Source organism: Sorex araneus, chromosome 4, assembly GCF_027595985.1.
Source record: "Sorex araneus isolate mSorAra2 chromosome 4, mSorAra2.pri, whole genome shotgun sequence".
Classification (NCBI taxonomy): domain Eukaryota; kingdom Metazoa; phylum Chordata; class Mammalia; order Eulipotyphla; family Soricidae; genus Sorex; species Sorex araneus.
The window spans coordinates 161,630,429-161,702,517 of NC_073305.1; the positions used below are offsets into that span (position 1 = coordinate 161,630,429).

Here is a 72,089-nt window from a genome sequence, read left to right on the forward strand (position 1 = left end):
ATAATCTGGTGGTAACAATAAGAAATGGGAAAGAGGCCGTGGGAATACAAGAATCATCTAGCAAAAGGCCTTGTTTTTTTCTGCAAACCCATACCCAAGCCATACCTACCACAGTGTCTGACACTGAGAATATATTCTCTACATACTTGACTGGAGCGATAGTACTGCAGGTGGGTGTTTGCCTTGCACACAGCTGACCCGGATTCGATTCCCCCATCCCTCTCGGAGAGCCCAGCAAACTACCAAGAGTATCCTGCCTGCACATTAGAGTCTGGCAAGCTACCCATGGCATATTCAATATGCCAAAAACAGTAACAAAAAGTCTCACAATGGAGACATTACTGGTGCCCACTCAAGCAAATTGATGAACAATAGGATGACAGTGTTACATATTTGTCAATACTGTGGAATTATGAATATATTGTCAGGTACAGAGAGGGGAAAGTGGGAAACCTGGGAGTTTGGGGAGCTGGGGACAGAATATAAAAGATAGATTGGTGGCTCTTTAAAGCACTCTCTAATCCACATTTTCAAGGTTTGGAATATGCGGCCTAAAGAAGTTTGCATCAGCCTAATAATCCTGATTTATATACCTGGTCATTTTGTTATTTCAACAACCCCAGGAATGTTGTTGGTTTTGTTGGAATTTCTATTAGTGAAATCTTGAGGTTTGTGTTGACTGACTGTTTTTTTGTTTGTTTGTTTTTTTAATTTATAACACATGTATGGGAAATGCAAAGAGGGAGGGGAAATAGACTAAGAAAAATGGAGAGAACAGGTGGGAGAACAATTACCTCTGTAAACTGGTTTTATTGACTTTGCCCCAGAAATGTGGAAAAATAGGTCTTCACTGAAGGAAAAGTTAGTGGTCCCATAAAGCAGATTTTCTAACACAGAAAGAGGTAAGGTCTTTATTCAAGCCATGATTCACTCTCTATATCAGCAGAGAATATGGTCTCCTAACCAGGATGTACTCAGGACTGAATAGGTTAGAACAGGACAGGGCAGGATTGGATAGTGTAGAATAGAATTTTTTAAAAATCAGATTTTATGGTTGATAAAATGGGTGAGTATTGGTTTCTGAAGCTTTATTTTTAGGTGGTTTTTTTTCTCTTTTTACTAAGACACCGTAATTTACAAAGATATTCTATTTGTAGGTGAATTTCATAGTTGGTGAAATCAACTTCCCTTGTCTTTTCCCAGTGTCCCCAAGTTCTGTCCTACCCACCCCCCAAGCCTGCCTCCTTCACAAGTATATACCGAAGCTTTACTTTTAGCTCTATGTGTATGTGTTTAGAGAGGATGTAAAAATGTTTTTCTTATTGTGAGTCACAGTCAAATGTATTTGAAAGTTACTGCCCCGTAAGAATTTTTTACCAGGCCAATGAATAGCTTTCAAAAGCAATTAATGAAATAGAATTATATCAAAAGAAAATATAAATACATACATCATATCATGAAACTTTCTTTACTCCTTAATAGGTTTCTTAATGTAGTCCCTAATCTCATTTTCAAGCATAATTTTAAAAAATTTATATTTTATTCATACTCTAAATTATAGTTTAGGTAATTTAGCTGTAATAGTGTTATATTTCATAGTGTTAATGTACAAAGTTAACTGCACCCCACCACCACCAATGTGCCAATGACAATTTATCACTGTCCTTATGTTACCCCTAATCCAATTTTTATTCCTCACCACCCCTTCCTCAATTGTTTACACCCATATATACATATATGTGTGCACAAACATACACATTCTTTTGGGTGTCACACCTGGAGGTATTCAGGGCTTATTCCTGGTTCTTCAGGGATCACTCTTGGCAGTCTTAGGGGACCATGTGTGGTGCTAGGGATCAAAACAGGGTCAGCAGTATGCAAGGCAAACACCTTACCCTCTGTAGTATCTCTCCAGCCCCACAACCATGATATTGTAAATCTCTTAGATATTTCCAAAAGACTTTTCTTTATTAATCTCTAAACATGTGCACATTAGCAAATCCATGATATAACACAATTTTATTCTCCAATGCAGTTAAGTCTTCAATAAATCATGAAACCAGTGCTGGTTTGGTAAACAGCAAATATTTTTCCAGTGGAGGGAGGGAGGAATCTTTATTTGAAGCTTTTGTACTTTCATGGTGTAAATATTCCAACTTTAATCAATTTCAATGTACCAACATGACTTCATTGCACACAAAATTGGAAGAATGTTCACATTGGCAAAGAATTCAATCTGTCCATTGTGCAGGTATAATAAGATAAACAACCTCAAGATCATAAGTAATAGTGAAATACAGTAAAATAATTAGGAAATGATGAGCTTTGAATATTTATTACCTTTTAAAATGCACTTAATTGTAGGTTTATACGATTTAAGTTTTAATAACAGCTGTGTCTAACAATTCACTCACAAAATGTAGCTTTGCACACCACGGTCTCAGCTCACCCTCTCCAGCAGATTCAGTCCCCCTCTACAACCTGCTGACCAATTCTACCCAGATCCCTTCCATGAGAAACCACAAACTGAACATACTGAAAACTTAACTCACTTTCTTCTTGGAATCTCCTTTTGTGTACATTTCTCTCCCCGCCCCTCACTCTCTACTTTCCTATTTCTATTACTGGCACCTCAACGTCTAATCAGCTGATACATCTTAAACATTCTGCCTAGGCAATGCTCCTTCCTTTTCACATCAATCAAGATTACTGTCCTAGTTCAGACCAATGAACCAATGCCTTCTTCAGTCTTTTCTGATTCCAATTGATCTAACTATACTGTTCTAACAGCTTCCATTAAATGCACAGATCTAATAAAGGAGATCTTCACTTCCACAGGCATGCACACACTCGTACACACACACACACACACACTCACACAATACACACATACACACATATACTAATTTGGCCTTCAAAACTCTTCATGCCTCAGGCAATCATCTGAACAGCTAATACTTCCTGGTGCATGGATCGTGCTGTGGTTCCTGAGCACATACTTTTGTTCATACTTCCCCTATCCTCTGCTATGTCCTTCCCTCATCAACTTTTATTTATTAAAAGACATTTTTATTCCTTTGCTTTTTTGGCTCACACCCGGCGATACTCAGGGGTTACTCCTGGCTCATGCACTCAGAAATTACTCCTGGCGGTGCTCGGGGGGGGACCATATGGGATGCTGAGAATTGAACCCAGGTCAGCCATGTGCAAGACAAACGCCCTACCCACTGTGCTATTACTCCAGCCTCAAAAGACACTTTTAATACTGATGAAAAATACATTGATGGCATAGGAATACGTACTTTTCTGGAGGATAAAAACAAACAGGAAATACTAAACTCAGGAAACTTCTCAAGATATCATTTAAGGGCTGGGGAGATAGTACTAGAGGTAAGGACATTGCCTTGCATGTGGCTGACCCCTGTTTAATTCCTAGCATCTCAGATGGCTCCCCCTGCACTGCCAAGAATGAAACCTGAGCACAGAGCTAGGAGTAAGCCCAGGCCACTGTTGGGTATGTCCACCATCCGCCCCCAAAGAATATGCTTTATTTGGTCACTATCTCATTCGGAGGCGCTGTAAAACATGCTGCTCTTAAGCAGCACTCACCCCAGTATTACCAAAAGGCTTGCAGTATGCAACCTAGGAGTTTCCGTTGTATCACTGTGGTCGTGAATTCAACTGAAACAATTAACTGGACTTTAACCATTTGATCTTCTAATTATTTTCCTCAGCACTATGAATCGAATTGGGTTGCGGGGAGGTAGGGAAAGGTGAGCAGTTAGAGTCAGGGGGACCCTGAAACCGTTTTGTACCCATTAAGGATAATCCTCATTCGTGTTTGGGACAGGGTTCACAGACACAAAGGCCAAGATACACATGCCAAGGATTTGTCACAAACAAGTCTGGATTGATATTTTTTTTCTTTATCTTTATTCATCCCCCCAGTCCCCAATGTTTAATAAAATAAAGTGCAGTAAATTCTGGCTTCAAGGAGGAGAATCAGAACAAGGACCAGCAAGTGCTCAGTGATAGGTGTTCATTCAGGTTTCATTGGGGACACTGACGTTCAGCAGGAAGGAAAAAAGATGTGCCCGTGGCCACCAGCACCAACTTTCCCATGAACTTCAATTATTTTTGGTTTTTGAGAGCCCAACTCCTTAGCCCAGGAGAGATGAAAGAGAGTGAGTGGGTGGCAGTGGTGAGAGACAGGCAGCAAAGAGCACCCTGAATTGACCACCTAAACTCACTCTAATATTCAGAGTGTCTGAGTGGCCTGGGGAACATTTCCATGAAAGCCATTTAAGTCCTGGTAAAGAATGCAGATCTGAGGACCCTATCTCAGGCCAACTGAGTCACAGTTTCTGGGGGGAACTGCATGAATTTAAGCATTTCTCACGTGTACCCCCATGACATAGCATGAGAGAATGAAGACAACTGCTCTAATGCTGAGCAGCTGGGTAGGCCTTCAACCTAAACATGGTTTAAACTTTTGTAAAGAGTTAGTTTAGGGGCCGGAGCGATAGCACAGCAGGGAGGGCGTTTGCCTTGCACTCGGCCAACCTGGTTCAATCCCCGGCATCCCATATTGTCCCCCAAGCACCGCCAGGAGTAATTCCTGAGTGCAAAGCCAGGAGTAACCCCTGAGCATCGCTGGGTGTGACCCAAAAAGCAAAAAAAAAAAAAAAAGAGTTTAAAAGGCAAGAAAGAAAATAAAAGTGGAAGAACATGCAGCATAGCCACAAAAATCTAAAGTGTTTTCTCTCTGGTCCTTAACACAAAAGTTTCCTGATCACTGCCTAGTGCATTGTAAATAAAAGGCTGTGTTTGAATTTAGCACTATTCCATTCCTGCCACAGCTATGTGATGCAAGCAGATCTTACAACTACTTAAGAGTAATGAAATATATAACGTTGTCATCTAAAAGTCTATTTTAAATAAAAGTGGAGAGAGAAAATGTTTAAGTTCAGTTACAGTAAGCAAATATCTTTAAAGGTAATTTTTTTATTCATGTAACTGTGTCAACTTTTTTTTAGGTAGCAAATATAGTCATAACATTACCTGTAATAATCATTAGCAAATGTTGATTTGTTGGACTTCCTAAAATATACTTTTGTCATACACAGGAGGGAACAATATACATCTGTATCCCAAAATGTCCAGTGAATAAAAATACTATACATTCACTATTACACATAGGGAACTAAGATTGAACTTACTCTCTTTGTGCTTAAATGAGTTTAAGAATTATAGAGCAATTTCACTAAGAATCCTGAGAAAGAGGTTATGAACTGATTTCAGGAAGAGTTCAGATATTCTCAAAGAGGACTGCCTGTGGGAATTATGCCAGAGAGATAAGGCAATCCCAAAGACAAAATGCAATTCCTTTAGGGATGGTTTCTTGATATTTTTGTAATCTTTTTTTGTGAATGTGGAGAAACTTGATTATAGACTCTACTAATAAATGCAGGCTTTAAAAATGCTTTAAAAATGCTTTAAACTTGCAAGTGGCCGGTCTTTAAGAATTGCAAACTACAGGATCTCACAACTTGGTTTCAGTGTTTTTATTTTTCCTGGAGGACAAGGATTAAAACCTTACTAAGCAACCTTTACGTTAGGATTTAAACTATATTGCAATTTTTAAGAAACATAGTTTGAAGCACCAGATAAAAGTCTTGAAACCTGGCCTGCTTCATTCACCACTTAATAAAACTGAATCATTGTCATAAGAAAAGGCATTTTTTTACTAAGAGAAATAATTTCTGAGCTAAATTTGAAATGCTGAGGCGCACGGAGCTCCTACAAAGCCAGTCAGCAGAAGTCTCAAACTTTTCTAAGATTAAAGGAAAAATACATGAGTGTGTACAGAGTGAAAAAAAAAAATCCCCAATGGTACAAGTCTATAAACGGAAGTAAAACTAAAACTCCCCCAAAATCCCCCAGTCAGTAATCCTTATAAATTCAGCACTTATCTCCTCTCTTTACTCCTTCGGGAGCGCCTAGTGAAATGACTAGGAAAGTCTTCCGATGATTTTTATCTTGTAAAATAGGCCCTGCACTACACCAGCGTGGATACCGAGCCCCCACTTCCCGACCTGCTAAACTTTCCAAATCTTCGAAGCCAGCGTAGGGGTGCGGCAGCTCTGCGGGGGAGGGGCTAGTCGCGAGTCAGCGGACTTTACAGGTGTGTAAAGCAGAGAGCGTTCTCCACGCAGGGTGCGGTGGGGGGGGGGGGGGAGGGCAGGGGCAGCCGGAGTGGGGTGCGCACGGCGCGGACCGCACAGGGTTGGTGGGGCTGGGCGTGTGCCGGAGTGAGAGTGACGGCCATGTGACAGACGCCCGAGCCGGGAGTGCTCCAGGATCTGGAAGAGGAGTCAAAGATCTTTGGGGTGCCCCATTCGGGAGAATGAGAGCAGCAGCCCCGCTCGGAGTATTCAAGTGTCCTTCGGCACCAACAAGCTAAACTGGAGGTGTTCCAAAATGCTTCCCAAACCGCCTAGGGAAAACAGAAGCTCCCTGCGCACCCCCACATCACGAGCTCGCTAACCTGCCTTAAAAAAAAAATCCAATCGCCCATCTCCTCCCTACCCCCCACCCGCGCCCCTGCGGCCGCAACTCAGAACCCATGAACTAGTGGGGTGGGGGTCGAGGGAGGGGGGTCCCAGGGCCCGCTGAGCCAGACCCGAGGGGTGCCAGTGGCGGGACGCGGCGCGGGGCCCGCGCGGGTGCGACCCGGGAGCGGGGTTTGCGCCGCAAAAGGCGCCGCCGCGGCCCCCGGCCGCCCCCCTCCACCCCCTGGCCCCGGGCTCTGGGCCCGCGCGCCTCCCGGGTCTCGGGCGCGCCAGGCTGAGCGCGGCGGCGCGGGAGCCTGCAGGGAGCGGCGGCCCCGGCCGGCCCGACAGCCCCGCGGGCTGCAGCCAAGGCGACTGCGGAGGCGGCGGGCAGGGCGCGTGCGCACTGCAGGGGCGCCAGATTTGGCGGGAGGGGGAGTGTCCAAAGCTCTTTGTTTGATGGCATCTCTGTTTACAGAGTTTACTCTTTAATATCAACCTGTTTCCTCCTCCTCCTTCGCGACCTCCTCCTCCTCCTCCTCCTCCTCTTTCTCCGGAGAAACTTCGCCTCGCCGGTGCGCAGCGCCGCCGAGCAGCCGGGAAAGGACGCAGGCAGGAGGCGGGCAGCGGGAGGCGGTAGCCCCGTGCGGTCCCCGCGGCTGCTCCCGGCGGAGCCCCGCGCCCGCCGCGCCATGGCCCGGAGACCCCGGCACAGGTAACGGGGAGCCCGGGGCTGGGCGCCTGCGGGTTGGGGATGCGCGGAGCGCCGGGCGAGCAGGTGGGAAACCGTCCTCGGAGCTTCTACCTGGCTGTCAGATGCCGCGGGGACTTGGAGCCCCTTCCTGGGCAGCAGGAGCCGCGGGAGAGACGGATGAATGAGAGCCTGCGGGAAATAGATCCCGACGTGGAGAAGCACGTCCTGCCGTTCCCTTTGCAAGTTGTACGGAGATCTACTTCCCGAAACGGGATGGTGGGGGGGGAGGGAAAGGCACCACTTTCCAGCCCGGGACAGAGTGGTGCCTACCAGCCACCGGGAGCCCACCCCGTCCCCGATTTGATGCTGTTGGTTTGGGCGAGGGAATCCCTGCGTAATTGCTGGATGCATTGCAATTTGTTCGAACTTGGAAGGACAGCATATGGCAGATATAGGGGGAATGCCGGATTAGTTCATTTAAATTTCATTCATTCTTTATGGAATCGGCGAAGAGTGCCAGCTGACAGGCGGGCTGGAAAGATGGGGGTGGGGGGCAAAAGGTACCTTTGCAAATGGGTTTATGCCCTCCAGTCTTAAAGGTTCTAGTCAATATCCTCTGGAAGGCTTTTATTTCTAATGCAAACATTGCACACTCTCCCACACGCGCCCGTGCCGCACATGTCACAGCACTCGGCGCGGCTCGCCGGGATGTGAAGCGAATTCCCTGTGCGTTTTTATTTTTTATTTTTATCTTTTTTTTTGGGGGGGGGTCGCCTTGAGGAGGGAGAAGGAGCGGAGAAGCCGGGGGAGGACTATCAGATCTGTCAGTAGCTGGCAGCCCCGCTGGCACGCGCCTCTGGACTTCCCGGAGTGGACCCGCCGCTGCGTTCCGCGCGCGGCCGGAGCCCGGTGCGGGGCGAGCCCGGCGGCGGCGATCAAGATCGCCACTTCACTGCAGAGCACTGAGGTGGGCAGCAGCACCCCGGGAGGCCAGCGCCCAGCCGGGCCCTTCTTCGGGACGGGAGGTCAGGGCGCCGCGCTCACACGTGGACGCGGCCGAGGTCGCCACTCCTCCCTGCACCCAGCTCCCGCCATCTCAGGTCGCTGGGGAGGAGGAGGAGGGGTGGTGACCCGATGGACTCTTGAGATGGGGACTCTGGGGGCAAAGCGGGTCCACCCTCTTTCCTCAAGATAGTTTCTTTCCTTTTCTTTTTCTCCAACCACCCCACCACCGCCCCCCCACCCCACCCCCGCCACCCCGGTCCCGTGTAGTTTTTGAACCGCGGTCGCCGGTCCCCGCGCGGCGCTGGGAAGTTGCAAAGCGCGTAGGTGTAGGTCCTGCAGCAGCACCCCGGGGCCCGGCCTGACCCCGCCCGGGAGCCGCGCCAAGGCCTGGCTGAGAGCCGGAGCAAAAAAGGGAGGCAACTTGGGGGCGGGGGTGGGGGTGGGGGCTGGCACCCTAAGTCTCAGGTCCTGGGCCCGCGCAGGAGGTGGGGTGGGGTAGGGTGGGGTGGGGCGGGTGCACCTTTTTGTCTTTGGCACTTAACAGACCTTTCGAGTTTCTTTTTCCTTTTTAAAAGCAGAAACTGGGAAGAGGCGGAGGCAGCAGGGAAGGGGGTGCTGGGAGGCGGCGCGGGGGAGCTCCGGTGCCCGGTGATCTCCGCAGTCCCCCCCGCGGGGCGGGGCCGCGCAGGTTCCCTGCGGCTCCCAGGTAGCCGCGAGGGCAGGCGTCCGGGCCGGGCGGGAGTCTTGAACCGGCCTGGGGTGGGGGGTGGGGGGGTGGGGAAGAGAAACCCGGGTGCGGGCTCCGAGCCGTTTCTTGCAAGGCGAGCGTCTACTCGGCAGGCATTAGTAACCAGGTCAGCGAAATGAGTCTGAACCCCTTTTCTAGAATCACAGTAGCAAACGGCCACAGGCACTTCCTCCCGCTCCCCTCCCAGTTCCCAGCCCCCAACACCTCTTCTCTGTTTTTTTTTTTCCGGGCTTTTTTTTTTTTCTTCTTTCTTTTGGGTGCACGGTTTGTTTCCTTGACAGAATGTTACATTCATAGTTGTACTCGTGGTGGCCACACCAGGTCTGGCAGGTGGAGAGAGAGGAGCGCATCCAGCCTGAAATCAGCCTTTGAAAGTCTGTTGGGTCTCAGATCTTGTCGGAGCAGAGAAAGGGGAGGTTATTTCAAGTCCTTAGCAGAAATGAATCTTGGTGCTTAGGCGAAGGGGCTGATTGAGAGCAAGGGAATGGCAAGCAAAGCTCTAAGGCGAGCCCGCGAGACGAGCCTGCTGCCAGACCCAAGAGCCGAGTGAGCTAGAGCCCCGGCCTCGCCCTGTCTCCTAACGGCCGCTTGCGTACCTGTAGAGGTCACCCGCCACGCTTCCCCCAAGATTTTGGTTTTGCACATGGCTGCTCCCATACTTGGTTGAAGAGGCAAGAAAGACACGGAGTCGTCGTTTATGAGCACCGGAAAGTGCATTGCAGATAGAACACAAACCCTTATGGACGGACAAGAGACCGAAGTCCCCAGAGAGAGGGGGGGAGTGATTTGTTCACCTTCTGCAGCTAGGTGGAGGCAGAACCAGGACTGACCGACACCTTGGCCTCAAGAACCCTAGACCTAGCTGATGGCTTTTCTCTTACCTAACATTGCTGCCCCCTGTCGGCGGTCGAATATATATTTTATATATATATATATATATATATATATGTATATATATATATATATTTCTTGAGCGGAGCTGTTTCCTCCAATCGCTGGTTTGGGAAAATGTAGATCTAAGGAAATGTGGTCTCCAGATCCAGACTAGGCCAAGTTCAACTGAGTAGAATTTATGACTCTGCTTTAAGATCACTCTGCTTTTCTTGAATGTTTCACAAGAGGGCCAGTTCATGTGGGGGCTTTCCAAGGAATTCCCTATGGATCTTTAAAAAAGGTGCAGACTTACAGATCTGGAATTAAATATTCTTTCAAATGATGACGCTTACTTTTTTTTATTAAAAAGAAGATATTGGAATTGTTAAGAATAATCTGTTAATAGTGGAAAACAAGATTAGGCTCTTGTTTGAAAGAATAGACCCTAGCTGAAAGTCGCTATGCTTATAAAATGCTCAGTAGCCTTTTTATTTTATGGTGCCATTTAAAGTTTGGGTCACATCATACATGTCATGCACCCTAAACATTCAAATTGTTATTCAGAATGGTAATTTTAAATTAGACGAATTTCAAATTCAGGTTTATTGGTAAGTACTTTTGCTTTAATTATACAGAGTGCTATCCGTTCTGTTTTGGAAGACAAAATGTGATATGAATATAAATTTAGTTCCTAAAAATAACTTGTGCTATGAGAACTATTATATTGCTTTATATATTCAACATATGGTTAATAAAGTATTGAGTTACTCAGAAGTCACTAAGATGCATAATGGTCAACTAGTTTTCAGAAGTAAGCTCTTTTGAAAACATCAGTGAGGCTTTTCAAAACTGTCTGGGGGTATTCTTAGTTTTAGGTTAGCTACACTTAAGGATGTTTCTAATATCAGTCAGGTATAGAAAAAGAGTAATATTCTGACCATTGGTGGTCTAATTATTAGTTACTCTGGAAACTAGGCATTGTAAACATGGCCATAAGTTGGATCAACCTGGATTTTTAAACTGTTTGATATTAATGCTATTTATAAAGCAATTTGATTACTTGATGGTCTTATCCTTTCTCAGGATTTTAAATCTTTCCCTCTTAGATTCTCTTAATCTTCTAATCTTTTAGGGATGACTATAATTACATTGCTGGGTGTGTTCCTTCTAGAATATTTTCTTTTGGTAAAACACCAATCCCATTGGAATAACATAATGGGTTGTTTATTGTATTGTGGAAGTATTATTTAAACAATGTGACATATGCCAAAGATTTCAAGTGTGTACTTAAATAAAGGACATGAGCTCTCGTTCTTTTTATTTCCTTAACATTGAGTTTTAAGCCTAAACCTTCATTGGCTGGAAGGTTGCCAAATGTGTAACTTGTCACTGGTCTAATAGTAACAGCAGGTTTAAACATGCAGAGCAATAAGAAAGTGCCAGGTCCTTTGCGGTATCTGTGGATACCAATAACAGCAGAACCAGTTTACAATGCTAGAGCAACAGAATGCAGAAAACAGTCTTGTTGTGCAAGTTTTCAATTTTATCTTTGTAACCCTTGAAAAGATTGTTGAGGAGTTCTGTGTAAATTTTGTAATCCAATATTTTAAACCCTTTGGTTTCAGTACTCGACTGCCCTTTTTTGTTTCTGCAGCATATACAGTAGTGATGAGGATGATGAAGACATTGAGATGTGTGACCATGACTATGATGGGCTGCTTCCTAAGTCTGGAAAACGGCATTTGGGGAAAACTAGGTGGACCAGGGAAGAGGTAACTACTAATGTGTTAACAAAGCATTGGGCAGGGAGGGCTAAAGTGTGTCAATTTATGCATAAAAGTTTCAGCTAACCCACAGGTACTCAAGTTTATCAGTAGGTTCTGGAATGTTTCTTCTAGTTTGAAGCATTCTTACCATGTTCTCACATGCACACTATCCCATCCACTTCTAGCTCTTTGTATTCCTTTGCATGTCCTCTCTTAACATTTTCTGTTTCCTTCTGCCTTTCCTGTCCTTGTCCAAGTGACCACAACTTTTTTTTTTATTCCCACTTCCTAGTCCTTCATTGATGACCTGTGAAGAAGCCAATTCTCTGAGAAGTCATCCCTAGCTTCCCCAATAAGGTTGGATAAGCTTACTTATCCTCCAGCCAGTGATAGCACATTCATACTTATAATTGTTGTAGCACATACACCTGCCCAGTAGACTGTACATTGAATGAGGTGAGGGAGAAATGTTCCCAGAGCTCAGAATTACTTGGCACAAAGTAGAATACAGTAATTGTCTCCTTAGCCACAGTTTCATGCTCCATGGTTTCAGCCGTCTGTGGCCAACTAGAATTTGAAAATATTATGTACAATAAGAGATTTTCAGAGACCATAGTCACAAAAAGTTTATTCTGGTATATTTTAATTATTATATGCTGTTGTTTATTTATTGTGGCTATTGTATTACGGCATCTTATTAATAAACTTGATCACAGTTATTTGTATGTATAGGAAAAATAATATTATATATAGTGTTCAGTTCTACCAGTTTAAAGTATCCTCTCAGAGGGCTAGGGGATTCTTGAATGAACCTGTGGATAGGAACTCACAGGTTCCTGTCCTGTGAACTAGAAAAAGAGCACTATAGTTTTAACAAACATTCTGTGAATAAATAATGAGTTGCTACTTTCAAAAACAAAATAATCAGAAGAATGAAATAAGAATTACAGAATTTATAATAATAGATTTATTGCACTTGAATGTTATTGAATATATTATTGAAATACAAATTTTCTGTTCAATTACATGTGTATGTTCTAAACCCATTCAGTAATGGATGGAGATTTATTTGCTTCTTGTGTTTCTTCTGTTGCTAACTTATCAACAGCTTGATCTTTGTAAAAATGGAGAAATACTTAAGGAGAAAACTAAATGCTTGAGAAAAATTGATTTTTTTCTTAAAAGTCTCAAACATTTTAACTAGTTTTAGAGTCTCTTATGCTAAAGTAAATAATATGGACTCATTTTCAGTTTTGTTCTACCCTGCTTCAGTTAAAAAAGGAAGACAGGACTTCAATGAACCCCATAAGAAATACAGTTTCTGTGCACTTGAGTGATGATTAGAAACATAAAAATTAATGTAATTAACTCACTTCCTAATTCCTATGTCTTTTTCACGCTTGGAACTCACATTCTGTGTAAAATTTCATTTTGCCAAAATATGAGTGTTCTCATTCACTTGATAGAGCACATTTTAAAAGACACTTATTTGTGAATTGAATGATTTCCCCTTGACGTGTTGTTTTTGTTTTAATAGTTTTGATTTAAATTGTAAATATATATACACAGAAACTATATGATGTTTTTACACCATGCATACTTTTAGGTTTAATACAGTTTTTTGGAAGAGGTAGGAGAAGTTGAGTTATTTCTTACTCAAGATTTTATTTATTGCCATGTTTGAATCTAGCATTGGATTATCATTATTTTTTCCCCTACAAATGAAAACTTTTAACATTTACCATTTATTAAGCATGAAAGGTATCAGGCATTATTCTAAGTGTTTTGCATAATTACCTTATGTAAGTTCCAAATATCAACAGTCTTTGTTAAATTAGCCTTCTCACGCTCACTTTTATAGGAGACAATCTAAGGTCCAGGAAAGATAAATGATATTTATCACATACCTATATAATTAATCAGTAGCTGAGTTAAACCGTGTTCTGTTTTTGACTGTAAACAAATCTGTGCTCTATCCAATGTGTTTTGTTAAAATGTTATAATTGGATATTTTAGGAAGTTTTTCTTCTTCCTGAATTGAATGACTGAAATGGTTTACTCCTGTACTCTAGCTACAGTAGAGTAATATAGTAAATGACTAACAGCCTAGGATTACCTTTAAATGTTTTAGGATGAAAAATTAAAGAAGCTGGTGGAACAGAATGGAACAGACGACTGGAAAGTTATTGCCAATTATCTCCCAGTAAGTTAGTAATTTTTCTTTGTGTTAATGCAAATATTCCGAATATTTAAGAAAAGGTAGGAGAGACAAGACATTACAAGTTTGCTTCTCGATAAGAAGTAGGGGTATTCCATTGTTACGAGCATTGTTTATACTATCATGTGTGTGACAACAATTTCTGAGCAGATTCTGAAAGAATTTTATAATTCTTTTTGAAACATTTGCTTCTTATTTTATACCCTCAATTACTATGATAATCTGCATTAGTCTTGGTGATTTATTATATGGTAAATGACTGAACACTTTCTATTTCCTTCAACTCGAGTAATTTTTAGTGACTGTTTTTGTTAATAGCCATATTTTTGGTAACCTGACTTCAAGCTTTGGGGTCCTTCTAGAATTATCCAAGCAGTTACAAAAGATCTGCAATTCCATTATCTTTAATGTTCCTTCTTTTTATTTATTTTTTATTTTTTTTGCTTTTTGGGTCACACCTGGCTATGCACAGGAGTAATTCCTGACTCTGCACTCAGGAATCACCCCTGGTGGTGCTCAGGAGACCATATGGGATGCTGGGAATCGAACCTGGGTCGGCCACATGCAAGGCAAACACCCTACCTGCTGTGCTATCACTCCAGTCCCAATGTTCCTTCTTTTTATTTTCTTCATTCTTCCACAAAGTTAGATCCCCTTTTTTCTTCTCTGTATGATTAAAATCTTATTTCCCTACTTGGAACTTTCCATCTTTCCATCCATCCCAGATACCGTTGGTTGATGGAGTTTCCTAAAATTAAGCTCTATCTTATCTTTTCAAAACCAGTAACAGTGACTCATAGCCTCACAAATTAAGTAAACATATGGCCCCAACTTATAACTCCAGGTCTGTTTCCTATTTCCTTTTTGTAAGCAGATTTAGTTGAATTCACTTAACTTTCCCTCATTTAGGGTCTTGTTCCTCATGGTCCCATCTTCTGGAATGTTCTATTTATCCTTTGAAGTTATTATGAAGATTTTTATCTGGATTCTTCCTAAAAAAGCATAGTATCTCTTCCTATGGCGATGAGATGCTCCTTTTCCAATCATAATATTACTTTGCTTTAGTCTCTTAATACAAATCAAATTCCATCTCTCAGTTAATACTTGTCTTTTCCTTCTGCATGATGAAGGAAAAGTCTATATTTAATTCATCTTTATTCCTTTTGCAATATTAATGCTAACTGAATTGAGGGAAGCACATCTCTGAATTTTATGGGAAGCAAACTCAAACAATTGAAAATGGGTTCCCATAAAAGTTCAATATTAATGTGGATATGTAAGAAATAGTAGTTTTTAATGTAGTTTTTTCCATATACTATATACTGAAGTTAAGTTAAATTCATAGGCACATGTAAAAAATGAAAGTAATTTAACTCATATAGCAAAAGAACTTCTCATTTTAGGTGCAACTTCGTTGAAATTTTGTAAGTTCTTTTGCTGCAAATAATTAACAACACATGGGCTCTCCAAATATGTATTAAAATGTTCTTGAATGTTATTATTCTTTATTTTTTATGACAGTTAATTATATATCTTATTTTTCTTATATCCATAGAGCCACAAACGTTCAAATAGAGAGCATCTTATATACTCTTAAGTATATTGTCTATTAATGATTCATATTCTAAAAGTGCTTTCTTATATATCACATCATATCTTTATGACAGTGTGTATTTTATCCTACTTGTTTAGAATCGAACAGATGTACAGTGTCAGCACCGATGGCAGAAAGTTCTAAACCCTGAGCTCATCAAGGGCCCTTGGACCAAAGAAGAAGATCAGAGAGTAAGTTCTTTCTTTCTTTATCAGTACATGAATCACAATTGAGAATATTATCGCAACATCTCTGTTGAATGTTTCCCAACTCAGAGAAATAGGTAAAATGTGCAAACAGGAAACAGAGGTCTTTATTCCCTTCTTTCCAATGAATGAAAGCAGATTTATAGCAGTTTTGTAACATTCTTGTAACACTGAAAAATGATTATGCTGACTCATTATATAACATTAAACCATAGGTTATTTTTGTGTGTTTATCTGAAGGTGATAGAGCTTGTACAGAAATACGGTCCGAAACGTTGGTCTGTTATTGCCAAGCACTTAAAGGGGAGAATTGGAAAACAATGTAGGGAGAGGTGGCATAACCACTTGAATCCAGAAGTTAAGAAAACCTCCTGGACAGAAGAGGAAGACAGAATTATTTACCAGGCACACAAGAGACTGGGGAACAGATGGGCAGAAATCGCAAAGCTACTGCCTGGACGGTAATAATATGTACAAAATTTATTGGTGGGGAAGAATGAGGGAATGGGTCTTGAACATTCTGTTCTAAATATATGTTGAGTAAATTTCATCAACCATAGTGTTTTATTACGTAAACTAGATCTATAATCTTTTAGAACTAGGGATATCTTTGAGTTTATCTAAGTTTATTTCAGAATATATCCAACAGTGAATCTGGGGCCAAGTCACATAGGTTTCTCAGGCTCAATTTCCCTATTTGCAAAATGAGCAATAATCCACTTTACAAGACCAGTGTTACTATCAAGTGCAAGGAATGACAAAGAACCATTTTAACTACAAAATTTTATTCACTTATAAGTAAACTGAGGACAGACATTCCCCTGGTGTTGGTTCTGAGTGAAGAGACCAGAGGGACCTGGGTACCAGTTTCCTTATACCCAATTTATCACTTGACTTCATTTTTTTTTCCTTGAAGGACAAAAAAGAGTAAAGTTTAGAAGCATTCGTTGCTGTTAGGTTCTTAAAGCATATCAGTTAGTGTTATGCTTTCTTTCTGAGGCTCAAAAATGACATGAGGGATATCAATTAAAGTTCATGTCCTATTTTCTCTGCTCGAACAATTGTAGCAGGATTTGTTTAATTTGGAAACTATATTTTATTATAAATATATTTTATTATAAACATTCCATAAAAGTCATTTAATGAAAATATTTTTAAAAAAACTTTTATTCTTGAGCTTCACCACTCAAAAGTTGAGCAAATGCTCTTTCCAAAGCAACCTATGGCCCTGCTGGTTTTGGAACTCTCCTGCGATGTCCCGAAGAAGTTCGTCACTCATGAGTCAGCTAAGACAAGGTGGCCTTTTCGCCTGTATGGTCTGAGAGAATGTGCTCTCATTTTTATAAAATTTAGGGGACAACTGAACTTCCTCTTTCTTTAGTTTAGATCCCCGTACCCTCATCGTAAGGGCCCGTCAAAAGGGAGGGCTAAAATGGTTGGGTTGTTTTTTTTTTTTTTGAATTGAGGAACTGTTTTCCTGAGAATTGAAAGACTTTTGTAAAAGTGCTTAGCAGTTTGAAAATATATGAGCAGTTTGCATCTTGCCCTTCTGAATCCCATTCTTTTTTTTTTTTAATTCTTTTATTGAATCACCATGAAACTTGGGTTGGCTGCACTGTAGCACTGTAGTCCCGTTGTTCATCGATCTGCTCGAGCAGGCACCAGTAACGTCTCCATTGTGAGACTTGTTACTGTTCTTGGCATATCGAATACGCCATGAGTAGCTTGCCATTCTCCATTTTTACCTCTATCTGGCTAGAGAATAATTGGGATGGTTTTCAAAAGGTGGGAGGTTTTCTTTATGTTTCAGAATTTATGGCTGGGGCTAATTGAGATGAAGAATGAAAGATCAGACATCCTCAACCTCAGCATCATTATAATATGTTCATCTTTACTGAATGCCCATTGTGGTATTAGCCAGTCGGCCCTTCTAAGCCATACTCAGAGGAATAATAGAACAATCAGAACTTCAGGTGGTTTTAGTCTTATACCATGGAACAGTCAGACTGTGTATGAATGATTGTTGCAGAATGTTTAAAATGTTTCCATATTTTTAAAAAACAATACACATTTTATACTATGTAATAAGAAAATCTGTGTATTTTTAATGAAGCATCAGAAAAAACCCGAATTTTAGGAGGTAGAGAAATCTACAACAATTACAAAGAAGAAAAAACTCTGAGTGGACCTTAGAGACAGTTTTCTGTCAATTAACTCTAATCTGAATTGAAATTATTGTTTGTAAAATTTGTATATGATATATTTCTGTGCAGAACTGATAATGCTATCAAGAACCACTGGAATTCTACAATGCGTCGGAAGGTTGAACAGGAAGGTTATCTGCAGGAGACTTCTAAAGCCAGCCCGCCAACAGTGGCCACAAGTTTTCAGAAGAACAGTCATTTGATGGGTTTTGCTCCACCTTCAACCCAACTCCCTCCAACTGGCCAGCCTTCTGTGAACAATGACTATCCCTATTATCACATTTCTGAAGCCCCAAATGTAAGCCATTCCTGAGAATTTAGTTTATGAGAAGAAATGATAATTTTACCTCCAAATGCAGTTGCATGATCTTGCTTTCACAAAAATGATCATGAAGATTCATGCTTTACTTCCTCTGAAGTAGACAAGGCTATCCTGTTATCCCTGAAATACATCTGGAACAAAGCCATTAAGTGATTTTTCCAGGGTTATACAGCTCACAGAGATTGGTGCTCACTAGAATTCAAGTTGTGTGAGCCTAGATTGCAGTTTCAAATTAATTTGTAGTTACCTTTTGAGGTAAATCAACAGATTTGCTTAACGGTGTACAGAGGAAGAATGGAGGATTTCTCTTCCATAATAAAAAGTGAAAGAGGAAGCAGTTTGATATTGAAATTCAACAGGGGTGTCTTAATATTTTAATGGTTAAATATTTAACTTCTTTCTCTGAATCAAGTTGGATTGTGACACGTATCATTTTCATCGCTTTGAATCCTTTCCCATACCTACTTAAATTGGGGAAAAGAAATATTCATAACATATATAGGAAGATAATGAAATTATGGAAAAGGAAGAACAAAGGTGAAAAATCAAGAAATTGTTATTTTAGAAATAAGAATAATAAATGCTAAAACTTAAAAATAAAGAAGTCATTTGCAATCTCTGTGTAAAACATATTAACAAGTAGTCTTGTCTTTTTTCTATCTCCCCCATGTATTTGACTATAGACTTTCCAGAAAGTAAATGAACTCTCGTTACAGGGGCCGTGCTCCTTACTAACACTCATAATTACTTCCTCCAAAATACTGTATTTATAAATGACTGTTGCCATCACTTTTCCTATCAACTTCTTTAACACATTTTTTTTAATATGTTTTAGATATTTTTGCCTAAATTACATTGTCTCTTTAATTAAGGAATACTTCCCATTAGGAAAAATGAATGCTTTACATTTCTTTCACTCTGTTACTTTAGCTATTTATCCATCTTAAAAGACCTTGCTAAAAATTTCAAATTAATATGTGGTAATATGTGATACTTTTTATCTGTAGAGTTTTTTTTTTCTCAGTCTTTGAGGCAAACCTCAGAAAGTCAAGTTCCCTGATGCATATATAACCATGAATGAGTTGGCCTGTAAGTGCTCTGCTATTTTTTTTTTTCTAGATCCCAGGTCATGTCCCATATCCTGTAGCGTTACATGTAAATATCGTCAATGTCCCTCAGCCAGCTGCTGCAGCCATTCAGGTAAGGTCGTTTCCGGTCACTTCCTGAAAGAAACACATTGACATCCACTTGACCAGTGGAAGGAAAGGGAAAGGGAATCGCAGAGCCAGAGGTGGAATTCTGACCAGCTGTTTGCTCTCCTTCACTTCTATGAGCATTGCCCCGGCCTTCTGACTCCTTGATACTGTCTGTTGAAACGGCTCCTCAGAGTCCGCTGTAGCTACGAGGGAGGCTCTTGGGATTTTGTGTGCTTCTTCATGAATTGCAGACCACAACCATTGTATTTACCACTTCCAATCAAACCTTTGTCTTCTCTCCCTTCCTAAATTTTTAATTTTAGAGACACTATAATGATGAAGACCCTGAGAAAGAAAAGCGGATAAAGGAACTAGAATTGCTCCTAATGTCAACTGAGAATGAACTCAAAGGACAGCAGACGCTGCCTGTAAGAATCTTCTCTTTGCTGGGGTCAGGGGCTAACAACTTTACCACAGTACCCAGCTCTATTTACTTCTCCCTTCTGACTATTACGCTTATCTCCTTATCTGTTAGCAATGTTTAAAAGTAAAATGTAGGGGCTGGAGTGATAGCACAGCGGGAAGGGCATTTGCCTTGCACGTGGCCGACCCAGGTTCAAATCCCAGCATCCCATATGGTCCCCTGAGCAACGCCAGGGGTGATTCCTGAGTGCATGAGCCAGGAGTGACCCCTGTGCATTGCTGGGTGCGACCCAAAAAGCAAAAATAAATAAATAAATAAATATATAAAAGTAAAATGTAGTTGATATCAGAATATGTCGATTAAATTGGAAGTGACCATTTTGTGTTGCAATAGACAATATCTAGCTGTGATTATTATTATCCCCTTTAAAAGAACTAGAATCGATTCAGAAATAGTATAAATAAAATTAATGAAGATATGCCAATTTTACAACTTTATGTCTATATGGTGTGCATTCATTTGTCTTTTTTCTATTATTTTCTTAACCTAGATTTTTATACCTTTTCATTTCAAATGTGATTTGATACCTGCTCAGCATATAGTTATAAAGAGATGTATAAATAATCTCTCTGTAGACATTAGTTGTTGTCTTTTGTTTGCATGTACAATTGCTACATGGACCATTACTGAATTTCTGCATCTTTTTTTTAGTCATTGGGCAGTCAAGTAGGAAAGCAGCTTGTACTTCATAACATCTGGAGTTAAACAAGAAAGCGAATAAACTGTGATATCCAGTAGATATTCTGAGAAGTAAATTTCTCTTTTGGTTAAATAATAAAATGGTTATGTTCATATATGTAAGTTCAGCCACTTTTTAACTATAATTACTGTTTTGCAATTTCTCTTGTTGCATGGTCATGCTGAAAGGAACCTTCTGTTAATTTGCTCTTCTGCTTTCTAAACCACTTCAATTTGGCAGCCCTTCAATGCATCTCTGCAATATGTAGCAGTAGAAGGGGACAGAGCAACAAGAATAGATGCAGATAAAAGAATTCTAACTCTTAAGTCCCCCAGGCTTTTCCTAGATAATAATGAGTCTAGAATAGTTCTTAGTTCACAACCAACATGCATGCTCCTATAGGCTGTCATGTTAGAGTGGATTGTTTTATTTGGTTGATTTGGGGCGATCATCAGTTGTGCTTAGGGCTTACTCGTGGCTCTGTGCTCAGGAATCATTCAGGGGACTATATGTGATGGCAGGGATCAAACCTAGATCAGCTTCCTGCAAGGCAAGTGTCTTACCTGCTGTACCATATCCTTAAGTAGAATTTTAAGACACTTTCATATGCAATTTGTACTTGATAACGTAGTCCTTCTATTTGCAATTTTAGCTGAATTAAGGTAGTCAATTAACAATCACAATTAAGTCAGATGACAAGGTAGTCATATAGATCAAACTATGCCACTGTTAAAAAGCAAGGTCTTACATTGATAAAAGGAAACATCTTGACAACTGTTTCATAGGAATAAGTTTTTAGATGATGAAACTACTTTTGTCTTTCCTCCAACAGCATCTGATACCTTGTGCAACTTCATTGCTAAGTTCCTTCTCGCTTTCTTCTTCCTGCTCTTTCTTTATCCCCCACCCTGACTGCTTTAGACCCAGAACCACACATGCAGCTACCCTGGGTGGCACAGCACCGCCATTGCCGACCACACCAGACCTCATGGGGACAGTGCACCTGTTTCCTGTTTGGAAGAACACCACTCCACTCCATCTCTGCCAGTGGATCCTGGCTCCCTACCTGAAGAAAGCGCCTCTCCGACCAGGTGCATGATCATCCACCAAGACGCCATTCTGGATAATGTTAAGAACCTCTTAGAATTTGCAGAAACACTCCAATTTATAGATTCTGTAAGTAGAATCGTTAAGGCAGTTGCTGTTCTTTGAAAAGGGAATTAGAAATCCACTTCTTAAATCATTGCCACTTTCTATAGCAAATACCATGATTTTCGCATGTTAGTATGAAGGTGAAAGTATCCTTTTCCTCTTAGTAGGCACGGTTTTGCAAAGAGCTGCTTTCATGGGCAGATAAAAAGGCAGCTTTCCACACTTTTTTCTTTAAACTGCATATTTTTAAAAATAGTGAAGTCCATGACCTATAAGTTGAGTTTGGGTGGTGAGAATGATGTCTTAGTTGATTTTTTTAACTTTTTTTTATTTTTAATACTTTATGACTTGGTTTCTCTAGAGTTGGGCTTTGCTTTTGGGTAGGCAGTACATTAAATTATGTCTACTCAAAGCTTAAAGCAGTCTTTTTTTTAATTGATAGTCTTTGAAATGATAAATTTATTTATGGTATGGGATTTTCTAAAAAGAAATTGAGTATTGATTACCCGTCCCAATTGGTTCCTGAGAGAAGTCTTTAATGAAACGTACAAGAGCAGCAATTCCAAAGCAATGTTCAATGTATTTCCTTGGTTTCCCAGTTGGTTAGGAAGCACTGATTGTATACCCATCGGATGAGGGATGGACATTGCAAATGTGCCATCGTTTTCTAGACTGCTCATTTGCAATATGCTTTTTCTCTTTGGTTTGCATGCAAATGATATAGTATGAAAAGATCTCTGGAGTGCACACGTAGGGTCAGCCTCGAGGCAGCTCGGCGGACCGCTCTCATACTGTATAACCCATCATTCATTAATCTGAAGCTGCTTGCTTCTCCAGAAACCAAACCAGGGCCCCGGGTGTTTGCTCTGCACTCAGCCTCTCTTTGTCAGTGCTGTGTTTCAGGTGATGGCACACATCATGCACACACAGTCTCAAAAGTCTGCGCCTCCCACATTGTTTCAGGATTCTTCATCACGGTGTGATCTCAGCAATTTTGAATTCTTTGAAGAAGCAGATTTTTCACCTAGCCAACAGCATGCAGGCAAAGCCCTACAGCGTCAGCAAAGAAAGGGCAGTGTGAATAGACCGGCAGGAGAGCCTAGCACGAGGGTGAACAGACGCAAGTTGAGTGAGGGTTCACTTGACTCGCTCAAGCCCTTACCTCCTCCGAGGCCCAGCACAATTCCTCTGGTCATCCTTCGAAAGAGGCGGGGCCGGGCCAGCCCCTTAGCCACTGGAAACGCTAGCTCTTTGGCATTTGCTGACGCCAGCAGTTCAACTCCCAAGCGTTCCCCTGTCAAAAGCCTGCCCTTCTCCCCCTCGCAGGTAGAGCACAATTTCTGCACAGCTGTTACTAATGTTCAACAGACACCTGAGCCTTAATAATCTAGAAACTAATCCTTTGGAACAAATGACTAATCATTGTTTTCCCTCCCTGATTTTATTTCATCATTGAATCTGTTGCTAAGTCATATTGCCTGCCGAAGTTTAGGCTGTTAGTAGGCTAAACTGACGATTCTTTCTCTCTCTTACTTGGCGTTGATGTGGAGGAAGAAGGCTAGATGCATGGAATGAGCTTTTACTTCCTCTTGGAGTTTAACATTTCTAGCCCTCCTTCTTCTCTCATCTCTTTCCCTCTCGAAAATTTTTACAAGATTTTCTGCCTCTTTGTTCTCATTATTATGTGATTCACTGACCCGGGGAGGGAAACCAAAGTATATTTAGATAACATTTGAAATTTTAAAGATTCCCATTCATCTTTAAGTGGAAAAGTTTTGGGAAAGGACGAAGCTACTTAAAAGAATAATTTGTGTTTTCACTTCAATTTCTCAGCATTGAATCTTTTCTCTTGTGCTCTATGAGCATTTTTGCCTACAAATATTGTTTCATTTTTCTGAGATATTTTTGCAGTTTCATTCATATATTTCTTGGCATGAAAATTATCATTCTTAGTTGATGTATGTATTCTTTTACATTAAAACCATGGAACTTGATAGATATTTTAGAATTTTAAATCAGTTTTCCAATTATGTCTATTGACTTTATTTATTTATTTGGTGTGAGATGGGCCACACCTTGCTGTGCTCAGGGCTTACTCCTGGCTCTGGAGCGATAGCATAGCGGGGAGGGCGCTTGCCTTGCACCCAGCCAATCCGGGTTTGATTCCTCCGCCCCTCTCGGAGAGCCCGGCAAGCTATTGAGAGTATCTAGCCGCACAGCAGACCCTGGCAAGCTCCCTTGTCGTATTTGATATGCCAAAAACCAGTAACAACAAGTCTCACAATGGAGACATTACTGGTGCCCACTCAAGCAAATCGATGAGCAACAGGATGACAGTGACAGTGATATATATATGAATATATATTTTTTTCATAAGGCAGCTTTCAAATGAACAAATGATATGCTAACAAAAGTTCTCTTGTATTTTTGCTTGTACTTTTCAAAATGTGTTCTGGGAATGTTTTTTCTACAAGATTTTAATAGATCTTCCAGAAGAACGTCTGTATAAGGTAGAAGTTTGGGAAACCAGGAGTCAAAGAAAATTAAAAGTTTGTTTTTTTATTGCAGATCCTCACTAAATGATCAGCATAGTGATGTACATTGTAAATTTCCAGGAAGAGATCATGACTAAGTGTGTTTCCCAAACTTATTTTACCTTGGAACTGTACTTTCCCAGAACATTAATATTCTGAGAGGTACAACATATTAGTTAGGAATTTTTCATATAATATATAAACCTTCAATAATTATGGATCTTTAAAGAAAGAAAGCAAAGTACAAAAGAAAAAGCATCAATTTCTACTTTAATGCTAACAGAAAGAGCACATCTCAATCCCACTAATAGCAATCACAATTTATAGAAAATATTTTATTGGGATTTTGTAAGGCTTTTTTGGCACTGAGCCTAGATTTTATTTCTTGGAAGTCACATTCCCGATCTTTAGTGCTTGATTGAAGTAAAACAATATTCTGTCCTAGACTACATGCTGATTGATCTCTTTATTATTTTAAGTAGCGGGTCAGTCAAACATACTTCCCTATTATCAAGGTGTACTTTTAACTGAAACTAAATCATCACTGCTTAATCTAAGTAAGTTTTTTTTCTCCTATTCAGTTTTTAAACACTTCCAGTAACCATGAAAACTTAGACTTGGAAATGCCTTCTTTAACTTCCACGCCTCTCAATGGTCACAAATTGACTGTTACAACACCATTTCATAGGGACCAGACTATGAAAATCCACAAGGAAAATACCATGTAAGTCCTTGCTCCAGGAAGAATATTATATATACATATATACATATATATACATACATATATATGTGGAATATAATTCCCAAATGTTTTTCATTTGTATATGTATAGTTTGCTGATCTATTTGTGTGACATAGTCACAAATATTTCTATATTTAATATGCTGGCTTTGGGCATGTTACATTTTAGACATGAAAGGTGGGAGAAGAAAGTAAATAAGCCTTTGGGGTTCACCTCAAATTTTTTTTCTCTGAAAACCAGAGATGGTTTTCTTTCCTTGTTTTCCTTGTTTTTTGGGGGGTGTGGTGTAGAGGTCACGGTGGGGGTGGTTATATCCTGCAGTGCTCAGGGCTTACTACTGGCTCGTCACTGAGGGATCACTCCTGACTGGGCTCTGGGGAACATATGTGGTGCTGGGGATTAAATTTGGGTATGCCATGTACAAGGCAAGCAGCCAATTTGCTTTACTGTCTTTCCAGCCCCAGTTTTCTTATAACTTTGCCATTTCATTTTTCTATTTGTTCAGTATAGCCTTTTTCTTCTTCACAGAAACTTTTTTTATTTGTTTTTGGGACATACCCGGCAGTGCTCTGGGCCTACCCTGACTCTGAGCTCAGGGCTCACTCCTTCAGGGCCTCAAGGGACCGTGGGATCGAATTATGTTGGCTGCATGTGAGGCAAGCATCCTACCCATGATACTATCTCTCCAGCCCACTGAAAATATTTTAACCCCCTTCTCTCTCTCGGAGTATAAACTTGAAAATAAGAAATTTTTCACTTAGTTTATAAGTGTATTTTTTTCTTTTTGAAAATTTTCTATTAACAGATCCTCCTCTAATATCCCAGTATTATTTTTTGATTAGAACTCAAGGAATCACTAAGCATTTATTTATATTACTTATATTTATATATAAATATATTTGTATTGCAATGGCAATTTAATTAATTACAAATAAATGATAGATCATCAAAATGAATTATGTGAAATCATTAAAAGAAATGCAGTCTTATTCTTCCCAAGAACAATAAATCTATGTCCATTGTATGCTTTGTTTTAATGCATAGATAAAAATTGATTTGTAAATAATATAGGATCTTTACAATGCTTAGACCATTAAAAGATCTAGGTGCACTGTTTGTGCCTTCAGAACCATTAAAGAAAGATAAAATTTATTTTAATGTTTTACATCTTGGGTTATATTTTGATATAGCTCATATGTAATAGGGAGAGCAATGGAATGGATAGTATTCTTTGATATTGAACCAACACTTGCTTTCTTTTTAAGTTTTAGAACTCCAGCTATCAAAAGGTCAATTCTGGAAAGCTCTCCAAGAACTCCTACACCATTCAAACATGCACTGGCAGCTCAAGAAATTAAATATGGTCCTCTTAAGATGCTAGTAAGTTTTGGCAATGCTGTTGGCTTTATTCAGTTTATTAGTACAGGCAGAATTTCTCCTTTGATCTAAACATTCCCACTCTTCCTGCAGCCTCAGACGCCATCTCATCTAGTCGAAGACCTACGTGATGTTATCAAACAGGAAGCCGATGAATCTGGAATAGTTGCTGAGTTTCAAGAAAACGGGCCACCTTTACTGAAGAAGATCAAACAGGAGGTAAGCACAGAACCTTTGGGAACGAATCTATTATGCCACCTGCTCTCTGATCCTCAGGGCTGGCTTGATGCTCTTGGCACCTGCTCCGCAGAAGCTTGTCAAACAAGGGCCAGACAGATAGCTTAAAGTCCTGGAACATGTACTCTGCATGAGGGGACTTTGGGTTTAGTCCTTGTCCCCATCTGGTGTCAAACACCATTTGGAGTGAGCCCGAGTACTGAGTCGTTAAGTCTCTCCCAAGCACCACTGGGTGCTCTTTCAAAAACAAAACAAAAAGATTTCAAAGAAGGTGAAGCTGCTAAGCTATATTGCCAGACCGTAGGCATGTGGTCTGTCATCGCCAAGCCACTTGTGTTAGCTTTCCATTTGAACCGAAAGCATGCCAGATAGATAAGGAAAGAGAAGGAAGCAGCTTTTTACTGTGAGCGTTTATTCCTGATAAGTCGGTGAATCAATTGGTGTAGGGATTTTGTATATCCTGAATATATATCATGATATACAGCATCTGTATATCATGAATTCTTGAAACAAAATAATATCTGTAACTCACAGTACTGAGGAAACGGAACCTACTCTTAAAGACTGTCAAGAACATTTCCACCAGGTTTAGTTAGCTACAATACCTCTTGGGTTCACTTATTTTCATGTAAAACAAAGTGTCCAAGAGACTGGTCAGAAATCAGTTTAGTTTTTCCCAGCTCTATTGAAATATAAGTGACAAGTGAAATGGTGAGATATTTAAAGTATATAACGTACTGATTTGAGATGCATATACATACTTGAAATATCCCTTTTTTGTGTTTGAGTTGGAAAGGGATTCCTGGCAGTGTTTGAGGGCCACCAGGAATATACTCCTCAGAGCTCAGCGAGCCATGACATGTCAGGACCTGAACCCAGGGCCTTATTCATGGAAAACATATACTTGATAACTTGAGCCACATCTCCTGCTCCCCACTTCCCAAGAACATTTTCCTTCTATTCTTTGAGCACCTTTCAACATTATGATAGTTTAATATCATCAGCTAATCCCTGGGTGTCCTTGAGCTCCTCAGACCTTATTTATCTCGCAGCATCTTACGGGAGTGCAAATATTTTATGGGGACTTCTCCCTGTAAAAATGATAACGTTCTTATATTAACTTGTAGGTGGAGTCTCCAACTGATAAAACTGGAAACTTCTTCTGCTCAAACCACTGGGATGGGGAGAGTCTGAACACTCAGCTCTTCACACAGACTTCACCTGTGGCAGATGTGCCAGTAAGTGCATGTTCCTGATTTCAGGCAGTGTTGGTGCCTTAGAGAAGCCCTGGGGTGGCCTGTGGGGCTGTTGTGGTTTCAGCCCTCATTAGTGCATCACATTTTTAAATATTCTCTCTTGCGGCTGGAAAGATAGTACTGGGATTAAGTCACATGTCTTGCATGAGGTTGATCCCAGTTTGATCCCCCGCTTTGTATGTGCACCTGAGCATGGCCAGGTGTATACCTGGAGGACCAGTAGAGCATCAGGTGGTGGCCCTGGTACTCCTCGGCATCGCAGCACCCAACCAGCAACGGGCCCTCTGACCCTCATATTGAACTGTGGTTCCAGTGGGCCAAGAATTGCTGGAAAAGGCCCCATATTTACTGAGCAGAGAAGTCCCTCAACCCCCTTTGAAATATTCCCTCTCATATTATTTTTTGTTGTTATTAATATTGAACATAAAGATGAGGGTTTTTTTTATATTAGGGGTTTTAAGTATTAGAAATTCTTTTTCATTGCAGACTTGTTCATTATTTACTTATTTTTTGATTTGAGAGGGCTTTCCACTTAAGAAATCATTGGCATGAATATATCTATTTTCATGAAAGCAGTATTTAGTGTTATGTTGTAATAAAAGATGTTGTTATAAAATCAATGTATTTATTTGGCTTTCAGATGTGGTATTTCCTTCTTTTCAGTTATTTTATGTAGCTTCTAGCATAGTATCAACTATGGTGTTAAGTTCTTGCCTTTGATTGTACTCAATATTGTATTTTTTAACTACCACCCTCTTTTCATTAGACTTAGTTTTTTCAGAGTGGTTTTAGACTCAAAACAGAGTTAAACAGAATAGCTTTCCCATGGTGTATGCATGTACTATACCATGAATTTACTCTCAGACACATGTTTTAGCCTTTCCCACTACTAACATCTCTCACCAGAATGGGGATGCAATTGATAAACTTATCTCCACATCATCACCACCCAGAGATCCAAGATGATATTAGGGCTTGCTTGTGATATATATATATTATGGGTTTGAACAAATTAATTATTTTTATCTACATCATAGTATCATATAGAGTATTTACTTTTCTAAGATTTCTCTAAGCATCACTTATTCATCCTTCCCTACCACCAGTGTCTGGAAACCATCGATCTTTCTATTTTTTGTATAGTTCTATATTTTCCGGGATGTTTTATATTAGAACTGTATAGGATATAGCCCTTTTCCTTAGAAATATAAACTCAAGTTTCCTCCATGTCTTTCTATGGCTTGATAGCATGTCTTTTTATCTTTTATTTTTATTTTTTTATTAGTGAGTCACTGTGAGGGTACAGTTACAGATTTATATATTTTCGTGCTTGTGCTTCATACAATGCTCAAGAACCCATCCCTTCACCAGTGTCCATTCTCCACCACCAATGAACTCAGTATCCCTCCCACCCCCCAATCCCATCTCCCCACCCTACCCTGCCTCTGTGGCAGGGCATTCCCTTTTGTTCTCTCTCTCCTTTTGGGTGTTGTGGTTTAGCATGTCTTTTTAAAACTTAGTTGTCACAGTTTTTAAAGTTTGTAATTTGTGAGTGGCTTTTCTCTAAAAGAAAACTAGAGATAAGGACAGTTGCTCTTATTTATTCAGTATGTTTTCTGTAGTAAATACTATTCTAAAAGTTCCAACTGCATCAATTCTTTGAATCTTCATTGTTCTACAAGGTTGATCATTTTCATTATAATTTCCAAAAAACCAACTGGGAAGCCGAGGCCCAAGTAGGCTCAGGGCCTACTTCAAGACTACATTGTTAATAAGCAGTGATTCTAGGCTAGAACTCAGAACGTGATTCTAAATTCCATGGTTTCCACAATTTACATGCTGCTTCAATTTGTAAGTCTAGAATGGTTCTTAGACGTGTATAAAATTAGCAAACACCCCAATTTCAACAACCTTTCTCTTTTTTTTTGTTGTTGTTGTTGTTAAGAAAGGGTTGGAGGGCACACAAATCTGGTAGTGTGTGGGAACTGCTCCCAATCTAGGTATGAGTTTGCTCCTGGTGATGCTCAGGGTCGCCTGGGGTGCTGGAGAATGAACCTGGGCCTCCGGCCCACAAAACATGTGCTCCATTCTTTGAGCTATCTCCGAGGCTCAACCTTTCATTTTTTTAAAATTGGGTATTTATTCATTCACTTGGCAGTTTTGTTTATAATAGGTTTTGGTTTGTTTGCCTCTTCCCTTCCCTTTGCAGCCATTTCTCTTTGTTGTGGTGATGGCTGGCGGTCTCTCACATACACACGGTTTGGGTGCTTACACATGAGGGTGTGGTGATCATCAGGTCAGGACACTGTAGTTGTGATTCTCCAGTATATTTTGATTGTAGCACTCACCAGACTCATGCTCCTGGCCTCAAAGCCTGCATGTCTTTAGTTGTGGGGCTCACTGGAGAGGGGAGGTGGCATGCTGGCTGCAGCATGCAGGAAGTCTCACACTCTGCTGTGCCCAGGGTTCCAAACAGCAAAACTGCTGGGACCACCTCACCATATGTGGGCCGTGATGGGGATCGAACCCTCAGCCTCGTGTCTGCAAAGCAGGTTGTTTTTGTTGTTGTTGTTGTTGTTGTTTTTGCCACTGAGCATCTGTGTCCTTATCTGATATTTGGTGTGGGCCCATCTTGTCCTAGAACCCTGTGGCCCCTGATGCTTTTTATGTTGGTTTAGTTCATTACTGAGTTTGCCTTTTAGTTCAAGGGAAGGGAATATCTGGCAGATATCTGCATTTTTTATGCTAATGAATATCACTTCTTAGTAAACTACTTAACAAATGTGTTAAAATTGTTTCAACTCTCAGATTATCTGACTTTATTTAAATTTCAAATGATTCTCTGTCCCTTCAGAATATCCTTACAAGTTCCGTTCTTATGACACCAGTCTCAGAAGATGAAGATAATGTTCTCAAAGCGTTTACGGGCCCTAAAAACCGTTCTCTGGTGAGTTCCTTGTAGGTAGTTATTATCCAACAATGGTATCTTAACAACCACTGAAAAATTGTCATCTTTTTTTTTGATGATGTAAAAGTTATTATTTTTTTAAAATTGAATCACTGTGAGAAACAGTTAAAAAGCTTTCATGTTTTGAGTTTCAATGATACCATGGTCAAAAACCCATCCCTCCACCAGTGCACATTTTCCACCACCAATGTCCCCTCCTGCCTCTATGGCAGACAATTTCCCCCATGCTCTTTCTCTACTTTGGAGCATTATGGCTTGCAATACAGATACTGAGAGGCTGTCATGTTTGGTCCTTTATCTACTGTCAGCACACATCTCCCATTCCCGAATAATCCTTCCAACCATCATTAACTTAGCTATCCTTTCTTTATTCCCGCTGCCTTCTCCCCCCTGCTCATGAGACAGGCTTCCAACTATGGAGCAACATTCTGGCTCTTGTGTCTACTGTCCTTGTGTGTCGGTCTCATACTATGTTATTTTATATTCCACAAATGAGTGCAGTCATTCTATGTCTGTCCATCTCTTTCTGACTCATCTTGTTTGTTTTGTTTGTTTTTTATCCCTGAACATTTTAGACATAGTGGGGTGGTACTCTTAAACATTCTTGAAGTCCGAAAAGCTTAAAAAATTCCTTATTGCCACTCACATGAGACAAGCTGGAAATTTTTATCTGAGCAGGTTCCCAAAGCAGGATGAAGTGAAACAGTTCTTTGTGTGACAGAGGCTAAGGTCATGTACTACCCACGTGCAGATAGCTCCTTCTCCTTTTAAGTCTTTCATAAAAAACATTTATTGGTGGAGTCAGAGAGATAGTACAGTGTGTAAGAGGCTTGCCTTACGCAGGTTTAGTCCCTGGCACCTTATATGATACCCCGAGCTCTGCCAGGAATGATTCCTGGGCACAGAGCCAGTAGTATGCTGTGAGCACTGCTGGGTGTAGCCCCAGAACAAAAAGTTTATTGGTATAGTTGACTTCTAGATTGTGTGTGTGTGTGTGTGTGTGTGTGTGTGTGTGTGTGTGTGTGTGTTGCTAGTGAGCGAATCTGGACCTCCTGGATATTAGTGATGCATGTGCTATAATACAGAGCTATATCCCCAGACCCCCAAATTACAAAAAAAAATTGTGGGAGCCACACTCATCCTGTTCAGAGGCTATGCATAACGGAGATGCAGGGCCTCACACATGCAAAGTACTTGCTCTACCTCTTGAGCCACATCCTCCAGATTCCCCATATTTTACTTATTTATTTACTATCTCAGTATTGGGGTCCCACTCAGTTATGCTCAGGGCTGATTCTCGGCTCTGTGTTCACTGATGACTTCTGATGGGACTTGGGAGACCATATGCTGTGCTGAGGATTGCACATGAGTCTCGCAAGGCGAGAACTTCACCTGCTGCATTATCCCTCCAGTCCCACATTTTTCATTTTTATGCTCTGCCAGGAAGCCATCAAAGCTCAGGCCTCAGTTATATTTTAAATAAACTATTGCTAGAACATAATTGCAATATATTTGGCTATGAAAGAAAGCCTACTATTGTATGACTAATCTGTAGCTGACCACCTGCTGTCAAGTTTTAATATCAAAAGAGATTTCCCTTGTCACGCTGAGAGTAGGTAAATGTTGATGAAATACAACTAATTCCAAATTAATCATGAACCAAATGCAAATAGGAATGCAAATTTGCTCCTGTAAATTATTGAAAGCTCTTCCCAGCATCGAACAGCCCAGTACCCACCCCACTGCAGGACTCTCCCCTTCAGCCCTGAGAGAGAATTCATAAGCCCTAGTGAGCGGAGAGGGCCTGATTCAAAAGTGAAGTCATATTTGCACTGGGCGTTAAAGGACACTGTGGGGGGGAGGGGAGCGTGTGCTCACTGAGTTTGCCCTTTCAAAAAAGGACTTTCCCCTCCTTGTGGCAGGCCGCCTCTCTCAGACTGTGAGACTCTGAGAAGTTCCCCTTGTGAAGTTTTTGGGCTATTTGGCATTATCTTCTTTCTAGGTTGCACAGTTGGAAAAGCTGTAGGCACATTTTCTTTCTTTCTTTTTTTGCAGGGGCCAGGGGCAGGGAGGGCAACACCCAGCAGTGCTCAGGGCTTACTCCTGGATCTGTGCTCAGGGGTCACTCCTGACAGACTCCAGGGACCCATATAGTGTTCTGGGCATGGAATCCAGAATGTGCAAAGCAAATTCCCTGCTGCTTGTACTCTCCGTCCAGCCCCACATTTCTTTCTTTCTTTCTTTTTTTTTTTCTTTTTGGGTCACAACCGGCAATGCACAGGGGTTACTCCTGGTCTACACTCAGGAATTACTCCTGGCGGTGCTCAGGGGACCATATGGGATGCTGGGATTCGAACCCGAGTCTACCGCGTGCAAGGCAAACGCCCTACCCACTGTGCTATCACTCCAGCCCCCCCCCCCCATTTTATTTCTTAATTCAACCAGACGACTTTCCTGGTTTCCCCATTCGGTTGCAGCTGGCCTGATGGACGATTACTGGGGTTGGGGAGAGTGGAAGTTAGTGTCTGTCCCTGAGTTCATCAGGCTTGGGAAGACCCTATGTGAAGACCACACAGGCTCACAGAGAATTGGGATATGAGAATGAGGAGGAAGCATAAGAGGGACACAGAAAAGGGCTTAGGAAGATGGTGAGGCAAAAGGTTAACCATTTCAATATTTTACCAAGATTTCAGCCTGAGGCGGGAGAGAAAATTCTTTCTTTTTTTTTTTTCCTTCTCAAAATACTTAATGTTTGAGGCCAGAGAGATACTACAGTGGGGCTCCATCCCTGGCACCCCACGTGTTCCTCAACCCCTATTAGGACTAAGTCCTAAGCACTGATGGGTGTGGCTCCAAAGCAAAAACAAAGAAACAAATTATTTAATATTTGTTTACCAGAGCTTAGAATCTGTCTATTACCCTTAGTACAATAAGCTAAATTCAGTTTTATGTGTATTTTTGGTCAGTTTGTCTGGAATCCAACCTATATCTTATAAAAGAATAGGAAAAAAAAATGTGCCTTCTAAATTTCAGAGAGCAAGCAAGTAAAAATAGATTGGACAGGAGCTGGAGCAGTAGTACATTGGGTAGGGCATTTGCCTTGCATGTGGCCAACCCGGGTTTGAATCCCAGCATCCCATATGGTCACCCGAGCACCCCAGGAGTAATTCCTGAGTGTATGAGCCAGGCATAACCCCTGTGAATTGCCGGGTGTGACCCAAAAAGAAAAAAACTAGATTGGACAGTTATCATTATGTGAATTGATTTTCCTAAAATGGAATCCTAAAAGCTTTTGACTTCATGAAACTTTGTCTAACCAAAATGATTATAGCTGAACATGGTATTGCTATAAAGTATATTATATAAAATTTTGACAAGAAAATCAGTGTTTACAAAATATAAGTGGCACAATTTTTTTCTTGTCAAGTTTTTTTTTTTTTTAATGGGGGTGATGTGGGGTTAGGCCACAGCCAGTGGCTTTCCCCTGGCTCTGTTCGAAAGGATCACTACTGATAGGGCTCAGGGGACCATATGTGGTGTCAGAGATTGAACCCAGGGCAGCCCTGTGCAAAGCAAACACCCTGCCTGCTGTACTATCTTACCAGCCCCTCTCCTCAAGTTTTTAAAGCTATTTTATTTTTAAAAAATAAATATGGAGGCTTATTTGTAACACATTTATATTTGATATAAATATTTATTGTTTTGAAATTCAAAATAAATATTAGTTCTATTTTATTAATGTATATAGTTTAAAATATCTAGAGTATCAATAAGACATATAAGATAAACTGATCCAAAAGTCTCTCTACACTTTATATTTTACTGATTTTATAGGTCATAGTATTATGCTCTGCTATTAACTTAGTTGATTTCAAGAAATAATCTCTAAATGAATGAATGCCACACATTATTCATGACTCATTTTGTGTCGTGGAGATCAACTTTCAGACATTAGAGAAATATGTATCATCTAAAATGTTACAAATTTTTGTGAGAAATATTGGAAAATGCATCAGATGTTTCCAAATATATAAACATATATTGTATCTATTTCATGTAATTCAAACCCAACAGTTGTTACATAGATTTTTCATAATTTTTGCTTGTTTAAAACAAAGATTTGGGGGCTGGAGCAATAGCACAGTGGATAAGGCGCTTGCCTTGCACACAGCCAACCCAATAAATCCCTGTATTCCATTTCATCCCCTGAGTCCCAAAAAGAGTAATTCCTAAGTACATAGTGAGGAAAAGATTCATCATATATTTTCATTGGTAACTTATTTGACCTAAGCAGGCAGATTTTTCATCCCTTGTTTCATTTTCTTGCATGTTGTGTGTGTGTGTGTGTGTGTGTGTGTGTGTGTGTGCATTCGTGTGCTGATGACTGAACCCAGGTTTGCCACAAATAAGAGAAGTCCCTGAGCCATTGTACTCTATTGCATGCCCCAACCAATAACATTTGTAATTTTTACTAATAATAAAAGAGAAATTTTAGCAATGTGGACACCATCATAGTCATTTTAATTGGAACAAGCAAATTTTATCCTTAAAATATTTTTTTAATTCTGATATTTTGAAATTAGTTGTCACTTGTCTAGTACAATTGAATGTTTATCTATCTAATTGTTGAAATAATTGTTTATCTATCTTATATTTTGGTATCAAAAAGAACGTTTTATTAGGGCTGGAGAGATGGTACAAAGGGTAAGTTTCTTGCTTTCACATAGCCAAGCAGGGCTTAACCCCCCGGGCATAGCATAAAGTCATCTGAGCACAGCCAGAGTGACACCTGAACACACAACAGCAGTAAGCCGTGAGCAATGCCAGGCATGGCCCCAAAACAGAACAAAAAAACAAAACGTTTTATTGAAGATTATAGTATCTGTGTAATTGTGTAACTGTCATTTCATTGTTAAGTACTCTAATTTCATTGTGGCAATCAGACTTGATAGAGGGCCAGAGAGATAGCACAGTGGGTAAGACACTTACCTTATGTGCGGCTGACCTAGATTCAATCCCTGGCACCATTACGATTCCCCAAGCCCCAGCAGGAGCCTATGGGGCAGGAACAATAGCACAGTGAGTAAGGTGTTTGCCTTGCATGCTCCCAACATGGGTTCTATCCATAGCACCCTATATTGACCCTTCAGCCCCACCAGGAGTGGTCTCTGAGCTCAGGGCCAGGACTAAGCCCTGAACACCACTGGGCATGGTGATCAGATTTGATAATTATTAACATCCAGATTTGATAATTATTAACACAATAATTGTTTCATCCACTAGTACAAAGTAGTTTAAATTCCGAACAATATAAAATTTTATTTTTTTGCACTTATTAATGCCATCATTGAAATAAGGACAGTTTTATTTATAGCCTAATAACACCATCACATATCAATAACCAAAATTTCTTAATGTTATAATTCTTGGGCTAGATTTATTTCCCATTAATTCAACAAAAATTTCTTTTTGCTTGATACAAATAGAAACAGTTCATATATTGCGTTTGGCTGTTAAATCTCCTTACTCTCTGGGCCAATGCTGTCTAATAATTTCTAGAATAATGGAAATGTTCAATAAGGCAACCACTTGACATAGATGAGCACTGCACATTTGAAATGTGGCTAGTCCCATTGAGGAGCAAAACTTTCTATTTTATTTAATTAAATTGTTTTAATTTCACAGCCATATTTCTTTCCTCTCCTGAGAAAAATAATTTCCCCAGAATACCCTGATTCTTTTACGAGGGAAAGGTACCAGAAGCCAACATTTAGACTTAAGGATGCCCATTTGGGGGGCTGGAGCAATAGCACAGTGGGTAGGGCGTTTGCCTTGCATGCGGCCGATCCAGGTTCGATTCCCAACTTCCCATATGGTCCTCTGAGCACCGCCAGGGGTAATTCCTGAGTGCAGAGCCAGGAATAACCCCTGTGCATCGCCGGGTGTGATACAAAAAGCAAAAAAAAAAGATAAAAGATGCCCATTTGGTTTTTGGCATCCTCACTTGAAGCAATAAATTTCAATAGCTAAGAACTATTCATATGTCCACTAGTCCATAAATTATAATTTTTAAATCAAAGGTATCATAAGCCATTAAGTACAATGTTGTCTTTTAAAAATTATTTATGCTAATCTTTTCCAAAAGAAATTTGTGACAGCCTTGATATTATAATTTTTGGATTTTTTTAAAAGTTACTTCAATTTTAAATGATAAAAGCAAAGAGATGCGGCCATTAAGAAAAAGATTCTGTGACTTTATTTTAATGATAGTGCCAAGGATTTAACCCAGGACCTCATACATGCAAGGCAAATACTTTATCTTTGAGACACATCCCTAGTTCAGCCCTGAGGCATTTTTGGTATATGAGTCTTTCATGTAGCTCAGGGTTTATGAGGTTGTTCATGTTGTACCTCTGTATTGTTTTTTCCCAGGGTACTGTTGTGTCACTGTCCTGTTGTGTGGAGGTAGAGGAATAAATCTAAGGGTCATAAATTGATTGCAAGTGAGGAAATGAACCTTTTGCCTAGAATGTTGGCAGTTTGGGGTGGGAAAGGTGTGGAACTCGGGGGGACTCTGGTTTTGAAAGCTAACCGGAGAGAAGCAGGCACAGGCTGAGGTCTCTCCTAGCCAAGCAGAAAGAGCTGCTTCTTTCCTCTGGATACTTGCACTTTGCTTTACATTTTAAATCATTTTAAATTAGCATAATGCATTATGCTTATTAATAAAAAACGTTTATTTAAGATTATTTTATTGAATCACTGTGAGATAGACCCATAAAGCTGCTCATGATTAGGTTTCAGTCATACCAAAAAAAAAATTTCTTAAGATAGACATTGTTGCTAGTAGATCTGAAACTGGATTTGTTATAAGCTTACTGAACTTCTGTATTTTTCTCCTAAATGATATATTTTGATATTCCTGTTTAAAACCCAAGTGTAAGAGATGTGTTCAAATGCTTTTTATTCACTCACTTTCCTCTTTTTTTTTTTTTTTTTGTTTTGTAACCACAATATGACAGCTTTAAATTTTAATTTCCTGACTTGGCTTGCCAGGGTCTTGCTTTTTTAAAACAAGGAGTTTAAGTAAATTTCTCGAGTCATTATTATTTAAACACATTTGTGCCATATTTTTAAAAATCCTAAGGTGAAAAATAAAAATCCTAAAATGATGTTGCAAACGATTGAAACTCACTACTGAATTTTCACAGGTTTTAATTTGATCCTCTCCTCATAAAAATTATTTATATAATTTTTAAATAGGTAAATTATATTGGCATAATCAGTATAGCTGAGGAGAAGACTGACATGCAGGCAACGGGAACCTGGCTTCCAGTCTACACGCCACTCTTTTCTTTCTTCTTCTTCTTCTTTTTTTTTTTTTGGCTTTTTGAGTCACACTCTGCAATGTTCAGGGGTTACTCCTGGCTTTGCACTCAGGAATTACTATTGATGGTGCTCGGGGGACCATATGGGATGCTGGGAATCGAATCTGGGTCGGCCTCATGCAAGGTAAACATCCTACCCGCTGTACTATCACTCCAGCCCCTAGACTCCACTGTTTTTAAATGTGTGTCTTTTATTTCTTCAGTTCCAAACTATTCTAATCTGTAAATTAGAGACCATGGTATATGCTCCATTCACCATCAAGGTTGCTTTCAAAATGGCCATGCACCTGCCAGTGTTTAGTCGTGGTATCTGTTACTCAGCAAACTTGAGCCTTACTCCTGTCCTTGGACTCACGGGCAACACAGCCTCCCCAAAAGCCATGTCTTCTTGAACGGTGGCATATTATTTTCTATTGTTTGTTCTTTCTCAACAATTGTTCTGCTCTTGCAGAACTGTGTCAGTGGGTCACCCCAAGAGAGAGCTGATTCAACTGATTCCTGAAATAAAGGCAGTCAGATCTCTCTGGTGTCAAAGAGATGAAACAACTGGTTTACTGTTTTTTTCTCGTTTTCTGCTGCTAGCGTTTGCATGTCAACAGGCATGAAAATAGACTGTCTACATGTGGCATAGCTCTTTCCGAGCACTTCTTAGTGTTCATTTCTGTGTTGACCTGCTCCCCCGGATACCTCTTTGCTCACTGGGCTCTTTCTTTGGCTCGTTATTTTTTTTTTCCATTTACCCAAGCAAAATTCACTTAGCTATGCCAGTCCCGTTTTAGTGACCTGCTTTCAGTAGATGTTTAAATCAAGCAAGTTTGCCATTTAGAGGTTTTGAATTGACCTAATAGAGTTGATGTGATGAATAAAGAAGTACTTTGTTGCAGGTGAGTTGAAAAGAATAATCAGATTATTCATATTCTTCCTCTTGTCGGCACCAGTGCCTGAATTAAAAAAAAAGAAGAAAATATATCAAATTTCAAGTTCCTTAGATTTTATTTTACAGAATCATTTTTCATGACATGCGCACTTTCCTATTAGGCCTGTGAATTGTTAAGTGCAGACCTTGCCAAGGTGTTCTCACACCCACAGCTCTTCCCAAGGGGTTCTGGGAACATCATAGTGGTAGCAGTTGTTAAGCACGACAAGAAATCTTCATATCCTAAGTTAAAATGTGAAGATTACCTTGTTCTAGCAGAAAACCACCTGTGGACACGGGCTTGTCTCATTTGATTTCTTCTGTTCCCACAGCGGATCTGAGTATTTATTTAAAGTGCTTTAGCAGGATATCCCAGTTCAAGCTTTGACAGTCTGTTTACAGTTCACTTCCACCCAGAGGCAATTAAACACATTTGACTGGATAAGCAAGGTGATTCTCAGGCGAGAGCAGGAGGATGTGTAGTAGGATTATGAATGTTGAAGTGAGGTACAGTCGAGTGACAGGTCTGCAGCAGCGCTCAATTCAACAAGAATTTCTGTACAGAAGCCCCCATCATTCCCTCTTGTAAATGAAACTAACATTTAGGAGCGAGAATGCAGGGATGCACACAGATGTATGTGACCGTGTTAAAATATTTTTCCAGCACAGACGTTTAATCCTCCTTGTACCAAACTATTCTGTCCTCTTAAAAGGCCCAGTAAATTCTATCATAATCCAGCTTATTGAATAGTATTTCAAGCTTAGGCCTCTGAGCCTTCACAGCCAGCGTGTAAACTTGGACAGTGTCGTTTACATTGGCAGTGAGTTGACATGGCACTGTAAACCCTCTGTCACTGAACTGGGTTCCAACCACTAGTCAAAGAAACCCCATCAGCATCCAAATGCACCTGCGTTGGAATTTCCAGCCCCATTGCCAAAAGGCCTGTTGACTTTCACACCCCACGGTCATGCTTCTGCCAGCATTCCAAGGTCCTTCTGACCTGACTCCACCATTTCCTACTCAGGCGCGCTGACACAAGTGGCATCCCATGCTCTTTTAGAGTCTGGTTTCATTCTTTCTTCATGACTTCTTCGCTCGGTGCCCTTGAGGATGTTGCCTAAATACTCTCTTGAGAAGTTTCTGGTCTTTGTTATGGGTGCAATGATTTGTACCTGCATCACTGCAGTTGTGTGTGTGAACCAAATGTGAGGACACAGGGACACAGATACATTCCTCAGAGGCATAGTGGCACATGCATCGCCAGCACTTCTTAAATGTCCTTAAAACCACCTGATCCTTCCCACATCTGGTGTATAAAATCCAAGGCTTCCTGACCCATCTGCAGTGTTTCTCCTCCTGGCTTCCACTCTTCTTCCCACCTACCTAAGTTCTGCTTGTTCTTGCCCTAGAGCACTGGCCTGGCCTGTCTCTCAGTAGCTCATCTTTCCTTCACCTAGACGGGCACCACAAGATTTCCATGCCCATATAGTAGTTAATCTTGGTGACTTGAGATTATTTTTGTCCTCAAAATTGGGGGACAAGAGATCTGCGAAAGAGCCACGAATCAGTGCCAGCCTGATTATATACAAATGGTTGTAAAACTCTGCCCTAAAGACCTGCGAGGTGCTGCAGAACAGAGATCTTCACCTTATTCCTTGGGAGAAGCTTCCTCCTGGACATCTTTATAGGAAAAGTTTTGCTTTTGTTCCTTTTTTTTGGTTTAGTTAGAGGATTACAGACACCACCGAATCGTCTGCTTATGCTTCTTTTTCCTTTGCATGGACTGGAAGGGCACTCAGAGTCAGGCTTAGGGATTGTATCTCCTTGATGCATTGCATTTCCTCCCCCTCCTTCCCCATCTTTATCTTTATTTTTCCCGACATTTCTCTGTGATCCAGCCTTGTCTGCTTTTTATAACATTATCCAATATTTGTAGTATAAGCATCTTTGTGTGGGGGGGCATGAAATGTTTGGGAGGTCTAGGATCTCCACCAATGATTTTCAGCTAAACATGATGTTGGTTTAGCACAAGGGCCCAAGTTTGTGATGCCATGCAATTCTGAGGACACCTGAGCCACCATAGCAGTGCTCAGATACTCAGGATTCTCCAGGACTATACCTCACAATGCTTGGAGACCCTGTGGTGCTGGGAATCGAACCCATGCCCAATCTTGATAATAACTTCTTGCCTCTAACATAAGCATCTTAAATCCTTTTGGGAACCAAGAAGGGAACAAATAGGACCTAATGTAGTTTGGGGCAACATGAAGAGGAAACATGAGCTAAGGCTGTTCTGAAGATAGGCCTAAATTCAAAGCACTCCAGTTTACTTCCTTCTCCTGTTTCCTGACCAGCTAGAGAATCAAGCACCTTCCTTACAAAGTGCTTGTGCTATGCAAATGAGTTCATATCACGATCTGGACACTGTTCATTAGACATTAATTCAATCTTATATCTTCCACCACGTACTTCTAAAGCATAACCAATGATGGGCAACAGCTACTTCTAAGTTAATTGATAAAAAAAATACATATAATAGTTATTAGTAAGTGTTGATCATGACAACAGCTATAGGACGTCTTTGCATTGGAGATTCAAACGCTCACCAATTTGTCTAAGTAAATGCCCACAGTTCACCTTGGGCAGCTAGGCATTTATGCTCCTTTCTGTCTCAGGCTTGGTCAAATTTCCTGATATTCCAAAGGCACTCAATATGAAGATACAGCTGTATCTTACAAAGAAGGTTTGGATTTGACTTTCTCTTTTTATTTGTACTTTGGGGGCCATAGCCAACAATGTTCAGGGCTTCCTCCTGGCTCTGCACTCAGGGATCATTCCTGGCAGGCCAGAGGATCGTATGGGATTCCGGGGATTGAGACAAATGGTGATGTGCAAGACAAATGTCTTACCCACTGTACTATGACGCTGGTTCTTGATTTTCTCTTTTTAACAACACACTAATAACATTTATACTTGCTGGATTGCTGGGTGTTAAGGAGTTCGGCTTGCATTTAGTAAAGGCTCTCTGTTGCTCAGCTCCTGGCTAGCTGGAGGTCACAACGTCCTCAACTGGTTCTGCTGAAATGGGGAGTTCATTTGTGGGCTTTAAGGATGTATCTCTGGTTTGACCAATGCGTTTCTCTCTTTTTTTCCCCTTAGCCCTGCGGCAGTCCCTGGGAATCTGCCTCCTGTGGAAAGACTGAAGATCAGATAACAGCTTCTGGGCAGGCTCGGAAATATGTGAACGCCTTCTCCACCCGGACTCTGGTCATGTGAGAGCTTTCCAGACAAGCATTATGTTTGCAGAACACTTCGCGTTGACTTGGGATATAGCATTCCTCTACATGAAGCTTTTCATGAATGGGAGAAGACCCTATTTTTGTTGTGGTACAACAGTTGAGAGCAGCACCAAGTGCATTTAGATGAATGAAATCTTATCAGATTTCACTCAATTAAAAAGATTTTCTTTTTTTAATAATAGCAGTCTTACCTAAATTGTTAGGTAATGAATTGTATTCGGTTGTTAATATCTTAATGCAGATTGTTTAAAACATAAAAAGAATTGTCTGTATTTTAGAGGATCCAACAGACCAGTATTTTTGCCTGTGAACAGGTTTTGAACTTTTTATACAAAAAAAAAAGAAAAAAATTTCAATATTTCACTTTTCTCAATCACTAAACACAATGCATTACTATAAATGTTGGCTTAATACCATGGAATGATTAATCAAGATTGTACATGCTCATTTATGGTTAATAACATGGGAGGTACATTCCTTGTACTAAACCATTTTATGAGTTTTTTTTTGTTAGCTTGCTTTAAAAATTATTACTGTATGAAATAGTTTTATAAGAAATTATATTTTTATTCAGTAATTTAATTTTGTACATGCCAAATGAAAACTGTGTTTTGCTGCTATGGTCTTAGCCTGTAGACATGCTGCTAGAGTCAGAGGGGCAGTAGAGCTTGGACGGAAAGAAAAGAATTGGTGTTAGGTAATTTACTATGCACTAGTATTTTGAAACTTTTTTAAAATTTTTATATATGTATACTTTTTTTCCTTTTGTAATACCTTGGAAAAGTTATTTGGGAGATTTTGCATTGTTGTTGTTGTTTTATTTTTTTTGTTATTGTTGGTTTCTAAGAGCATGCATTGCACTTCTTTTTTTTTGGGAGATCTATGTTGTTGATGTCCTTTGTTTTGTTTTAAGTACAGCCTGACTGTTCTTTAATACAGGGATTATGTGTTTCATCGGAATTTCCCCCCCTGGCTTCTAAGTGTACGGTCTCAGATCTGCCACACAGAATCTGTGTTAGAAGTTTGGGCCAAGAGACTAGGTCTATAGCCAGTTGCTGCCTTAAGAACATTTGGTGCAAGATGGCCAGCACTGAACTTTTGATATGACAGTGTACTTAACTGCCTTGTGAAATAAAGCTGTGCCCTTATTTTACTTACTTATGACTGCTTTTTCACTTGTGATTATTGATGATATGTCTCTTTTAAAATTTTTTTTTAATTAGTGAATCACCGCGATACAAAGTTACAGACTTACAGGTTTTCATGCTTACGTTTCAGTCATACAATGATCGAGTGCCCATCCCTCCACCAGTGCCTATTTTCAACCACCAATGGTCCCAGCATCCCTCTCCCCACCCCCACCCTGTCCCCTTCACCCCACCCTGCCTCTGTGGCAGGGCATTCCCTTTTGCTTGCTCTCTCTCTCTTTGGGTGTTTTGTTTTGCCACAGAGGTATTAAATAGGTATCATGTTCGGTCTATAGTCCATTTTCAGCCCGTATCTCCCATCCCTAGTGGGCCACCTAGCACCCTTAGCTTGGTGATCCCTTCTCTATCAGAGCTGCTTCTGCACCTAGCATGTGAGGTCAGCTTCCAAGCTGTGGAGTACTCCTCTTGGTACTTATTTCTACTATTCTTGGGTGTTAGTCTCCCATTCTGTTATTTTATATTCCACAGATGAGTGCAATCTTTCTATGTCTATCCCTCTCTTTCTGACTCATTTCACTTAACATGATACTTTCCATGTTGATCCACCTGTATGCAAATTTCATGACTTCATCTTTTCTAACAGATGCATAGTATTCCATTGTCTATCTTTTTTTTTAAAGGATACAAACGCAGAGCATTTTTTCTGTTCATAACTTGCACACTCTCTGAACTTAGTGTAAAGAATCCAGGCATCATTACTTCAGAGGAAGAAGAGTAGACTAACCAAGTTCAATATTTCAAAAAGGTAATTGTGCAAAATGACAACTGGAAGGACTTATGCAAAATGCACCAAAGGGCCAGAGAGATAGCACAGTGGGTAGAGTGCTTGCCTTGCATGTGACTGACCTGGGTTTAATCTGTAACACTCCATATGATCCAAAAAGCCAACCAGGAGTAATCCCTGAGCTCAGAGTCAAGAGTAAACTTTGAGCACTGCTGGGTGAAGCCCCCAATTCATATTCTTTTAAAAAGCAGAATGTAGCAGTCAGAAGTTCCAGTGATATTGGGAAATTTTAAGGAAAAATTCATATACAAGAATTTGGACAGGGGGCAGGACAACTGTGGAAATAATATATGCATGTGAATGCAAGCCTGAAGGCTTGCATCACTTGGGGAGTGGATACATGAAAAGCAGGAGGCCTTGAGAGCAGCTATGCCCTGTGGAGATCTCATGAAGATAGAGCCATGCTATCACTGACTTTACCTCTCCTATTTCTCCCATTTCTGCTGAATCTTCCTTGACATAACCAATCAGAAGCTAGAGGGCAAAGGGGCACCTTCGTAGAAGTCAGTGGTCAGCTCTGGAGGGCAGGGCTAAATCTCGTAGTTCTAAGCTAGGCAAGGTCAGTGTGACAGCCAGGTCATCCATCCGTCAAACTCCCTGAAGCTTCCTTGGGTCCCCTCTCTCAGATAGGTGTTCTTCTCACTGTGCTACGATACCTCCTTCCTTTTGATTCCTTCTTATTTCCATTAGTCACTCCTTACCAAGCCACACTTTGAATTCTCAAATGCATGATGGACTTCTCAAGGCACATGTTGGTCTCCTTAAAGACACTGACACTTGTCCAACCTCTAATTCCTAATCTATTTCTCGCTTCACTGTTCTGTCTTTCTTACAGATAATAATAGCATGTCATCTACTCCTGCACTATCTCAGTGCTTTCCAGGTGCTGATTGTACAACTGACTAGCAGTTTGAGTTTGGACAAGTCTCTAACCTTTCTGTGACTTATTTTCTTCATCTGTGAAATGAGTTAATTCCTCCTCTGAACTCTTGTTGTGTAATGCATTATTCCAATGTTTGTTATGATGTGTGCTTTCCATAATTAAATGAGTTCAGGCCACAGAGCATGTCAAATGTTTATATATAAATTAGATTGATATTGTGCATTGCTGATTGCAAAGTTAAACTTAGAGATCATAATTATTTAAATGAATGGTGAGGGGGAACTTGGCATTCCTCAAACTTGAAATAAACATTTTCCAGCAAGTAGGTAGCCCAATTACTAGGAGTTCGTAACTAATAGCACAAACTAATTAAAGTAAGATTAAATTTAGATTTTACATACAAATGCTCACTCAAAGATTGCATGCCTCATAAACATCTCTAAAAATTTACTCTGTCCTGGTCATTAAAAAAATTTCTGCTCTAACAGAGAGATCCAGGCTCTAAACTAAATCAATGAAAGATGCAGTTCTATTACACTGTACTTAAAATACAAATTTAGAGCTTGTCTTAGCCCCTTAACAATGGCTACTATAGGGTCCAGAGTGATAGTACAGCGGGTAGGGCACTTGCCTTGCATACAGCAGACCCAGGTTTGATCCCCAGCATCCCATATGGCCCCCCAAGTGCCGCCAAATGATTCCTGAATGCAAGTCAGGAATAACTCCTGAGCATCTCTGGATGTGGCCCCAAAGCAATAAACAAAAATAGAGCTAAAGATCCTTTTGGTGGGGGGGTTAAAGTGATAGTACAGCAGGTAGGGCATTTGCCTTGCACGGGGCTGACCCAGGTTCGATCCTAGCATCCCATATGGTCCCCTGAGCACTGCCAGGAGAAATTCCTGAGTGTAAAACCAGGAGTAACCCCTGTGCATTGCTGGGTGTGACACCCCCCCCCCCCGCCGCAAAAAAAAAAAGATTCTTTGGGACTGAATCGGGTAAGGTGCTTGCATATGCAGCTGACCCGGGTTCAATCCCAGCATCGCATATAGTTCCCTGAGCACCTCTAGGAGTGATTCCTGAGTGCAGAATCAAGAGTAACCTCTGGTCATCATCATCATCATCATCATCATCATCATCATCATCATTGGTGAGGCCCCAAAAACAAACAAATAAGAATGAAAAACAATTGCTACTATGAAAGCAACTCTACCTTATTGTTCATTTTTAAAAGATAGAGTTGAAAAAAGGAAGTCAGCTAAAATGCAAACCTGTTTGGACAAAAAGAAAAGAATGAAATTGACTTGAATATAATTATATGAGTAACATTGGAAACTGCAGCAAGATAGGAGCTATAAATCTTAGAAACTTGTTAGTGATTTAGTAATTAACAGGTAAGAATTTTCAAAATTAACTTTGGAAGTAGTTGAGGTTAATATGAAATTAATGAATGGAACTGATATTTTTATATCTTCAGCATATGTCCCATTGCTATAAAACGCTAAGTGCTGAGTTAAAAGCTGTGATTAGAACTCAGAACATAGGGAAAAATCTCGTCCCTCTGTGAGCTTACTTTCTAATGGAAATATGATGGAGAAGTGGTCATCACAGCAGACTTGTAGCTAGGGTACCATCATAGAATGCCAGATCTCAATCCTTAGGAGTGATGCAGGTTTTCTGTAGAATTGGTGTCTTGAAGGCCTGGGAGTTTGCTTCAAGGTTAATGTGGGCAGGAGAAGAAGAGGAGCTGTGAGGTAAAAGGAGCACTAGAAACATGCTGGAGAAAGACATCCAAATATAATTATTTGACTTTAAGTTCAAATTATTATATTCTTTATGTATTTGAGCAATAGCACAGCGGGTAGGATGTTTGCCTTACACACGGCCAACTTGGGTTCAATTCCTCCATCCCTCTCAAAGAGCCCAGCAAGCTACCAAGAGTATCCCGCCCGCACGGCAGAGCCTGGCAAGCTACCCATGGTGTATTCAATATGCCAAAAACAGTAACAACAATTCTCACAATGGAGACGTTACTGGTTCCCGCTCGAGCAAATCAATGAACAATGGGAGGACAGTGCTACAGTATTTAAACTCATATTATTTAATTCCATATGTCTTTAAATTAATGATGGCTAATTGCAAATGAGAATTCTACTGCCCCAGTACATTCTCTAGTATATTCTTTTTCCTGAGCACTGCCTTGTAATTTCATACTTCTCCAACATTTTCAACCTTCTCCACAATGAGAAAATAGAAGCATTCATTTCACGCAAAAGTCATCCAGAAACCTGCACATGTATGTACCCATGTTCTTGTCTTCCCTTTAGGAATGAACTCTTCCAGCTGCAATTTGGGAATACGTTATTTATGAATAAAAGTCATCCCCTTGTAGCTGCCAAGGACCCAGCCCGCAGACACTTATCTCTTTCTTTTGCATCGGAATTGATGTCTTCCTCTCTCCTGACTCATTCTTATAACACTCATAATCTACATCTCCCAGCCATTAAGAAACACTACCCCTTTATCCCATAGCACACTCTAGGGCCCCTGTATCTGTCCCTCTTCTCAGTAAGGTTGTTCAAGGGGCTACTCTATGGTCATGGCCACCACTGCCTCATCCCACCTCTTCCTGAAGCCCTCACTGCATGAAATTCCACTGCATCTGCTCTGCCATGCTGACTTTGTCAATGGCATCAGTGGTATCCATGTTCCCAAGTCCTGTGTTCACTTTTGAGGCCTCGCTTTTCTTCACCTCTTGGCAGCCTACAACAAAGCAACATTCCCACTTTCTTCCTTTTTCATTAAAAAAATATTTGTGGGGGGAGGGATGGAGGTTTCTCATCCAGGACACTGGGTAAGATGGAGTGGGAGGCACTCCCAGCGGTGCTCAACCAACCCGACTGGGTGTTCAGTGCCCTCCATGCTGCAGTGATCCTGTCTGGATCCCTCAGTGCTGGAGATCTTTGAGGCTCTGGTGACCATGTGGTAGAAGGGGTCAAATTCCAGTCCCTGTGCCTGCAAGGCATGAGCTCCAGTCCCTTGACCTGTTTCCCTGCTTCCATAATTGGGTGGCGTGGTGGGGCACGGATGGATGGGGGGAGGGGAATGACTCTTCATGAACTTAAAATATTATGGAATTTCATGAGTTTAGGTTTACATTTCTTTCTGTGTGTAACCATCACCATCTCACCAAGGTCCTTTCTGCTCATTCATCCCACCGTAATTTTCTTTGAGCCTAGGACCCACTCTGCATCCCCTTAAACCACTCTCCTGGCTTGCTTCCGGGAACCGCTCCCGTGGTTTTCCCTATCCCTCCTCAGTTTACTGCTCCTCCTCCCTCTGCCCTCTGTGACTTTTCCTTTCATTCTCCACATTATTTTTCCTAAGGGATTTCGTTACTGTTCTTAATTTAAGTCCACTTTTAGCTACAACTTGAACTCTACTCTGGAAACCCATTTTTACCCTCTTAATGTTATCCTTGGACTGGAGCGATAGTACAGTGGGTAGGGCATTTGCCTTACACTCGGCCAACTGGGGTTCCATTCCTCCGTCCCTCTCCGAGAGCCCGGCAGGCTACCAAGAGTATCCTGCCAGCCCGGCAGAGCCTGGCAAGCTACCCATGGCATATTAGATTTGCCAAAAACAGTAACAACAAGTCTCACAATGGAGACGTTACTGGTTCCCACTGGAGCAAATCAATGAATAATGGGATGACAGTGCTACAATGTTACCCTACACCATGTTAATATGTTCCCTACAAAAGCCTCTTAGATTAAGTATGAGCAAAACAAAACATGTTAGCATTCAAGGTTCCTGTTTCTTTCATTCATACTAATGATCTCTAATTTCTTTTTTTTTAAATTTTTTTCTTTGTCTTCTTTTTTTTTATTTATTTTTAATTAGTGAATCACCGTGAGGGTACAGTTACAGATTTATACACTTTTGTGCTCATGCTTCCCTCATACAAAGTTCTTGATCAAGTTTTTTATCTCAGTCAAAACTTTGTCAGTCTTGATTTCTCCATTCACTTTATTATCCTCTCCTTGCATCGAGAGTTTAGAAAGACCCAAGAACTTGAAAATATGTCCAGACTGTGTCTGCTTTTCTTCTTTGCCAGTAATATTTTTAGCAACAACACATAGGTGTTGGTTTTATGTTTTTGTTCTATTTGTTTTTGGTTATCACACTCAACAATGCTCTAGACTTACTCCTGGTTCTTACTCAGGAATTACTCTTAGCAATGCTTGGCATATGAGATGCCAGGACTCGATCATCCTATCTGCTGTACTATTACCCCATACTTTCATCCTTACCTAATGTGTTGAATCCTTATTGTATTCTGGGAAAGTAGGGAGAGGACAGGAAGGATAATGGCAAAGAGAAATAATGGTGATATCTGAGGGGCCAGAGTGAGGAGAAATAAAAAGCTGGGGCAATGGAAAGATAGGAAGTTGGAAAGGAAGTCAGGCAAATTCTCTAGAAGAGATTAAACTTTGTCCTTGGAGATATGAGGAGTCATTAAGTAGGTTCGAAGGAAAATAAAATAATTCATACCTGATTTATAAAAACAATTCTGTTCAAGTCCTTTTTTCTTAGACTCAGGTTACCTTTACAATTCAAACCTATATAATTACTGAGCCTGAATTTTACACATAGTTAATTAGTTTTCATGCAGTCTGTTTTCTATTGCTCCTTAATTTCAAAAGAAGTTTCTTAATCCAAGAAAATAATATTGAAGAATATCTTTGATCTAAGGCTCATGAAAATCATTCTCACATTTTTTATCACCTACAGAGTAATTTAGTACAGAAAAAAATTGTTTGCATAATTCTTTTCTCTCTTAAGAGTCAATTATTTTCAACCAACAGCCAAAAATTTATCTAAAATCTTCCTTGTTTTCAAAAGCCAATTCTTTCATTGACTTTAATACTTTGTGTTCCTTGATTTGACTGATTATTTGCCCATTATGAAATCCTGTAAATATTTGTTCTTAAAGGTGTCTTCAGCTTACATTCGTATTTATTTTGTTTGACTCTTTAGAAAACATTCTTATAGTCCAGTTTCAGACCTTGGAGGACATCAGAAACACACAGTGTACTCTTTTTTTAAAAAAATTATATGAAATATATAATGACCACAAAATGCTGTAGGAATTTTATTTCTATCTATTGACATATAGGAAAATTGGTCTTGTTATATGTGATTTTGCTTGAAATCAGGAACTTATGGACGATGTTAAATGAGAACTTCCTATGTAGCTATTCACAGTCACTTCTTCCACTCACTTTCTCATGCCTTGTTTTCATGCTCTCTCTAAGTGGTTGAGAATTCAGTTTAAATTGAAATTCTTTTTTGTTTGCTTACTTGGTGATCTTTGGGTCACACCTGGCTGTGCCTAGGGGTTACTCCTGGATTGGAGCTCAGAGTTGAACTCAACAGTATTCTGGGGACCATGTGGTGCCAAGATGGAACCAGGGTTCCCACATGCCGTGGAAGGTCTCCAGCCCTGTGAGCCTTCTGCACCCTTAAATGAAGATTTGAGACCTCAGTGTCAGGATTTCTGATTCGTAAGTCAGATGTATAAACCAGCTTCAAGGTGGTTGTATTGCAGATGGTTTGAGAGAACCACACAAAAAAACACTATTTTAGGAAAATCCTCCCCACAATTACCTTATAAAATGTATTTCCAGTCCCTGTGAGACCATATTCTTCATTGAAAGGTCCATTGATCTACACGAATCCCTTAATAGTAAGTAGAATCCAGAGATGCTCTGTACTAGAGGATGTTGTTAGTAATTAAGGTTGACTTTGACCTTTGAAATCAATTAATGTAATTTTTATAGTACGTGGGAAAACTGGCATTTTACTTGAAGTGGTCTGAATGTTTTTAATAAGGTGATTCTATTGCATATGATCCACCAAAAAGGAACTTACAACTCAAGATGTTTAGCATGTAAAACAAAGCCACTTCTCATCCAGAAATCCATGTTTCTAAACCTTGTCCTTGCCAAAACGCCCAGTTGTTCAAATCACTTTATACCTCTGTGCTTTGAGATTTCTATTTAAATGGAGGAAATATTTAATCCTGTATATAGTTACACAGCACTCAGAGGTCCTCAGATCAAAGTAAAATAAAATTCAAAGAAAGCGTCAGTCATCCAAATACATTAGAATAGTCGGGATAGAGTTGTGAGGTTTCCCGGCTACAAAACATGAACTTATAGGTTCACAAATCACCCTCAGCCTGTGTTTGAGGGCAGATGTTAGGGACGAAATAGGATTTCTTTTCATTCAGTCACTTTTCTAAAGAATGCAAATTCAGCTACCTAGTCATTAGTGGCTCCAATCATTAAACAATGAACAGACTCCCACCTTCTCATCCTCCTTCAGCTTCAGAGTCAGAGTAAGCAGTTTCCAGGCTCTGTGTAGGAGAAGGGATATCTGACTCCAGCCGCAGCCACTTGGCTCTTCTCCCATCAACTCCAAAATGATTCCCTCCTCACTTTTAAGTCTGCTCAAATGAAGAGACATTAGAAACAATAATTCTGACTCAACATCGAGCATTGATTACATGTACTACTTTCGGCAAGTTAATTCGGCAAAATGACAATAAAGTGTGTGTGTGTGTGTGTGTGTGTGTGTGTGTGTTGGGGGGGTCATAGAAAAGGTGGTATAAATATATGTTAAAGAGAATAGGAAAAAGCAAGCAGAGATTATTTGCCAAGATTCTAACTCATGCATATATTAAGCAAATATTTATTAGCATTATGCCATCATTCATTGCAGTACTTAGTACAATAGCTAAGATATGTAATCAACTTAAGTGTCCAAGACAGATGAATGGATTATGATTTTTGGATTAAGATGTGGTATATATATACACAGTGGAATACCATGAAGTTGCAAGGAAAGATAAAAATCATTCAATTTGCAGCAAGCTGATTGGAACTGGAAGAAATCATGTTGAGTGAAGTAAGCCAGAAGAAGAAGGACAAACACTAGATGGTCACACTTATCTGTGGCATATAGAAAAACTGGAGGAGGATGAGGAAACATAGTAAAGGAGAGATGCCTGGATCAGCCTTGATTCTACAGTATAGAGAGAAGGACAGAGAAGGAAAGAAATCAAGGGTCAGGGGAGGAAGAAGATGAGAAAGAGTGAGAACACAGTTCAGGGGCTTTGGTTATACCAGTATTGTGAGAGGGTGATATTGTTATATATCTGAAGCACAGACTCCACAACACTGAAAACATGAGGTCTACACTACACCCACAGAACTTTGAGATGTGCCTGTCAAGGTGGTAGTTGGTCAGGACAAGGGTTGGGTAGGGATACGCAGGAAGCAGCATGGGTACCCTGATGGCAGAAAATTCATACTAGAGGTGGGATGGGTGTTGAAATATTGTATGTTCAAACCCCAACTATCAATCACTTTGTCAATCACAGTTTTATAATTAAATATTAAAAATTTAAAAATAGGACCCTCTGCGTCTAAAGACTTTGATTCCAGAGACTTCTTACAGCAATGCACTGGGACTGTGAGCTGGGCTATGCAATTTCTGGCAGAATTTTCCCTGGACTTTATACGGAAATCCAAAACGGCGCAGACGCTATCGTGTCTGCACAACTTAACATCTATAATTGTCAGCAATGTGAAACGTTCCTTTTGAACAGGTCTGACTTGGGGGGGAAACTCCAAATAATAACAGTGAGTTTTTGTTGAAATATTGAAGGTTATTAAAGTAGCAGCCATTTCTCTGGACTGTGAACTAAGCAACAGCCCCACGCAGGCCGAGAAGAGGAAATATCCCTCATTCCCAGTTGTTTTCCATTTTCAGGGAGAAATGCGGCATGGCGTCCACCATACTATGAGGCGTGGGGGATGAGGGGGAAAAAAAGGAAAAGGAAAAAGGAAAAAAAAGAGTTATGTACTTGGAGCAGTGGGGCTACATATTTCTTCATTCTCAGCAATGGAAAACTAATTATCAAATGCTTCCTTGGTAGTAGGGCTGTCTTTCTTGGGGGGAAACTACAACGACAATAGTGAGTTTTGTGTTGAAATATGGAACGTAATCAAGGTAAAGAGAAAATGAAGTGAAATTCATCAGTTATACAGTTGGGGGTGGGGGGCGGGGGGTATACTGGGGTTTTTGGTGGTGGAATATGGACACTAGTGAAGGGATGGGTGTTTGAATATTGTATAACTGAGACATAAACCTGAGAACTTTGTAACTTTCCACATGGTGATTCAATAAAAATTTTTAAAAAATAATAAAATAAAATCTACTTATAAAAAAATAAAAATTTAAAAATAATTATTAGCCATTTCCATGCAAAGCAGCATTAAAAACTATACATGATTTGATAAATGTTATTTTTTCAAAAAACTGACAGAATAGTATGGCCTTGATACTTTCAAAGTATTCAGAATATATTATGTTTCATATTTGCAATATTAAATCTCATATTTTTTAAAGTTAAAATGTCTTTAATACCTATCTTTAACATGGCTTTATTTTTCTCTAGGGAGTGTTGGGGACCCTGGCTGTGCTAGGGGCTACTCACAGTTCAATACGCAGAGAGCTCACCCAGTCGCGCTCAGTGGAATCAAGCAGTGTCAGAGATAGAACCCAGGGCTCCCACATGCAAAGCATGCACCCCAGTCCTCTGAGCCATCTGTCCCTTCCTAAAAGAGTCTTTTCTTAAAAAACTGTTAATAACTGTTATAAGTCTTTTTATTTTATTTTATCAGGGGGCCCACACCTGGGTGTGCTTGGGCTTACTCCTGATTCTGTGCTCAGTGATTACTCCTGGCAGTGCTCAAGGGGCCACAGATGGTGCTGGGGATAGAACCTGGATCAGCTGCATGCAAGGTAAGTGTCCCACTGTACTATTTTTGTTCCACATTCATAAGTTTTATAATTGATGATAGAAGCGATAGCACAGCGAGTAGGGCATTTTGCCTTGCACACGGATGACCTGGGTTCTATTCCTCCATCTCTCTCAGAGAGCCTAGCAAGCTACAGAGAGTATTCTGCCCACATGGCAGAGCCTGGTAAGCTACCCGTAGTGTATACGATACGCCAAAAACAGTAACAAGTTTCACAATGGAGACAATACTGGTGCCTGCTCGAACAAATCAATGAACAACGGGACGACAGTGCTACAGTGCTACCATAAAAGGTAGTAAGAGCTTGGCAGTTAAAAGCAGAAAATTATTATGTACTCCCTGATTTTCCATAGTCCAAGTTTGTACAAGCTGTCCACTTTTCCAGGTGTACATATGTCTGAACCATTCGAGGGTCAGAATCCTCTTTTATCTCCAGTGTCTCAGCCAACGCCCAACGTATTTGGAAGTCCATGAAAGAAAGGGAGCACTTACTATCTGCCTGATTTCTCTTCCACCCTGGTATGATTTGGTATGATGATGATCATTGACTTCTTCTCCCCAGTTCTTTATTTTCTGTTACAATTTGAGTTTGGATAGTTAAGCTACAGATTCCTGCCAGCTCTCTCAGTGAGTAAGCAAAGTCATTAAGATACTGCAAAAGGAAAACTACAGTAATTTTAAGTGACTTGTGTGACACATGTATTACTCATGAAGACAATACGTTTGATAACTGTTACAGGTGGATAACGTCCAGCTCTAAAACTCATGTTGAAGTCCTAATTTCCAGTATTTCAGAATGTTATTGCATTTGGAAACAGGGTCTTTAAAGGCATGGTTGCAGTAAAATGAGATAAGAATCTAATATAACTAATGTCATTGTAAGATAAGATTAGGGATACAGACACACAAAAAGGAGACTATGATGACACTGAAAAAATCAGTCAGCCACCTGTAAGTCAAGGATAGAGGTCACAGAAGAAACACATTGCTAACTAGCACCTGTATCTCAGTCTGACACCATTATGACTAAACTAATTTCTGTTGTGCATCAACCCAGTCTATGGTAACTCATGGCTGTGCTAGCCCTAGAAAACTAAGTACCAATTAAAGCAAAGAATTTCCACACTTTAGGGCTCTTCCCTCTTTATCCTCAAGTGTCACAATTACTGCACAAAGGGAAAGGTCTTTTTACTCTAAAGAACTAAAAAAAGTATTTTGTCAAATCACTTAAAAAAATAACTGACACCCGGTAACAGTGTCTCTTACAGCTAATTTCTATAACTTACTTCAACTAGTCAGCTGTTTCACCATGCATTCAAAAATCGTAGACAATTTACATCTATTCTAGCACTAATGGAAAATCCAGACCAGAGAACAGGGTTGTCAAATCTGGCCCGTTTTAGTGGAACACAGCCATGCCCTTTGCATTTACATATTGTTTGTGGCTGGTTTCCCATGACACTGACAAGAGTTGAGTAGTTGCAAGTTAGAACATGTGGTCTACAAAGTCTAAAATATTTTATCGCCTGGCCTTTTTGCAGAAGAGATTTGTGACCCTAGACCTTTAAGCCTTGAGGAAAAGTAATTGAAAATCGTAAGAACAATTCTATTATTAAAGGTGAAGATAATGGATTCCACTTCAGACCAACAGACTGATTGAGTTGAAAATTTCCCCATTTCCTGTGCCTTTTTGCTGGTTACATACCATGACTGATTTTGTTTGGGAGTTGAGAGCATCAAGTAAGTTAAATCATATGTGATTGTCAATATTTGAACTACAATATGGCAACCACATGACTCCACCTGATATATTTTTTAACTTTTTTATTGAATCACTGTGAGATAGACCATTACAAAGCTGCTCATGATTGGATTTCAGTAGTTCAGTATTCCAACACCCATCCCTCCACTCTCCCCGCCCCCGACATGCCTCTATGACAGGCACTTCTCTCTCTCTCTCTCTCTCTCTCTCTCTCTCTCTCTCTCTCTCTCTGTCCTTTTCCCACCTGATACTTTATATCTCCTTTGTTCCCGGTTCAATCACCTATTCCTTTACAATCTTCTCACTTGCTTTGCTATGCTCAATATTGGCTACTTTAGACCGTCTAGGAAGCATCTAAAAAAATTTAACACCCAGGCTGCAAACATAACCCAGTAAAACAGAATCTCTTAGGGTAGAAGTCCAGAATTTGGCATTTCTAAAAAATACCCAGGTGATTCTAGTGAACTACCCACTTCTTTGAATACCACTGACCTGCTAAGACCTTTAGGCAATACTTAGGGTTGGGTGTTACAACCTTTTTCTTCTACCTAAATAGAAAAATGTGGGCCACTATCATAATGGTTGGAGAAATCACTACTATAAGCTTAAACCTAAATGAAACCACATAAAGAGTTCCTGAAAACACAGATTCCTAGGATCCCCAAGCCCCAAATTTCTGAATCTGTAGTCTGATAAAGCATTGAGAGTTACTCTGTTTAATCAAGTTCCAGGTGCTCTTATACTTGCTGGTTCTGAGTCCACACTATGAGAACCCTATCCTGTTATCTTTCATGGACATGGTGCCTGACTCATGGTAAGTCCTTCCCGTTAGTTGACTAGAATGGTGGTTTTCAATCTTGGGTTCTTGGACCTATGCTGCTTCTCAGGTGTAAAAAGGTTGAAAAGGCCTGGTCTAGAGAAGTAGAAGAACTTTGAAAGAGGGTAAAGCTCATTATTTCTCTATGCTATCTACCAAGGATACAGAAATGGATGACACTAATGGTCTCTGTCCTCATAGATTCTTGTTCTAGGAGAAAAATAAACTCCAAAAGTAGATATGACTGAGACAAAAGGGATATAGGGAATACTAGAAACACACTTAGAAGTCCTCTACTGCAAAGGTGTATGGCCCTTTGTAATGTCCCTTTTATATAACATTGTTGCCAAGTTTTATCACTAGATAAAATTAGCAAATATTATGTTTGACCAGGAGTCAAGTTCAGATTCCTATATCATTATTACTACTGTATCAATTAGCTTGTGTGCCATACAAAACACCACAGACTAGATGGCTTAACAGAAATTTCTTTTCTCGCAGTCTTAAGGCAGGTCTGGGATTCTAGAAAAGTTTCTCTTTCTGAAAGTTAGATAGCTACCTCCATACTCTGTCCTCACATGCCCTTTGCTCTGTGGATACAGGTGGAGAGATTACAGTCTTCTCTTAAGGCAACCATCCTACTGGATTAGAACCCTATTCCAATGACCTCACTTAACTTTAAGTACCTTCCTAAAACCATATCTCCAAATCAGTTGAGAATTAGTACTTCAAAATAAAGAGTTCTGAGAAAACACAATTTAGTCCAGAGCAACCACTAACTGTAAACATAGGCCTATTTAGTCAACTATAAAATTGTATTGTCTCCAGTATACACACAATCCTAATATATCCTAGGAGGAAGGTGGTATAAGCGAAAATGTGAACCTCATTCCTCTTCTTCAACACATACTGTTACATTAATAAATTTAGCTACAATCAAACTTTTTTTTACTCTTACGACTGCAAAAGAGTTCCCAAGTTCCTCCAAAATTTCCACTTTTCATTTCTTTAATTGCTCCTTGCTGAGTGCTCTTCTTGTAGGTGATAACATTTGCATAACCCCAGAACTGAGTAGTTGTGGTTTTGGCAGAGGAAGGAGTGACGAGGCTTAATTTTGGGGAGAAACCTCGTACAGTTAGAGCTAGGCAGGCACAGAATTAGCCCCACCTGGTTTGCAGAAACAAGTAGCTTATATTGGAATTTGTGATACTATCAAAGCCTTAAATTTCTAATCCATTCTTAAGATTGGCTCCATTTGGTTTAATACTTACCAGAACTGAATAGAATAAGTCAAAAAGAAGCATTTTTCCAGATACAGATCAATATTTGACTTTGGGGGCATTAGTATTTTATACCAGTAGTGCATTTTCAAGGATTCAGATCTTCGTATGACATATTATCTGCTCTTCCCCCAATGCCTGTCTCTTTTGTTTTTACACATTTTCTTCATATATACAGATATATAGATATAGCTATAAAGTGTGTGTGTTGCGAACTCTCAAATACAACTTTACCCTTAGCCTCCAACAACTAGTTCCTTTGGTAAATCACTAGATGGTCTTCTGCTCTTATATAACTGTGACTTTATTATTTTCCTTGTGTTTTCTTTTTTCCCCTTACATTGTTATTGAGAAAAAAGAATCAGAAGTTAAAAATAAGAATCATAAATGACTCAGAATTATATCTTCAGTAAGATAATATAGAACAATTTTTGGACCAGTGGACAGGAGTTGCATTCTTGCCAACCCTTCCTATAAGCAAACAGGCAATGCCTCTATTCTGACTATGTAAGTCATTTTGAAACTGATAGCTGTTGGTGCTTTTATTGGCACCCTTCCGTTCAAGTAGACTTTCAGATTATAAGTGGTTTTGTCTGCAGAACTTGGTGCCAAGGTGAAGTAACAAACCTTTTCTCACAAAGCAGTAGTGTTAACAGGATTTTGTCTTGTCTCCTGAACTGTCTATTTAAAATAGGGTGGATGGATAGGAATAGGTAGATTGTCAGATAATATGATAGCACAAATACTGTAAAATGTTAATTTTGCATTAATAGTGAGTGTACAAGGATTTCTGTAACATTCTTCCAGCTTTTCTGGATGTTTAAGTATTTACAATAAAATGTTGGGGGTATGAATACAGTGTCAGCAAGTGAATACAACTATAGTAAAACATTTAACAATGGAGCAAGCATTAGACGTAGATATTTTTTTAATTAAGTGAATTCTTGTTTTAATTATTTCCCTACTCAGTATTTTTCAAATTAAAAACATAGATGTTATGTAAGAAGAGAAGTCATTAACATTTTAAAGACCTTAAATGAAGCATAGTTACTATCAAATTCCAGACCCTTGATGATTTATTTATATGTGAGGAAAACATGGATTTTTGTACTGATGATCAAGGGACTAGACTCTGCCATTAGGCCAAATTATTTAATTCCTCTAAGTCTTGGTTTTCTCCTGAGTAAAATGGGCTGGGAGTAGATAAGGAATAATACCCACTTCTTAAAAGTATAAAGTCTAAATGCTATCCCAAGGATAAGAACATCCTATAAATAATAATTATAATAATGAATCAAAGTATGAATTTAAAATGCAATAAATTTCAGTTATCTATATTGTAGGCAAGTCTCCCCGCACCTCTCTTTCTCATGCACACACAGATTACCAATAAATGTGGAGGTATCAATCACAGCAAATTCAAACTTGATTGAAACAAAGAAACTATCTCAAGCCTGTGAGAAATCTTTGTCCCAGACCTCTCCCTTTGCTTCTAAAGAACCAAGTGGGACTTGTTCTTTAATCTGCTTCACCAGGGAAAGAGAACTAGGATAATATCACAAAGCAACCTGAAATGTAATGTTTGCAGAGATAAACACTGGGGCTGGAGAGGTAGTACGGTGGATAGGTTTCTTGCTTTGCACGTGGCCAACCTAGATCTGATCCCCAGGAGTGATCCCTGAATAAAGAGCCAAATAAGGTAAGGTAAGCCCTAAGCACTGGCTGAGTATGGCCCCCAAATAAAAACAGAAAGGATAACCATTCTTTTTTTTTTCTTATGAGACTACACCTTTCCTGATTTTAGCTAGGCTTCCCCATACCTCTGAAATCCAACTTTGCTTTTAGATTTGGCTCACTGCAGAGCTCAGTTCATTCCAAGGGTGGCTCAACAGAGTTCCAAAGCATGTGGGTAGGTGTGGTATCTCAAGATAGGACTCAGCTTGGATCAGGCAGACACCACCTCCTTTGCAGTCTATTGATCAAAGCAAATCTACTGAGAGTCAGAGGAGGGGTGGGGCTGGGGCGGGGAAAGGAAGCCCTGTCTTGATGGGAAGCATTACATCATCACCTTACAATGGGAGCTGAATAGTTGTAGCCACGATTACATTTACCAAAGCAATCACATGATGGATCATTTATATCCCAAGTATTAATTAATATCTGATTTAGGGGCCACACCTTGCAGTGCTTCAGGCTTACTCCTGGCTCTGCACTCAGGGATCATTCCTGGTGGTGCTCTGTGAACTACGTGGGGTGCCAAGATTCAAACTGGGGTCAGCCGCAAGCAACTGAACTGTCTCGTTGTAGTTCTCACTGAACTTACTCACTGCGCTATCTCTCTGGTACCTCGTTTATTCTTCTCTTTAAAACAGAGGGATAGATATGCATCCAATCTTCTATCTCAAAGCCCATCTAAAAGGAAAACCTGAGAGAAGAGAGATGGCTCAAAGTGCTGAGTGCAGGCTTTGCCTATAGGAGGCCCAGTTTGATCCCTGGCACCACATGGTGCCTTGAGCCAAGGTAAGTGACCTCCAAGGACAGAGCCAGGAGCAACCCCCTGCACCACCAGATAGGTCCTACCTCTCCCATCCCTTTCAAGAAAGGGAAAAGCCTGAAACAAAAGTATCCTGTGAGTATATGGGAGAAAGTGAGGAAAATACAACTAGTTTATAATATTGCTTTGGACAGAGAATAAACTAGCAACAGATAATCTCTTGGGTAGCCTCTTAGTCTCTTGATATCATGCTTTACACTCAATAATAAAATTTAAACCTAACTCAATAAACAGTGACACACTAGATAGAAAGTATTTTTGGTAGTTTGTCAGCAGACAAACATGCATGTTCCAGAAGATTGCAGCAGATCCTTGATAAAGGTCTTCTCTGTGAGACTTTGACAGACCCAAGATGTCTGCTGTCATCCCACACCTCAGGTCCTGAGCTGCACTCCCATAGACATTTCCAGATGTCTTAGCTGAGAATAACCTTTCATTTCATCCAATCTCACAAAGAAGTCATTTTTTAATCCCTTTTGGCACATACACTTCTCCTTCATCTTTTGTAAATACATTCATCTTCCCCATAATATTTATAAGTCTGATATTGTTGTACTAATCACTGCATCTCCCATAGCACTTTACAAAGTGTGTCCAGCATGCCTGGTATTTAGCTACATGGAGCATGCATGGTCAATGTTCATTCTTATTGCTTAGTAGCCATGTGGTATCATTAGCAAACACATATCCACATTTCCATTTAATTAATAAGGAATCAGTAGACACAGAACCCACCATTGTAAGGAATTATAAATCCCAAATGCCTTTCCATTACCATATAACTAGGTCCTATGTAAGCTTCAACTAACATACTTTTAAGAGAATTGTTAGACTCACAAGAAAGTAGAAGGAATCTTTACTCACTCACTCACAGAAGACAGTAAGGTGAAGCATAATAGATAAAAACAAAACTATAAGCGGCAAATAACTTCACAAGCTAAACATCCTAGGAGAAAATATTCATATCAACTCTGGAATGTGGTATCTTCCATGTTAATCTAGAACCTGCTAAGGTTAAATAAGTGCTTCTAAAACTGATAGTGATGACAGGTAGAATTCTTAAGGTCCTTCCCACCCACAGCCCTCAACACACGCAGAAACACCTTAGGAGTTTACCCTAGTTAATCCATCTAATACTAATCTAGGTGCTACCAGGAAAGACTTTGCAGATGGAATTTAAGTTACACATCAGTCGACCTTAAAAGAGATGATGCTAGTGATGGGTCTGACCCAGCAAGGTAAAAACCTTTAAAAGTAGTTTTCACTGGGCCAGAGAGATAGTACACTGGGTAAGACTCTTGTTTTGCATGTAGCCAGTCTGGGTTCTATCTCTAGAACCACATCCGGTTCCCTGAACATAACCAGGAGTGATACCTGAGCAGCAGTAAACCTGGAATCTGCCAGGTGTGGCCCCTCCCCTTGCCAAAAACAAACAACAAAACATAACAGAGTTTTATTAAGAAAGTAACTGAAGAAGTCAGAGATATTTAATGTGTTGGGGGACTCACACCCATTTTGTGTTTCAAAGGAGGTGACACGGAAGGAAGAGAGAAGCTTCTAGAAATTAAAGGTAGTCCTGGCCTGATAGCCAGCAAGAAAATGAAGTCCTATGTCTTAACCAATGACAATGAACTAAATTCTAACAGTAGCCCCATGAAACTTAGAAACAGATTCTTCCTCCTGTTTCTCACCAAAAAGCCCAGTAAGCCAACACCTTGACTTTCATTTGTGATCCCTAAACAGAGAACCCTGACAGGTCCTCTGCAAGCCTTCCTTATAGCGCAGTTGTAAGCTGTAAATTGTTTGACGTTGCCACACTTGTGGCAATGAGTTATGCAGCCACGTATGACAATGTAGTTCTGAGGTGGGAAGTTCGAAATGGAGCAGGAATATGAGCAGTCTGATCTTGAAAGGAGGTAACAAGGAAGACTTTCAAATGGTAAAAATCAAGTTTCAGCTGAGCTGCAGAGGTGAGGCAGTTTCCAAGAGGAACTGTCTACATCAGAGACATTTGAGGTGATCCACAGAAACGTGCTGACAAAGACTGTCAGACCCAGAATCGGGCAGCTTCCTTTGCTTTTTTCCTTCTTTGTTCCTCTCATGAAAATAAAAATATATGTTTCCACTTTATAAATATGATTATGACAAGGCAGAAAATAACTTTTCAGAGAGAGATCCAGTTTCCTAAAGGGATACGTAGGCCTCAATGAAGAGACAGGCTTTTAAGAGGATAATGTCAGATATTAATGCCTTTGTTCTTTTCCAGTTTCCTCTCCTGCTTGATATATGGGGGGGGGGAAACCCTACCTTCCCACCTTCTCTCAGGGCTGGCACCAGTGCCAAACAATTCTAGAACATTCATGAGTGTTTGCTGTAAGGGGAGGGACTATGGCTCTGAAGCCTAACAGCCCTAAGCAGGCCCAGCTGCAAAGTGGCCTGAGGGTCATAGGCATGAGGATTTCTTGAGGATAGATGGGACATCTGAAGTGAAGCTAAGCATATATCTATACCAAAATATAGGTAGTTCATGTTGCAACCACTATAGTGGTTGTTAGGTCATGGTGTTAGGTCCTTTAGGTTGTTAGGTAGTGGTGTGAGGTCATTTACTCTTTCTTTGTGGGATGGGCTGTTGAGGGCTGCAGGGTAGGAAGAAGCTCTCTCTACACCGTTCCGACTGATATATAAAATCTGGTAGAAGAATATGGGACGTAAGTCGTGGGTTTTATTGATCTTGCACCAGTGTAAACATTTTTTTCCCCGTCAAAGAAATACTACAACTTGGGTATTGCTCAATGAGAAGAGGAGAGTTTAATGATAGATACCATCTCTCCCTGTTCTGCCCAATTGTTTTCACAAACATTCTATTCATGTGGACATTCGCAGAGTTTTGAATATTTACTCTGCTTAGCACATCTTTCTATTTTTACTTCCTTATTTATTGACTTGATCAGTTATTTCTGGATTAGTAATTGTGCGTGGAGAGTGGCCTTGAGCATGGCGGTGGCTGGGTCCCGGAGGTCAAGGCCATTCTCCATACGCTCGGACGAGCCTCATGCATGAAGGAACTGACAGAGGAAGCCAAGAGTGCGGGACCCGAGGCTAAGATCTCCAAGGCTGCTCAGATCAGGACTGGGCCTGCTCCACCCAGATTCCCCCTTTTTCCAGTAGCTAGGCAGTCAAACCCACAAGTTGCCTCCTGGGCCATGTAATCCTATCTGTGGCCCAAGATACAAAGACTATAAAACAAAGCTCCCAGAAGCTCGAAGCCACGAAATTTTATTACCTAGTTCTTCCTCTCAGAGAGCCAGCAAGCTATTGAGAGTATCCTGCCCGCATGACAGAGCCTGGCAAGCTCCCCATGGCATATTCAATATGCCAAAAACAGTAACAATGATGGGTCTAATTTCCCTGGCCCTGAAAGAGCCTCCAATGTGGCACCATTGGGAAGGACTGGTAAAGAGAGGCTGCTAAAATCTCAGGGCTAGGACGAATGGAGACCTTACTGGTGCCTTCTTGAGCAAATCTATGAACAATGGGATGACAGTGATACAGTGACACAGTGAATTGTGCTTATTGTGGGAGTGGGGGAGAGATGGGGAAATAACCTAGATGTCTTAGTTACTGGTTTTGTTGAGCATTTCTGAGAGATTACCCAGTCTTCTCTAGGTATGATCCATTTCATAGATCATTTCAGTGTTAATTTCCTTAAAATCATAAATCTATAGATGATGCTTGTATAGGTGGGGCTGAACCATAAAATACAATCCATGAAATGTGACTGTGAGGTCCTGTGCATCTTTAGTTGATTTGGAGGCTTTTCTTTTGCTAGTCATGGCCAAGGATATTGCATAAATAATGGCTACTACCATTTAGATTATGGTTAGATTCAAGGGAGAGAAGTTCCTTCAAGGGAAAGTGATAGATAAAATACAAGGATCTACTATAGCTACTCACCAGAGGTTAAAAACAGTAATGCATTTTCTTCCAGAACTCTGTAGACAATATTGCTACTTCAGACAATATTTTCATTAAGCCAAACAGGAATGCAGCATGAAAAAGGCTGTAACATTTTCTTCTTCAAGATGCTTGTCTCTTTAAATCAGTGATATTCCATATCAATAGATGCAGAGAAAGCACTTGACAAGATCCAGCACCCATTCATGATGAAAACTCTCACCAAAATGGGCATAGAAGGAAACTTCCTCAATATAGTCAAAGTCATCTACCACAAGCCTATAGCAAGCATTTCCTCAATAGGGAAAAAATAAGGGCCTTCCCTCTAAGATCATGGACAAGGCAAGGATGCCCACTCTCACCACTTCTGTTCAATATAGTACTGGAAGTACTTGCAATAGAGATTAGGCAAGAAAAAGATATTAAGGGCATCCAGATAGAAAAGGAAGAAATCAAGCTCTCAGTATTCGCAGATGATATGATATTATATTTAGAGAATCTCAAAGCCTCTATCAAGAAACTCCTCTAAACAATAGACTTGTATAGTAAAGTTACAGGCTATAAAATCAATATCCAAAAGTTCATGGCTTTCTAATATGCAGATAATGAGAGAGAAGAAAGTGATATGAAAAAAGCAACCCTGTTCACAATCATGCCTCAGAAAATCAAGTACCTTGGAATCAACTTAACTAAGGAGGTGAAGGACATGTACAGAGAAAATTACAAAACATTACTTCACAAAATAAAAGAGGACACGAGGAAATGGAAACACATCCCCTGTTCATGGATTGGGAGAATTAACATTGTTAAAATGGCAATACTTCCCAAAGCATTATACAGATTCAGTGCGATCCCTATAAGGATACCCATGACATTCTTCAAGGAAGTGGACCAAACACTCCTAAAATTTATATGGAACAACAAACCCCCACGAATAGCTAAAGCAATTTTGGGGAAAACAAAGATAGGAGGCATCACCTTCTCCAACCTCAAACTCTACTACAAAGCGTTAATAATTAAAACTGCATAGTACTGGAATAAAAGCAGAGCAGTAGACCAACGGAACAGGGTAGAATATCCCTACACACACCTTCAAATATATGATCATCTAATCTTTGATTAAGGGAGCAAGAAATGTAAAGTGGAGCAAGGAAAGCCTCTTTTAATAGATGGTGCTGGCAACACTGGAAAGCTACATGCAAAAAAAATTGGGCTCAGACTTACACCTAACACCATGCACAAAAGTCAGACCAAAACGGATTAAAGACTTCAACATTAGATCAGAATCCATAAGGTACATTGAAGACAAGGTCGGCAAAACCCTCCACAACATTGAAGCTACAGGTATCTTCAAAGAGGACAAGCCACTAACCAGGCAAGTGGAAACAGAGATAAACAAATGGGACTACCTTAAACTGAGAAGCTTCTGTACCTCAAAAGATACAGTGACTGGAATACAAAGACAGTCTAGAGAATGGAAAAGGATATTCACCCAATACTCATCTGATAAGGGGTTGATATCAAGGATTTACAAGGCACTGGTTGACCTCTACAAGAAGAAAACATCCAACTCTATCAGAAAATGGGACGATGAAATGAATAAACTCTCAAGGAAGAAATCTGAATGGCTAAAAGACACATGAAAAAACTGCTCCTCATCACTAATCATCAGGGAGATGCAGATCTAAACAACTATGAGATGTTATCTCATACCACAGAGACTGGCCCACATCCAAAAGAATAAAATCAACCAGTGTTGGGGTGGATGTGGGGAGAAAGGGACTCTCCTTCATTGATGGTGGGAATGCCGACTGGTTCAGCCCTTTTGTAAAACAATCTGGACGCTTCTCAAAAAATTAGAAATTTAGCTCCCATTTGACCCAGCCATACCACTTCTGGGGATATATCCCGGAGATGCAAAAAAGTATAGTAAAAGTGACATCTGCACCTATATGTTTATTGCAGCACTATTCACAATAGCCAGAATCTGTAAAAAACCCGAGTGCCCGAGAACAGATGACTGGTTAAAGAAACTTTGGTACATCTACACAATGGAATACCAGGCATCTGTTAGAAAAGATGAAGTCATGAAATTTGCATACAGGTGGATCAACATGGAAAGTATCATGTTAAGTGAAATGAGTCAGAAAGAGAGGGATAGACATAGAAAGATCACACTCATCTGTGGAATATAGAGTAACAGAATGGGAGACTAACACCCAAGAATAGTAGAGATAAGTATCAAGAGGAGTACTCCACAGCTTGGAAGCTGACCTCACATGCTAGGTGCAGAAGCAGCTCTGATAGAGAAGGGATCATCAAGCAAAGGGTGCTAGGCGGGCCGACTAGGGATGGGGGATATGGGCTGAAAATAGACTATAGACCGAACATGATGCCTACTTAATACCTCTATAGCAAACCACAACACCTAAAAAGAGAGAGAGAGCAAAAGAGAATGCCCTGCCACAGAGGCAGGGTGAGGTGAAGGGGACAGGGTAGGGGTGGTGAGAGGGATGCTGAGACCATTGGTGATGGAAAATGGGCACTGGTGGAGGGATGGGTACTCTATCATTGTATGACTGAAACATAAGCATGAAAACTTGTAAGTCTGTAACTTTATCTTAGGGTGACTCACTAATAAAAAAAAAAAATCAGTGATCTTCAACCACCGGTCCACAATTTGCTTCTGGTCTGCAGCTGTAGAAAGGTTGAAAACCACTGGTCTGTTTCCAAACCAATGGTTGATTGTTCTCTGCCCAGCATGTGGGACAGGTGTAGGGCCACAAGTGTATAAAGGTTGAAGAATGTTGCTTTAAATAACACTTACTCGGAGCACTTCATTCTGGACTCACCTGAATCCCAGTTCAGGCTGCAGAATTTCCCTTTCTTAATTTTATTGGTAAAATTGCCTTCCCTTACTCTGTTTCTTATCTTTCATATTTCCTAAATAAATCAATTTTATTTAAAATAAGAAAATAATATTTACCCATGGTCAATTGTAAAGCCAGCCTTCTAGTGAAAAGACAAAGGTATGATGAAGTTTTGCAAACATTACTAAACAAAATATATTCAAAGTCATATTAATTTTTGAATAAAGATATATTTATGAGAAATCATATGGTTATATATAGTTATATGAGAAATCATATAGTTATAAAGCACCTTATAAGACAGGTGCTTTAAGCCTTTCTTTCCTCCTTCCTTCCCTTCCTCCCTTCCTCCCTTCCTCCCTTCCTCCCTTCCTTCTCTCTCATTTATTAATCTTTTGTTTATCTTTTGTAGTGACTTTCTCCCCTAAGACCCAATTCTTCTAATTTTCTTCAGTACCTATTGTAATCCTTTCCTTGGTCATAATTTACATTGGCCTCTTATTCAGGACAGCTTCAGAATTGCACTGAGCAAAATGGGAGTCGAAGGAACTTTCCTAAATATAGTCAAAGTCATCTACCACAAGCTCACAGCAAGCATTATTCTCGATGGGGAAAAGCTGAGAGCCTTCCCTCTAATATCAGGAACAAGACAAAGTTGCCCATTCTCATCACTTCTATTCAACATTGCACTGGAAGTACTTGCCAGCAGGCACTTAGGCAAGAAAAGGATATCAAAGGCATCCAGATAGGAAAAGAAGAAGTCAAGCTATCACTATTTGCAAATGACATGAACTATACTTAGAGAACTATACTTTAGGGTTAAAGGCTCTATGGAAAAGCTCTTAGAAATAATAGGTTTGTATAGCAGAGTGACAGGTTACAAAATCAATACCCCAAAGTCCATGGCTTTCCTATACACAAACAATGAAAACTAAGAAAGAGATGTTAAAAAAAAAATCCCATTCACAATAGTGCCTCAGAAAATTAAGTACCTCGAAATCAACTTAACTAAAGAGGTGAAGGACCTATACAAAAAAACTACAAACCACTACTTCAGGAAATAAAAGGGGACACTAGAAAATGGAGACACATCCCCTGCTCATGGATCGGGAGGATTAACATGATCAAAATGGCAATACTCCCCAAAGCATTGTAGAGATTCAATGCAATCCCTATAAGGATACCCATGACATTTTTCAAAGAAATAGACAAAACACTACTGAAATTCATATGGAGTAATAAACCCCCATGAATAGCCAAGCAATTCTTGGGAAAAAGAAGATGGGTAGCATCACCTTCCCCAATCTCAAACTGTACTACAAAGCGATAGTAATTAAAATAGCATGGTATTGGAATAGAAACAGACCCGAAGATCAATGGAACAGAGTTGAATATTCTGACACAGCCTTTCAAGTATATAATCACTTAATCTTTAATAACAGAGCAAAAAAATGTGAAGTGGAGCAAGGAACGCCTCTTCAATAAGTGGTGCTGGGAAAACTGGACAGCTACATACAAAAGAATAAACTCAGACCTCTGTCTCATGCCAAGCACAAAAGTCAGATCAAAATAGGTTAAAGAGGAAATATCAGATCTGAAATCATAAGTACATGGAGGAAAATGTAGGCAGAACCCTCCAGGATATTGAAGCTAAAGGCATCTTCAAGGATGAAACACCACTGCAAGTGGAAACAAATGTAAACAAATGGGACTATATTAAACTAAGAAGCTTCTGCACGTAAAAAAAAAAAAGAGACTAAAATATAGGAGCTCAAGGAATGGGAAAAAATATTTACCCAATAGTCATGAGATAGGGGCTTAATATCCAAGATATACAAGACATTGGTAGAACTTTACAAGAAAAAGAACTCTATCCCCATCAAAAAATAATAAGAAATGAACAGAAACGTCCTAAAAACATAAATTCAAATGGTCAAAAGGCACGTGAAAAAAAATGTTCTACATCACCAATCATCAGGGAAATGCAAATCAAAATGCAAATCAAAACAACAATGAGGTATCATTTTACATCACAGAAACTGGCACACATCAACAGGAACAAGAACCACCAGTGCTGGCGAGGATGCAGGGAGAAAGGGACTCTCATTCATTGTTGGTGGGAATGGTGAGTGGTCCAGCCTTTTGAAAATCATATGGACATTCCCCCAAAAAACTAGAAATTGGACTTCCATATGACCCAGCAATACCACTACTGAGAATATATCCTGGAGAGGCAAAAAAAAAAAAAACAGTAGAAATGACATCTTCACTTGTGTGTTTATTGCAGCACTGTTCACAATAGCCAGAAACCGGAAAAAATCCAAGTGCCTGAGAATATATGACTGGTTAAAGAAACTCTGGTTCATCTACACAATGGAATACTATGCAGCTGTTAGAAGAGATGAAATAATAACATTTGCATATAATCGGATGGACATGGAGAGTATCATACTAAGTGAAATTAGTCGGAAAGTGAGGGACAGACATAGAATGACTACACTCATTAGTGGAATATAAAGTAGCAAAGTATGAGACTAATACCTAAGGACAGTAGACATAAGGGCCAGGAGCATCACACCACCATTTGGATGCTGGCCCCATGTGCTGGGGGAAAAGACAATTGGGACGGAGAAGGAACCACTAAGTAAATGATGATTGTGGGGGATCGCCCCCTGGGGTGGAAGACATGTGTTGAAGGTAGACCAAGGACCAAACATGATGGCCACTTAGTATCTGTATTTCGAATCATAGCCTCAGAGGGGGGCGGGTTGAGTTTCCCTCCTTGCTCCAAGAAGTACCCTGGCATCTGAAAACCTCCAGAACCCCACCACCACCATGCCCAAGGCCACTCTTCATATGCTCGGAGGGGCCTCACCCAAAAGGGCACAAGCCTCACCCAAAATGGGATGAGCCTCACCAGAGAGCGGACCAGCATGAAAACCCAGATATGTGGGAACCTGCAACTGAGATCTCCAAGCCTGCTTGGATCAGGACTGGGCCTCCTCCCCGCCAGGTCCCCAGTTTTCCAGAAGCTTGGAAGTCACACCCACAAACTGCCCCTGGTGCCATGTAATTTCATCAATGCCAAGACCCAGAGACTATAAACTAAAGCTCCCGGAAGAGAGTGCCACAGAATTTCCTAGACATTATATTCTATCCATAACAAGCAATAAAAAACAAATCTTCTAGCATTGCCTTTTCGGCAGGTTTGAATGGTGGTGAGACTGGTGTCGAAATATCGAATGTAACCAACGTAGAGAGTATGGGGGAAATTGTCTGCCACACAAGCAGGGGAAGGGTTGGAATGGAGGTGTGGGTATGTGTGTGGGGCTTGGGCGAGTGGGGGGGAGGGAATACTGGGGATTTTGGTGGTGGAAAGTGTGCACTGGTGAAGGTATGGGTGTTTGATGATTATATGACCTAAGCTCAAACATGAAAGCTTTGTGGCTGTATCTCAAAAAAAGGGGGGGGGTGGAGATAATAATAAAATTAAGTTAACATTCAGAATAGAATAAAAAAAATAATGTGGAGTTCATGCCCTATTCAATCAGCCTAATCAATGGCTGAATAAATAGCAGTACTCCTGCATTATTAAAAAACACACACACACAATTAGAATTCAGTAAATTTAGCTAATGGCTTTCAAAAACATTACATTTTCAAAAAAAATTGCTCTTAACCAAAATAAAAAGATAGATGAAAATCTGTGAAAACTGTATGCAACAAAGTTTTGTAATAAAGAATATGACAAATTCTTTATTGTTTGGAGAATTTAAACAAATTGGCAGAAAAAAAACAAAAAATCCCTTAGATAAATTAATAATTTAAACAAGATGAAAAATAATTAGCAAACAGATAAAATTAGGAACTTCGTTAAAAATAAAAAATATGCCCAACACTATATAAGGCTATTTTTTGTTTATTTATTTATTTTTTAATTGAATCACCATGAGAACAGTTACAAAGCTTTCAGGTTTAAGTCTCAGTCATACAATAATCAAACATCCATCCCTTCACCAGTGCACATGTTCCACCACCAAGAACCCCAGTATACCCCCCAACTCTCCACGCTGCCTGTGTGGCAGATGATTTTCAACTTACTCTCTCATTACTCTGCTTACATTCAATTTTCGACAGAAAATCCACTATTATGATTTGGATTATTTCCCCAACAATCAGACCTGCAGAAAAGGCATCATTAAATCGTTTGTTTTCTATTGCTGATAATGAAGAGCATATGATGTCTATTTTTTGGCAATTAAAGCATACTAGATGCTATTAGAAAAGGTTTGTGGAATTTTATGACAGGTAACAGAAATGAGTGAAGAAGACTAGGAAATTTAAAAGTTGGAAGAAAGAAATGAAGGAAGTAAAAGGAGGGCATTAATTAAAGTATGATGCAATGCAGTCTTTGGAAATATTTTGTAATTTACAGAAAACGAGTAATATGTTTGCTATGGAATGATATATGATAAAAGAAAGCAAAATGTAGTCCCAGAGAGATCATCTAGAGGTTAAGATTCTTGCCTTGTATATGGCCCACCCCAGTTCGATTCCTGCTACCACATTGGGTTCTGCAAACGCCACCAGAAGTGATAGAACCATTACTGAGCCCAGGGCATACACCCTTTGCCTCACCCCGCTCCTCCTCCCCCAAAGAAAGCAGAATCTCATTTTAGTTA

General features: G+C 40.1%; 1 protein-coding gene across 1 annotated transcript; it reads left to right on the forward strand.

The window, feature by feature from the left end:
* The first annotated feature begins 7,126 nt into the window (after nt 1-7,126).
* On the forward strand, nt 7,127-43,501 carry MYB (MYB proto-oncogene, transcription factor). Its single transcript, XM_055136250.1, has 16 exons — nt 7,127-7,266; nt 11,526-11,643; nt 13,769-13,840; nt 15,548-15,640; nt 15,896-16,116; nt 17,929-18,157; nt 19,301-19,381; nt 19,701-19,805; nt 21,462-21,716; nt 22,656-23,018; nt 24,808-24,950; nt 26,234-26,348; nt 26,439-26,564; nt 27,710-27,820; nt 30,693-30,785; nt 42,268-43,501. Exons 1-16 carry the CDS (start codon nt 7,244-7,246, stop codon nt 42,382-42,384), a joined length of 2,265 nt encoding a protein of 754 aa, XP_054992225.1. The 5' UTR covers nt 7,127-7,243; the 3' UTR covers nt 42,385-43,501.
* The last annotated feature ends 28,588 nt before the right edge of the window (nt 43,502-72,089 follow it).

Bases quoted from the DNA above. Each gene is read 5' to 3' on its own strand.
- MYB (XM_055136250.1), top strand. From the start codon at position 7,244: ATGGCCCGGAGACCCCGGCACAG. The intron at 18,158-19,300 runs GTAAGCCATTCC...TTTTTTTTCTAG, and splicing joins ACATTTCTGAAGCCCCAAAT to ATCCCAGGTCATGTCCCATA. The intron at 24,951-26,233 runs GTAAGTCCTTGC...TTTCTTTTTAAG, and splicing joins ATCCACAAGGAAAATACCAT to TTTTAGAACTCCAGCTATCA.